At 37.8% G+C, this 72,089-nt stretch overlaps 1 pseudogene and 2 gene segments (V, D, J or C); all 3 read right to left on the bottom strand.

Moving 5' to 3' along the window:
* Positions 1 to 644: 644 nt before the first annotated feature.
* Positions 645 to 2,214, bottom strand: LOC119515980. The segment is given in 3 exon segments: positions 645 to 835; positions 1,587 to 2,012; positions 2,097 to 2,214. Coding segments are annotated over 3 exon segments (663 nt in total).
* A 27,476-nt stretch (positions 2,215 to 29,690) lies between these two features.
* Positions 29,691 to 30,233, bottom strand: LOC119515979. The segment is given in 2 exon segments: positions 29,691 to 30,094; positions 30,188 to 30,233. Coding segments are annotated over 2 exon segments (450 nt in total).
* A 10,675-nt stretch (positions 30,234 to 40,908) lies between these two features.
* LOC119515977 lies at positions 40,909 to 41,341 on the bottom strand (annotated as a pseudogene).
* Positions 41,342 to 72,089: the final 30,748 nt, after the last annotated feature.

Raw genomic sequence — 72,089 nt, 5'->3', positions numbered from 1 at the left:
ATAAAATTCCTAGATTCTATCTCACAGAGGCCATATCCATGCTTTCTTGCAGGCTTTTCCTCCAAAAAAGTAATAATCCACTAAAAACCTAAACATAACACAAAAAAGCAAAGCTATTATCCCCAAATGGTGCTTGGGGAATCAGTGGTAGAAATGCACCCACAACCACCTCCATAGATCCCCACAGATCAAAACAGTTAATGTGAATAAGGAAAACCAAGAAAATATTATCCTATAGGAACTAGTGGGATCCAGTAGAAAGAGGTCAGGAACCTAGTCAACCATGGAAATTATGCCCAGAAAAACCTCCACTCTCTTCACTGAGGAATAACAACCTTAACCTGAGAAGTTCTGAATTTGGCAGCTGAAGACACTGTTGGAAAAAACATTGCCGCTTGGTCAGAAACATTGTATATAAAACACTCTGCCCCAGGGTGGGGAAGAAATATACGAAAGTTCAAGCACTGCCTCATGAGGATGATGCCACTGTACATTCTGCTTTTACCCCAGTCTTTCCCCAGGGATCTGAGATTCTGAGAGTCCAGTAGGCACAGAGCCAGGCATGTGTCAGGTGATGGTCATGTTCTGAAAGGGTGATGGGTCCCATAGGTATATCTGGTCCTGCACAGCTGGGACAGGAACTCTCATTCCTTAACAATAGTTGCAGTGAAGAGAAAACCGTTTCCCAGGTGCAGAGGCAGGGCAGAGAGGAGGTAGTGGGGGGCAGGCTCCGCTTCCCAGGATGTGCTGGAACCTGAGCTCCAAGCACACATCTGGGCAGGTCTGGTCTCCCTGCGAGGACCCTCAGGTAAGCTCCATCCTAAGAAGCCTGTAGCTGTGCAGGGAGGATTAGAATTTTGACAAGCTCTTTCTTGTGACATTAACTGTTTCTCAGGAAGCTGTAAGCATAGTTTTATGTTATATTTATAGAAAAAGTTTTGATGATTTTAGGGAAATAGAATATGTGACAATGATTGATTTGTAGAGGCATGAAAATCATTAAGTATAAATTGTATCAGGAATGCTATTTAAAGACCAAATATTATGAATCTTCTATTTTTAGGTTATATAGTTAGGAACATATGCTGAAAACCCAAGTGTGTGTGATACAAAGATAGCATTTTATGTAACAGAGCCATATTTTATAAGAAATTTAATATAGGAGCAGAGACCTGTTCACTGATGTCACATGAGACGGAGGGAAAAAAGTGAAGCACTTGGAGCTGCTCCTAGAGAGATCAAGCTATCCCACCTCCTCATCCTTCCCCTAAGGGCATAGGCTCAACATGACAGTGGGTTGGGAAGATTTTCCTGAATATTTTCATAAATGTGAGTTAAGTTGAGGGAAACCTCAGACATGAAGTTTTATTCACACTTTCAGGCATATTCACACAATTCATATAACATTGTAAATAATATAGGTATGTATGTGTTTAAACATACATTTAGTAACAAAAATCCTGTCCTGAGTTTGAATCTTAGATTCATCCTAGCACTGCTTACATGTTATGCAGTTACATGTTGTGGAGCAAGAAGAGGTAATCCCCACGCAAGTCTAGGCAATTCCTCCCAGCCCCTCTCTGCACCTGCACCTGGAGATGGCCACTGGGCGCCCCCTAGTGGTCTCAAGCACCCTGGGTCGACCAGCCCCTCCTGAGCCCTCAGGGGAGGTTTCTGTCTGGGCTCACCCTGACTTCCTCTCACTGTGTCTCTCGCACAGTAATACACGGCCGTGTCTTCAGGACTCAGGCTGCTGAGCTTTAAATAAACTTCATTCTTGGAGTTGTCCTTGGTGATGGTGACTCGGGACTTAAGGGTTGGGTTATAGTATGTGCTTCCACCACTGTTTATTGCACCAACCCACTCCAGCCCCTTTCCTGGAGCCTGGCGGATCCAGCCCATAGCATTGCTGGATAAAGATAATCCAGAGGCAGAGCAGGTGAGGGACAGGGTCTCCGAGGGCTTCACCAGGCCAGGTCCCGACTCCTTCAGCTGCACCTGGGACAGGACACCTGAGGACAAGGAGAAACACAGTGAGTCATGTGCTCAGTTACATGAACCCAATTACCTTGATGTCTGAATCCCGAGACACTCACATCTGGGAGCTGCCACCAGAAAAAGGAAGAACCACAAGGATTTCATGTTCTTGGGGATGATGTCTCTGACTCCCAGAAAATACTTTTCCAGAAAACAAAGAAGCCTGAATTTAAGTAATTGTGCCCTAACTTTCATATGGTTACCTAGGTGGTGATTTGCATGTGGGTGGTATCTTTCTATGTAAAGATGAAAGGGGAAGAGAAGGACATTTTCTCTGGTGTTTCCCTGAGAGAGTTAAGCTAGTGTTTCCTCATCTTCTCCTAGGGCCTCTCATTCTTTGAGACCAGGCTCCTCTTCCTCCACACAAGAAATCTGCTGAATGAGCTGATCAGGAAGCCAGATCTTTTCAGGGATCATGGATGGCTTTGGAAATGGTTCAATGAGACTCTATTTCAAGTGATGTATTTACATAGCAAATAACCTCCATAAGTCAAAGACCTCCTAAATTTGTGGAAACATGTTCTGGTACATTAAGTTCCTGTTATAAAATCCATGAGTCATTCCAAAATGTTTGGAAGCAATGAAATGTAAGAAGGAGTGTGAATTATGAGTCAATGGGTGCATTCATTTGTCTGTGAATTGTAACGACTTTCAGCAAATCACTAAGGTGTACATATTGGCAACTGAAACAGCTTCATTCCAGTGCACATACAAAGTTATTTTGTGGTTTAATTTGGTACTGTAAGCCTATGAATTACATTTATTTTTGAAATGGGGTAGAAATTTCTGCTTAAATGGATAATCTAAGTGTGCAAATCACACACAGCACCATAATCTTGTCATTTGATTTTTCAAACTACATGTCAGTAAGAAAACTACATTGAACTCTGTCAGTGAGGGAAAGTTTTTAATATCTCAAACCCTCCTAAGGGTTAAAATAGAGACAGTTAATGGAAGATCAGAGGATTATATACAGGAATGGAGTCTTCATCTACCAACTCAGGTTTAGTAGAAGTGTCCAGTTTTGACACTTTGGATTATGGAATTTGGATTCAGTGAAATTTTTACACTCCCTCCTATGAAGTAATATGCATGATCCTTGGTAATCAACTCACACAATGGATGGTTTAAAGAAGGGTTGAGCTTACAATGGCCTGAAGGAAGCAGGCCCCCTTGAATACTAACCTGAGTGCTGCTCCCATGAGACCCTGCATCACTGGATCCTGGAATTATATCTGACACACTGTAAGTTAGTTCAGGTGGAGATCACAGGACATCTCCTTCCCCACCTTGCAGGGTGAATCTCAATATGTGACCTTGCTCCTCTGTGCTTCAGCTGAAAAGAAGTAAGTTGGGAATTTCAGGAGTAACATTAGTGTGAACTTCATGCATTTCTAGTCATGTTAGATGTTATTTCACTGTCATTACTATTATCTCCCTTGATACTAGAATGGGCTTCTGTAGACCCTTATCTCTGACCATGAATTTAGAAGTGTCACCTGCTCTCTTCTTGTCCTTGACTTCTCACACCTGTGTGACAGTGGCAGGTCACCTCTCCTCCCAGAGCCTGTACATTGATCGTGGTTGGAGACTTTAAGAAAAGAAATCACAAAATCATGTGTTCACCAAACAAACAAACAAAAAAAAACACAGTGCCCCTGGGTAATAATCATTTAGCTTGAATTATGTTTTGCTGATGTATAGTGGTTTTACTTTCCTCATGTTTGTATTCTCGAGATATCTTGGAAACCCAGTTAAAAATATGTAAGAATCACATTCATAGCTAGTAAATTTTCATTGTGTTGGTACATACAAACATGGGGATAATTAAGTTTATGTTATCACAGATGTTTTACTAGCAATGTAGCTATCCATTTCAAAGGTGGAATAATGGTATCAATATTCTTCCAAACAGCTTCATTTTCTTCTTGACCTCTGATTTTAATAACACAGAATAAGTCAAATTACTACACTTAGGTGAACTGAATCATATCAGTTCATATATTAGAATTATCAGCCTAACTGATGTAATCTCATGTACTCCATCATGGATCTGTGTCTCTGTGGCCTTGTGACATGCTTCTAGTCAAAGAGGCTGGAGAGATTGTCTCTTGGGGCATTTCTAGGCCTCTAGAAGGACATGTCACAAGAAAGGCTCCTGAGCCTTGCAAAACCATCATCATATCTTCATGTAGAACTTTCTGTGGTGTCACCATGTCCAGAAATGATGCGCATCAACTAATGGATGAAACTGACATGCCATATATTTCATAGCATAAAATTATGAACAGTAAATACCCAAAGTGTAGGCCAATTGGATTCAACAACAAGGTGGGCATCACATCTCCACTTCTTATTAATTAGATCATAAATTTATTCATTGTTTAGGCAGTCTGTGTTCTTTTCTTCAATTAATGCTGTAAGATTCATAATGAATAAGAATTTTGATATAATTAAACAGATTTTAAAATCAAATCTCTGAATGAGCATATTGTCAGCATAAGACAAGAAGGAGACATGGGTAAACCATAAGATTTTACTGAGAATGGAAGTCCATTTCTTGTGGATCTCAAGGCTGGAGATTATTTAGAGGCAGATTTGACCTGCTCTAAGATTACATAGATTAGAAGCAGAAAGCATGTTTCTATTTGTGTAAGAGCAGGAATGGGGTGTATATTGCTAAAATGGTGATAAACAGGTGAGGTTGTCACCCATTCAAACTTGGAGAATAAGGGAAATGGGATGTACATCACATTAATGAGCATACTGTTTAATTGGAGAAACTGACATTCATTGAGGAGTAGGAGTATGGGAGTACTTCACTAATGTAGGGAAACATGAGTTAGACATCAGGGTCTGAAATCCCTAGGGAAGATGGATTATGGAAAATATATCACTAACATGGAGACAAATGTGTAGGGCAGCAGGGCCAGTCATCCTTGGGAAAGTGGAATAATGGGAGCTGCAGCAGAGTCAGGAGGAGAAATGCATGAGAGGGGCCAACTGGATATGCCTGGGGAACATGGGGTGTAGAAGGTACATCACCAACAAGTGACAAGTGGGGAGGTAGTGAGGCAAGGTCAGCAAGGCTCAAACTGGGCACTGAAGTGACCAAAGGCAATGGCACAATTTGGGGATGATTGAGAAAATTAGGAACCAACTTGTCAGTTATCACATCATCATGGTATACTGAGAGAGAAGTGGTAAGATAAAAAGTAGAAACCCACAGAGGTTATATCTGCATAAGACAGTACAGAAAGTGACACTAGACTATAAGATGTTGAGTAATCATATTGGTGCATTACTGAGGATAAATGAGGAAAACAACTCTTCCACTTCCATCTGTAACATGGTGAAGGGGATCATAATTACCTTGCCACAAGCTGTACTGACAATAATTTGTGGAGTTAGAAAGGAATCTGAGTATAGAGGTGAATGTATGCGAAGTTTGACAAACTTTGGAACAGTTTCCAGAAAGTTCAAATAAATTTAATTGTGAAAGTGCCAAGGTATCAGCTTGGGGGAAATGAAAAACAGAGCAGTGTGATAGAGAGATGGGAGGTCAAAAAGACTTTCTTGGCATATTATATTGGCTCAGAAGTTTTCCCGGAGAATAGGACCTTGGCAGTGGAATCATGTGTGATAAGTTTTCTCAGTGCTGAAAATACATGTTATTCCAATGATACTTGTTCTCACTGTCCATTTAACAATTGTCCTATGCTTGGAAGTTAATGACAATTGCAGGTATAAGAGATACCTGGGGTAAGGAGGTAGAAGCAATGATGTCACCCAGAATTGAAATAAATCCTGATCTCTCCCTGGAGACATGAACTGTGTTGTCAGCATGGATATCACAGTAGTGGAATCTTCATGTGATGCATCACCTACCTTGAGAACCAAGATGAGGCTCACACATCAGTATATAATGAGTATGTCAATTTTCCTATCTTTTCTTACAAACTGAGAAATGAGGAGAGTCTTGCTTTGTGTAAGGAGATCTGAGCTCCTAGTGAGCTAAGCAGGGCCCTGAGTGCCTGCTGCTGTCTATCATCTTTTAGAAATTACCAAAAAGTGGCTTGAAAATATCATTCATATGATACTGTGCATATGGTCATGGGGATTAGGCAATGGTGGATCCAGTGGTCAGTACAGAGGATGGCAGTTTTTTTCTACCTATTTATGGCAGTTTGAATGCTTGGCTTCCCAGGATGTGCTGGAATGTGAGATCAAAGTACACATCTGAGTATGTCTGGCTTCCACTGAGGACCCTTGGGTAAGCTCTGCCTAGGAAGCCTATGGTTATGTAAGGAATATGAGGAATAAGAAAAAAGTATTTCTGCTGACCTAGCCTCTTCAAATAAAATTATAGTGGTGCCCATGATATATTATGGAAAAAGATTTGATGATTTTAGAGAGAAATAATGTGTGACAAATGACTGGCACAGGCATGAAAAATTTAATGAAATGAATTTAGTAAATATCAATTGTATCAGGAATGTCAATTAGGTTTAAAAATAATACAATCTGAATTTGTTTCTTTATATATATCTTTTATTATATATGTAAAACCTGTGTGTCAGACGCAATGTTGACTTTTTATGTAATAGAGTCATAATAGATAAGGACATTAGTGTAGGAGCTGAGACCTGGTCTCTGGTGCAACATGAGAGGGAGGGAGGAAACTGAGGCCCTTGGAAGCTGCTCCTAGGGAGGGTCAGGGTTTCCCACCTCCTCATTCTTCCCATGAGGACATGGGGCTCCTCAAGAGGATTGGGGGGATTATTTCCCTGAGCAATCTCAAAATATGTGAGTTATATTGTGGGGAATACTTTCACAGTGATGGCAACTACAAATTTTATTCACATTTTCTTTCATATAAAGAAGAGTAGAAAAAATGACCAGATTTCACACAAAATTTTATGTAATATGTGTGCATCTTTGTATTAAACTATTCATTTAGCAACAATAAAAACATAAACCTGTTCTGAGTTTGACTTTTGGATACATCACAGCACTTCATAGAAAAGGTGCAAAGGCAGTTCTCTGGGAGTTACATGTACTGAAGAAAGAAGAGGGAACCACAGGCAAGGCCAGGAAACCCCACCCAGCCCCTCTCTGCACCTGCCCCTGGGGATGGCCCCTGAGCAACTGCTGGTTGTCCAGAGCAACCCCTGCAGCCCAGACCCTCCTGTGCCCTTAGGGGATGTTTGTGTCTGGGCTCATCCTGACTTCCCCTCACAGTGTCTTTTTCACAGTAATATGTGGCCATGCCCTTGGGCATCATGTTGCTCAGCTTTTAATAAACTTTGTTCTTAGAGGTGTCCCTGGTGATGCTGAGCTGTGACTGAAATGTTGGGTTATAGTTTGTGCTTCCACTACTAGTTATCCTGCCAACACACTCCAGCCACTTTCCTGGAACCTGGCAGATCCAGCTCAAGTAATTGCTGGATAAAGAGAATCCTGAGAGAGAGCAGGTGAGGGAGAGCATCTGTGAAGTCTTCACCAGGCCAGGTACAGACTGAACACCTGAGTACAAGAACCAGTATGTCGTGTGTTCAGAGGCATCATCCCCATTACCTTCATGTCTGAATCCTGAGACACTCATATCTGGGAGCTGCCATGAGAAAGAGGAAGAACCGTGAGGTTTTTATGTTCTTATGGGTGATTTCTTTGACATTCAGAAAACATTTTTTTCCAGAACCAGAAGAAGCCTGAGTTTAAGTCAATGTGTCCTGTCATTTCATCAGATCACAGAGGTGGTCATTTGCATGTACTTGGTATCTTTCTGTGTAAAGATGAAAGGGGGAGGGAAGGTGATTTTCACTGGTGCAGCCCTGTGAGAGTTCAGCTGGTGTTGCCTCATCCTCTCCCAGTTTCCCTCTTTCTCTAAGCCCAGGTTCATATTCCACAACACATAAATTATGCTGCATGTGCTGATCAGGAAGCCAGATCTTGTCCCAGATCATAGATGGCTTTGGAATAGGTTCAATGTGCCTCTTTCTCGGGGATGTATTTACATATCAATTTCCCACCACAAGTCCAGGCCCACCTAAAATTGTGGAAAAACATATTGATACATCACTTTACTTTTTCCAAAGTACATTATCTACTCCAAAATTTTGAGGCAACAGCTAAAGTTTGTAAAAAGGGTGAATTCTGAGACAACTGAGTATATTCATTTTTCTGTTAATAGAAGCAGCTTTCAGTAAATCACTAACTCGGAATAATATACTGTCAACTGAAACAGCTTCATTCTAATGCACCTTCAAGGTTAACTGTGGGTTTTAATTTGATAAAATAAGCCTATCAATAAGTTTATTTTTGAAATGGGGTAGACATTAATGCTTAGATTGCTAGTCAATCAGTTTTGTGCAAATCATGCACAGCATCCTAATCCATTTCTTTTCTTATTCAAATTGTATATCAGTAAGAAAACTATATGTAGAACTCTGTCAGAGTGAGAACTTTTAGGAATTAATTTAGGAATTAAACCTCCTCAGGGTTAAAACAGAGATAGCTAGTGGAAGGAGATCAACCACCTATATGCAGGAAACTGGTGTTATGTACCAGGTTCCAGTATTAACTCTTATGATTATGGAATTTGAATTCAGTGAAATTTTTACACTCCTTCAGGTGAACTAATATGCAAGAACCTTGGAAATAGAGTTATACTATGGATGGTTTTCAGAGGGTTTTGGCATCCCATGGTGAGAGAGTAAGGGTCTTTTGAAAAATCACCTGAGGGCTGCCCCTGTGAGACCCTGTGCCACTGAACCCTGGGAATGTATCTGAGATACTGTAAGTTATTCCAGGTGAGATCACAGCAAAGCTCCATCCCATCCTTACTGTGTCACCCTGAATATGTGACCACAGCCCTCTGTGCTTCAAGTTGAAAAGAAGTATATTGGTAACTTCAATAGTAATTTTGTGTGAAATTCATAGGATTCCAGTCATGTTAGATGTTACTGTCACTGTCATTATTATTGTTATCTCCTTTGAAACTACAATGAGCTTGTGTGAGCCCTTGTCTCTGACCATGAATTTGCAAGTATCACCTGCTTTCTTCTTGCATCTGACTTATCACACCTGTGTGGCAGGAGAAGGTCAACCAAACAGCCTCATGGTGAAAACCTGTTGACTGTCAGCATTGACTGATTTTTGTTGGAATATTTTTGAAAAAAAAATGAAAACATGAACACCTTCACTGTACATACAGTGCTTAGGATGTGATAAAAATCTAGTGAATCTGCAGTCCAAGGCACCAATAGGTTTAGGGGCATCAAGTTCTAATTTAGTTCTAGTGGAGGATCCATTTATTTAGGGAGTTTCTCTGTCATTTTAGAAAGGGTATTCTGGGCTCCCAGATACACATTCCCAAGAGAAACACCAGTTTTTCTTCTGGAATCATGGGGCTGCAAGGGATATCCTGGTGCCTTACGGATGGGACTTGTGACTGGAGACATTGGGCTTTATTCAAAACTGCCTCTCAGGTCAATGCAGATGCCAGTCAAGGGATCTGGGTCCTAGTTCCTGATTCCTTGGGTTCACATTGGATTGTTTGCTCCCTTTCTTTTTCACATTTTAACTTTATTACAAGATGTTATCTCATAGTGCTTAAATTAAGTATAGGAATAATAAAAATAAAAGCATATGATTTTCTTCTAATATGCACTGCCATGGAAAACAACTTCATGATTTTTTGGTTTGTTGTAAGGGGCTTCCACACACAAGTAGGAATTTGGACATGTTGCTACCAAAATGTTAGCATTTGTGTAAAGCTTACTCTTCATTTAAGCATAATACAACCTTCTTCACTCATGGATCTGATCTGGACTTTTTGGTGGATCTGACTGACTGAAGCTAATTTCTTTCTTCATCACACTTTCCAAAGTCCTTCAAGGTTAGAGTGGTTTTGAGTGCCATTGGAGGGACCCAGACTAGTACTACCATAAATGTTTCACCTCTATCCCCTCCTCAACAGTCCCAAAGCAACCCAACAATCAACTTTTACTTCTTATGGAGATTGACTATCAGCATTAGAGAGCTGAAAATATCATCAGATTTACTTGGGTGTATAATTCTAACTAGTGTAATGTCTTAGATTCATACTCTTTCTAAGCAAAACACTACAGCTTGGTGGCACAGAAAAGAGGAACCTATTGTTTCAAGACCAGGAGGCTAGATGTCCTGGAGAAAACTAGGCACATGTCCATATGTAGTGGACCCTGGACCATTTTTCATGACCCATAATGCCTAAGCAGCTCCCTCCCTAACTAGGTTTTGAACGTTTTTGTTTCTCTTTTCTCTGAAATTACCACTTACAAACCCCATAAATAAAATCATTTTTAACAGTTTCAGTCATACCAGCCTTAATGAGCTTTTACTGTATATACATGCACAGTTAAAAGACAGTTAATCTAGGAGAAAACTTTGACTAATTATAACAATAAAAACACAAGCACTGAAACTGCCACTTACTAACCCTCTGGAATAGCCCCTCTCTTACAACTTGTTAAAACTTTCCATTCTTTCTTCCAAGAATGACAAGAGCCTTATCTAACCAAAGGACAAGATGTTGCTGTCTTCTTTCCCCACAGAATTAACTGAAACTCGTGGAACATATAGGGAAAGGAACTGACCTGAACTTAGGATGACCACAGGTCATAAGATACACTGTGAGAGAAATCAAAGTGCAGAAACAACAGGAAGAAAGAACACCAGACATGAAAAACAGGAAGAGGTCTGACCACAATAATTTCCATCATCATCACAAACCAATCCCTCAATATTTCCAAAGTGATCAATCAGTAAAAACAACAAACTTGCAAACCAAAATTTTAGTGAGGACAGTGTCATTGATAATAAACACCTTGAAATCCTTAATTTGAAAGTTTACTAACAATCCCCAATGTGCCAATACACCTAAAATCTACATCCAGAGCCCCCCCCTGTGTTTAGTACAATAATCATCCCTCATTTTCCCAGCTGAAGAGGAGAGATATGAGGAAGGTATTGTCTTCCTGTCTTCAAGAGGCTAGCCCTTGCAAAATAAAGTATTTCTCATCTCAAAATCTCAGTATCTACTGAATGGATCTGTGTGCATCAGGCAAGGACTCACTTTTTTTTAATTATAGCTTTATTGGGATATATTCACATACCCTACAATAATCCACAGTATACAATCAATTGTAAACAGTGACATCATATAGTTCTGCATTCAGCACCAGAATCATTTATTTTTATTTTTAATTGTGAACTTTAATCTATGTACCTAACAGTGATCACTTTCAAAATAGGTATCAATTTTTGAACACTTTCCTTAGTCCAAAAAAAAGTAAAAAAGAATACCTAAAATATTCCATCTCCACATCCCAACCTATTTTCCTTTTACGTTTTCCCTATATTTCTATTCATCTGTCTGTACAGTGGATAAAGGTAGTGTGAGCCACAAGGTTTTCACAATCATACAGTCACAATGTGTAAGTTTTACACTTACATACTCATCAAGAACAAGGCTACTGGGTTGCATTTCAGCCGCTTCAGGTGTTTCCCTCTGGCCATTTCAACACACTAAAAACTGTAAAGGGATATCTATATTGCATATAAGAATAACCTCCAGGGTGACCTCTCAACTCAATTTGAAATCTCTCAGCCACTGAAACTTTATTTTGTTTCATTTCTCTTCCATCGTTTGATCATGGAGATTTTCTCAATCCCACAATACCAGGTCTAGGCTCATCCTTGGGAGACAGGACTGTGTTGCCAGTGGGATTTACAACCCTGGGATACTGGCTTAAACTCTTCTTTGTAGGAACAAGCTTCTTAAGGGAATGCCCCGAGATTGAGGACTTGGCCTACTAAATTGGTAGTCCTCAATGTGAAAATATCAGTAACAACCCTGGTGGGGAAGTCCAATATTTTGACATTTTTCCCCAGTTCTTCAGGAGATCACTGCAAATACATTTTTATTCTCTGCCCAGAGTAATTAGGGATGTATCACTATTTTACACTATCCTATACAAACCTACTAGATCTCACTTCCTATTCAAAATTCCATGTAATTATGGTGTGTAAATAAACTGTATGATTTACATTATTTAGCATGCTACAGAAAATATAGATCCTACACCAAATAAATGTCTCTTCCCTTGGTCTCACACAGAATTTAAAGTTTTAAACACAATCCATATCATTCTTTAAACTGCCACCTGATTTGCCTTAAGAGTACTCACTTTTGAGCCACTGCAAATACTCCCTGAGAAAAATCATGTCAAACCATGTTCCATGCATCTCCCCTGGCTTCTGGTGTCAGCTGGCCACACTAGACCCTCTTTGGCTTTTAACTGCATAACTCCAATCCGTGGCTCCTTCTTCACATAGCCATCTCCCCTCTGAGTCTCTGTTTATTCTTCTTGGAAGAACACTCATCATTGGATTAAAGCCCATCTGCATCTTATATTAACTAATTACATCTGCAAAGACTCTTTTCCCAAATAAGGTCACATTCTTAGATTCTAGAAGGAAATGAATAGGGGACAATAGTATATATATTTTTTTTTAATAATTCAATTTTATTGAGATATATTCACATACCATGCAGCCATACAAAGCATACAATCAATTGTTCACAGTACTATTATATAGTTGTGCATTCATCACCAAAATTAACTTTTGAACATTTGCATTACCACATGCACAAAAGTAACAAGAATAAAAATTAAAGTGAAAAAGAACAATTAAAGTAAAAAAGAACATTGGGTGCTTTTATCTTTTTTTTTTTTTTTTTTTTTTTTTTTTTTTGCCCTGGTTTTTCTACTCATCCATCCATACACTGGACAAAGGGGACTATGGTCCATATGGCTTTCCCAATCACATTGTCAGCCCTCATAAGCTACCTTGTTATACAATCGTGTTCAACATTCAAGGGTTCTGGGTTGTAGTTTGATAGTTTCAGGTATTTACTGCTAGCTATTCCAATTCATTAGAACCTAAAAACGTTATCTATATTGTGCATGAGAATGCCCACCAGAGTGACCTCTCGGCTCCTTTTGGAATTTCTCAGCCACTGAAACTGAGCACCATTTTTAACATGAGAGAAAAAGTTTTGGAGTAGCATTTTGATTTACAGAAATTATATAGGGGGACAATAGTATATTACAGCACCTGTGGTTTTCTTTGAAATGCACAGCAAGAATTAGTGGCACAAGAAAGAGTCTGTGAAAGCATGATAAAATCTACTGTATTTCTGCTTCTTGTTTAATTTTCCTAGAAGAAATATTGTATCCTTACTGAAAAAAAGCAGAAAGGGCAGGATACAAAAAATTGAGAAAGAGGAAGAATCACTTCATCTTGACACTTTACTGCTAGACAATGAATGGATTATGACATTTGAAAAGATCTGAACTGATTAAAAATACAGATGAGTGTTTTATGAGCAATTATGATTCATTTTGCTCTATCAAAACCCCAGATAAATTTAAAATGATTTTTTTCAAATAAACATGCCAAGTTTTCCAAACAAACAATTTGGAAGAATTTGTAATACAGAAATTGCATAATTGGAAAAGTTTATTTCAACATGCTGCCAAGATGCAGAAAAATTCAGAAACACTTGCTTAGTATGAGGTATTTCATAACAATAAGACAACCATCCTCCATGAATCATTGGTGATATGCAGAGGAATTGCTCAAAGGAGTAGTGCAAATTCTGTGCACAAACATCTCATGAGTGACCAACAGTAGGAGCCAGTGGAGTCTGTGGAGGATTTTCCCACATGGAGTGGAGTTTTCCTGATTCCTTAACCCTTGGGACCTTACTCTACATTTTATTTTAATGCTTTTATGAAATAGCTAAGTGTATCTGTCAGACACTTTTTTTCTCGTGGTCTGTGCTTGGTGTCTTCTGAGTGCCCCCTACTGCCCAGCTCTCAGTCTGCAACTGGAGGTTTGTGTCTGGGCTCCCACACAGACTTCCCGTTATTGTATGTAAACCCAGCAATTCACAGCTGTGTTCTCAGAAGTCACAGCTCAGCTTCAGGTGGGAGCTGGGTTCTGCATGTGTATCCAGAGTTGGATAAACTATTCCAGAGACATGGATCATAGTATGCATTTCCATGATGACATATTTCTCATTACCACTGCAGTCCCTCACAGGATCTGACAGTTCCAGTACCTGGTGGAAACAAATATTGTGACAGAGAATCAAGACACAGTGGAAGAGAAGAAAAGGATCTTTGAGGACACTTCTTGGTATGGTTCTGATACCAATAGCTGAATATGGGCCATGAATGTGAGGACAAGAAGGAAAAAGGCATCTGTACTGATGAATAACATTCATCCCATCCAGGTCATGATTTTTGGAAATTGATGCACTCACAGGGAAAGTAACAAACAAGCAGAAAAGCTGAAGCCACATTTTTAAAAGACTACATGTATGGCACATGGATCCAATTAACCACCACAGGGGATTCAGGAAAGCAGAATCAATTATTCAGGCAAGGTCTGTGGGGAACACTTTGCCTGATGGTTTGCATCTGTATAAGTTGCATGGAAGACCAATGAAATGTTTGAGAACTTTATGACAACAGAAACCTTGCCAGTCTGGACTGAGTGTGAGAATGTGACAGAGTCAGAACCAAAAAGAGAAAGGTTACAACCACAGAACAGTGGATCAAAGATCTGTGGTGAAGGGACCTCCTGGGCCAAGAGAGAATGGCTGCAGCGCTGGCTTCTGAAAGGGCAGGCCCATCCACCCTGGAGACTGTGGATTATGTGGCCACTACCTTGGAGTTTGAAGAGTGTGGAAACACTTCCTCAGGTATTAAGGGCAGCTTGGTTGCCACCTCTGGTTCAGGGAGAAAGTGGGCACCATGCAGGTGTGTGGAGAGTGTAGGGTGCTCCACAGCCAGCTGGGAGGACAGAACTTCCAGTCACAGATGACTATTGGTCCTTGGATCTACTGGAATGGGTCTCGGTGGGTTTTAGGCTCACTTTATAAATGTGACCCTTTCTTTCCCCACTGCAATGAGGATATCTATACTATGCTTGCCCTACCATTGTACTTTGGAAGCAAATGACTTATTTCCTAGGTTTCACAGTTACCAAGTGATAGAAGAGTATTGTCTGTAATGGACAATACACATAACTGATATATAAGAAATTTTTCCCTAGATTTCTTACTGAAATAGCATAAGAATATTGGGATGTTGTTATGACAAGAAGGAAATTTGCAAGTGGGAAGGTTCTGGCTTTTGGAGTCCTGCACTAATTTAAATGCAGGCCAAAGAATATTATGAAATGAATCACGATCTCATTTATGTTTGTCATAACCCTCAGCCCTGTGAATATGAAGCCATTTGTATGTAGGATCTTTGAATATATCATTAGTAAAGAGGAGACAAAATTGCATTAAAGTATACCTGAATTAAGTCCTTAGTCTTATATGAATAGGATAATTATGAGACAAATGTGGAAAGAGGTACAGATGACTGAACAGAGACACAGTAAAAGATTCTGGTGGGCAAGCCACCATAAGAACCCTAGAAACTGTAGAGGAAGCTTATCCCTGCTTACACTTACATTTCACATTTTGAGCATCAAATCTGTAAGACAATAAATTCCTATTGTTTCAGGCAACTAGTCTGTGACACTTTGTTTAAGGCAGCACTGACTGCTAAGGTGGGAAATCATTACAGCATTAACTTTCTCAAATCCCTGTGGATGAGCTGCTTCTACTATCAAAGCATGCTGAGTATAATTTAGGGGTATAAATTCAGAGCTTCTTCAGCATGGGCTGGGACACACGGTCCAAGCACACATCTGAGTAGGTCTGTCCTCCCCTTGAAGGTAATCATGTAAGATCTGCCTTCAGAAGCCTGTGGCTGTGCAGACAGTATTTGGCCTGTGACATTCTCTTTCTGCTTACCCACCTGTTGCACAGAAAATAGTAGAGCATGACATTATATTCATATTAAAACATTTGATTATTTTAGGAAAAAATATGCTAATAAATGTTTGGCACATGTATGAAATATTTAAGAAGTGCTAAAGTAAATATGAATGGCATCAGGAGTACACCTTGTGTGAAATTAGTTTACATTTTGATGTTATTTTTAATCACTTATATCTCTTAATATATATTCTGAAAGTTTGTGTACATTTCTGTGTCCATGTGTGTCTGAAACATAGGTGGCATTTACTGTAAGGGTGACCTTTGCATAGAATCATAGTTTATAAAGTTCTTAAAGTAAGTGTAGGGGCCTGGTCTTTGATTCCACATTTAACCCATTTTTAACAGAGATGGTTGTAACAAAGCAAAGAACTTTGGTGATACACCCATGTCTGAGCCAGGATTTCCCAAATCCTTGTTTATCTCCATAAAGACATGGGTCTCTCCACAATGGTAGGTGTGCAAAAATTGGTCAAGGTATTCACAGAAAAGTGATGTGAGAGAAGTAATCATAAATGGAAGATTTTTAAAACATTTTCAGGCAAATTCAGAAGAGGACAAAATCCTTCAAATTAAATATGAATTTAATTTATATATTATATATTTATATATATATATATTTATATACATATAATTTATATATTAATGTATATATATTATACATATATATACATATAAACACAGGGAATAACAGTAAAATATGTTCTGTGGCTATATCATAACGCTTTTTGAAAAAATGTAGAGGTGATTGTGCATAACTTGTGAAGCAAGAAGAGGGAACCGCAGGCAAGACCAGGAAACTTCTCCCAGCCCCTCTCTGCACCTCCCCTGGTAATGGACTGTGAGCACCCTCTAGTGGTCATGAGTGTCACCTGTCACCTGCCACCTGTACCCTCAGGGGAGGTTTGTGTCTGGGCTCACCCTGACTTCCCTTCACTGTGTTTCTTGTAGAGTAATACAGGTCTCAGGCTGATCATCTTTAAATAAACTTCATTCTTGGAGATTTCCCTGATGATGTCAAATCAGGATGGAAGAGTTGGGTTATAGTATGTCCTCCAGGCTGTACATATTACACTGACACACTGCAACCCCATTCCTGGAGCCTGGTGGATCCAGAGCATATCATAGCTGGTTCAAGAGAATCCAGAGACAGCACAAGTGAGGGACAGTCTGTGAGGGCTTCATCATGCCAGATTCTGATTCCTGTACCTTCACCTGGGACAGAACACCTTAGGACAAGGAGAACCACCATGAGTCAAGTCCTCAGATACACCAACCCAATTGCTTTGCTTCTGAATCCTGAGACACTGGGAGCTGCCACCAGAAATATGCATAATCACAAATCATTTCATGTTTTGTGGGATGACATCCATGACTACCAGAAAATATTACCCAAATTGAGGAGGAACCTGATTTAAGTAACTGCTGTAGTATCATCTGCTGACCCATGTGGTGATTTGCATTTGGGGGTAACTCTGTAAGTAAAGTGAAAGGGGAAGAGGGGAGGTACTTGTCTTAGGGTCACCCTGGGTGGAGGATGGTGGCTGAGCCCTGGGAGAACACTGTTCTTTCCTGGGGCATCCCCACAGCCAACCCAGTGTCCTCTACTTACAGGCAGGAAATGTTTTGAATGACCTGGTCAGGCAGACAGATGTGGTAAAGTATCAAATATGACTTTGGATTTATTGTTGTTGTTCTGCAACTCCCAGGGAGGATATATATATATACATGAAAAATACATGATCAAGTTGTTTCTTACAGTTGCTGTTGGTTTTTAAATGTCTGTGGAGGGATGAGTTTTTAGGGTTCTTTTTTAAGAATTATATTTTTGTCACTACACAGTAGTCAGGCTTAGTGCAAATACATACTAGGATGTCAGAGTTGTTAGGATCACCACAGTTATTTTCATTTTGCATCCTTCTTAGATGCCAGAACGAGTCTGTCTGCTATCATCTCTGACCACCATGAATGCACAAAAAGTATGCAAACAACTGCCCCTGGTATATCATACTTGCATGAATCAAGCCAGTCAAATATCTCAGTTTTGGTGTCCTCACCTGTAATTTGATCAATTTAGAACCACTTACCTATAAACATCCCTTCCATCTTATCATAATATTATCTAACCTTGACTGCAGCTTAGTGTAAGGCAGATATCATTAGCACTGCAAGAATTTCTGGAGGCAGTGATTAGAGGTAAACTCTACTAGATCTAGAGTCTGAAGTCTGCAATTCTGATAGCAGGGTTTGGGAATTAAGGACAATATCTGGAGCCATGTGGGAAGGCATTGTAAAGTCATGGAAGGCTAGGAATGAAGGTCTTGAGATAGAAGGAGACTGACAGGGAGGATAGCTGCATGGGGTAAACCAAGAACTCCATTCATGTTGGTGCACACCTACTATAGGTAGGAACTTTGATTAGATTATTTCAACTGAGATGTGACCCACCCCATTCAAAGTAGGTCTTATTCTCCTTACTGCAGTTCTTTATAAGAGGATAAACAATACACAGTAAAAGCCTAGACAGCTCAGAGAAACCTCAGAGAATTTGAGAGACAAGAATATACCCACTGAGGAGATGGAGAGGAAGCCACTGAAGCTAGAAACTGAAAGAAATGAAATTCAGGAGAGAAGGACCAGGAGACATTGGTCTTAGGACTTCCCATTTGAAAGAGGTGTCTGAGAGGCCACCAGCCTTTCTTCAGAGAAGATATCATCTTGTTGATCCTTGTTTTCTGAACAAGGTCCATGAATCTTGGACAATCCAGCTTACAGTGTGGAAGAGCTTCCCTAGATGTTTACATTAATCTTGAAGATTCATTTGTGATTTCCATGTGGGAGTCATGTGTTTGAAGCAAGGACATGCCATGGAGTCATCAGACTCTATTTCAAAAGCTGTGAAAAGAGCTGACCCTCCCCAGGGAGGGACCACTCATTACTGAGAGCCAAGGGGAGTGCATCTCTAGGTCAGAGAAGCTTTGATTTTTCAAAACTAATTCTGATATTGTAATGACCTCTCACCCACATTGATAAGGAATGTCCTGGTTTGGACTTCTTAGCACTCTCTTGGTAGAACATTATATGGTGAGTTCACTCCTTACTTCATCCTAACATCCCAACACTACCTGGAAAATGTGTTGGCAGCTTATGGTGTACAGAGCTTGCTCTCCACAGGCAACAGATGATTCACATCCATGCTCAGCCCTGGAGAGCTGCATGACCTGATGAAGGTCTTCGGAAACTTTACAGGTGCTCCCTCCTCACTAGAACAGACATGTTCTACTACTTCCCTTGGCATCAGGTTGGGTTTGTTTTGTTCTTAGTTTTACTGAGGCATGATTAACACACAGCAAAAAATAACCTTCTTTAGTTCATGAATGTTGACAGAATTGAGGCTTTATACCAGAACTTCTCAAGCTCTGCACTATTGATATTGCACACCATATAATTCTTTGTGTGCAGAGATAATGGCCATTGTAGGATGTTTAGCACCCTCCCAGATCTCTGGCTAGTAGATGGTATCAGTTCCTACATTCAGTTCTGGCAACCGAAAAATGTCTCTAGGCTTTGCCAGAAGTCCCTGGGCAGTAACCCCCTAGTAAAATATGGGCTCCCTTATTGGCATGTACAATACTATTCAGGTTGTTCAAATGGAAGAAACTTGAATTAGCTAGGATTGGGGGCACTCATTAGATTACACTTGGAGACCCACATGAGTTTGGGACAAAACTGAGGATCTATAAAAATATGACTTACTTCATTAAATGTTTATAACTTCACAATTAATGACACTATTCAGTAATCTGAATTACAAAGGACTCACCAGAAAGTTTACTGTACATCCTCTCCTAGGACAGATAGTTAAGGCAGGCACTATTGACTCCAGTGAAAATTATGTTTCATGAACAGAATGAGGAAAACTCCCTATATTTGCTATGGATGTGGATTCTACGTTGGGGCCCTGTCTGAGGAAACCACAGCTTGTTTTTATTATTGTAAAGTGATGCACTTCTTTTGCCAAATATATGTTTCTGTCATTTTTCATTCTTTTCCTATAGTAAATTTTATTATTTTAAATTCAATTTCAAGGATTTTAATTGAAAGTTTGTAAAAATACAATGGATTTTAAATTTTGATATTGTATACTGCCCTTTTGCTTAGTTTTGAAAATTTGTGTGTGAATGTGTAGTTTCCTAATGATATCCAATTACAAATTTATGTCATCTGTGAAAACAGTGCAATTTACATCTACCTTTCTATGACCTATGTATTTCTGTCTTCTGGTTTTTCATTTCTTTGTTTTCTTAATGTTGAAAGTTCTCATAAACTGCATAGTGATATAGCAGCTAAAAGAGCAAATCTAGACTAATAGCTACTTTACAAGAAATATTCCTAGATTACTCTTGAGTCTCTTGTTAAAAATGTAGCCAATTATTATATTCCATTTTGGTTATATTTTTATCATAATTAAATGCCTAGGGTATATTCATTGCAAAAAAAAAAGCAAAAGAAAAATGCAGGAAAGAAATTCAAAAGAGGAAACCTAATACCACCTGTAAGTTTGGTGTTTCTCAACATTTGATACAGGTCAATTGTTTTTTTATGGAATATAACAATATACACAGATGAGATAACTGAGTGTAATTTAAGTAGTAAGAGCAAATTTCAAAGAAAGTTATGTTACATTTCCACAGTTTAAGTTATTTCCTTCTAGCTATTCTAATACACTAGCAACTAAGAAAAAGAAAATTCTATAAAGACTAAGTATTCAAAATCTTTGGTTAAATTCCATCTTGTCTGTTGCTAGAACTTCCTCTAGTTTAATCACTTTCCTGGTCTTCTGTGATGCCTATGCAGTGACCAGTGTAACTTGTTCATGTTGAAAAGAAGTGTGTACATTCTGAGAAAAGGGGACACATCTGGTTGTTATTCTTGAAGGAGCTGACGATTATGGGTTTTGCAACTTACCTGGAGTAAGAGCTCTCTGGTAGATTTAATTTTATGAAGAATAAATGTAGTGAGTTAAACTTTTATAGAATCCCAGATAGAGAGCAGGGTATTGTTTAGAGTTTGGGGGACTATGGTTGACTTGGGCTTCTCATACTGTGGCCATTTGACATATCTCACTGAAGATCACATAGGAGGGACTCCAGGAAATCTTGACTCTATGTGAAATCTCTTAACCACTGAAATCTTACTTTGTTGCCTTTCTTTTCCCCCTTTTGATGATCTAGGTCTTTTTTTCTTTATTTCCTAAATGATTTGGCTAGAATATCCATTTCTAGATTCTAGAATTTGAATGAGCAAATAAGTAGACAGCATTTTTCATTATTGTCCTTGTTTCTTTCTTTTTTTAAAATTACTGATGTTTCACCATTATGCATCATTTCATCTCTTGGTTTTTCATAGATGATTTACAGCAGGTTGAGTAAGTTATTTTCTATTCTTGTTTTTTTTTGGGTGGTTTTCTCATGGAACATTGTTTGATTTTGTCAAATGATTTTTCTTTGCTTATTGAGATGACTGTGTATTGTTTTTTTTTCCTTCATTAGTTAATATGATGTAGCATCTTGATTGATTTCAATAAGTTGAGCCAGTGTTACCTTCCTGGGAAAAATTCACTTGCCCATGCTGTGTGACATTTTATGCATGTTGCTTCTAGTAGTTAGTTTATATTGTATTGAGGATTTGAAAGTTTTTACAACACTGTGTTCCCTCATGCTAGAGAAGATTGTTCTGCCTTTTTAACATTTACTTGATTCTTATATCATTTAAAAAATTTGAATATAGTTGAATATATTACAAATTATCTATGGTATCCATTTTGTTTTTTTTTAAAGAAATTGTGGATATGCACATGGTGGAATACTTCATGGCAGTAAAATTTTGTTATATTTACATATGTTTAGTTATGAAACATATGACAATATGGACGAACCTTAAATCTATTCAAATATAATGAAATGAATTTGAAGTTATTTCAAGCCTAACTTTATTTTGCTTCCTTCATTTTGTAGCTTCTTGATTGTTACAGTATAATTTTAATCTGATTTAAGTTTGTCAGTATATGTAAAACCAATGTATTTTCAATTTTACATACAAATCATTATATTTAACATGTATATATTCATGTACCTCTCTTTACTATCAGGAAATTTACAGTACCTCCAAAAGAACAACCATCTCTTGCTATGATTATATAATCAAAACATCCACCTCACCATCTCAACGATAGATTTATTGTGTAACTTTATTCAATAACCTTTGGAAAATATCAATTAATTGGAATCATATAATGCATAATCATTATGACTCACTCCTTGAAAGATCATGATGTCAGAGTCTTCCAGAAAGATGGTGGAGTAGGAGATGCAGAACAAATTTCCCCTCTCTGAAAAGGACTAGAGGAAGGGGAGATGGCACCCAGAACAGTGGTGGCAGGATGTGACTGGCTGGAGAGTGATCTCTACAACACATAGTGGGGAATAGGATCTGGAGGCAGAGAGAGTGCTCCTGAAAGAACAGACTGAGTGTACTATAATGGGACCACCAAGGGAGACTGGTGGCTGTGGCTGGACACCAAGTGTGACAGGGAGCATGTTTCCATGCCCTATTCACCCATTTCAGGAGTTGGCTGGGGAGATAAACCTTCAGAGAGCCATGGCTGGGAGCTCCCATGAGGGAACGCAGGATTCCAGGGATTTGTGGTGACTGCATTTACTCTTCCTCCATGGAACCCTGCAGATTGTTCCATTCCAAATTACCATGATATACATTCTTCTCTAGTGTTCATGGAACATTCTCTGAGATTGGTCATGTGCTGGCACAGTCAACAGGTCTTCATAAATTTAAAAAGATTGAAATTATACAAAGCACACTTTCTTACCATAAGGAAATGCAATTATAAATCAATAACAACCAAAGAATGAAGACTTTCACAAATATATGGAGGTCAAACACCTCACATTTAAACAACAAGTGGGTCAAAGAAGAAATTGTAAGAGAAATAAATGAATATCTAGTGGCAAATAAAAATGAGAACAGAACATATCAAAACCAATGCTTGAGTAATATGGGGGATGGGTGTGATGGAATGTTCTGGGTGTACTCTTTTACTTGTATTTTTATGATTATTTTTAGCATTTTGGAGTATGAAAATGTGCAAAAATTTATTTTCTGATGCTAGCACAACTATATGATGGTACTTTGAACAATAGATTGTACACTGTTGATGATGCTAGGGTATGTGAATACTTCTCAATAAAATGTATCAAAAACCATATGGGATGCTGTGAAGGCAGGGCTAAGGGAAATTTATAGCTCTAAATGCAGGCATGAAAATGGAAGAAAGAGATAAACGAAATACCTAATTGAACAACTGAAGAAACTAGAAAATATCAGGAAATGAATCTGAAAGAAAGTTGAAGAAAAGAAGTAACAAAGAGAAAGCAGAAATAAATGAGCTAGAGAATAAAAAAATACACAATAGAAAGAATAAATGAAACCAAAATTTGTTCTTTGAGAAGATCAAAGAGTGACATAGTCAAAAAGAAAGAAGAAACAAATTTAGAAATGAGAGTGGGGTCTTTACTATGGATCCCAAATTTTTTTTTTTTTTAAATTAAAAGGGAAGACTATGAAAAACAGTACTCAGCAAGTAAGGCAACTTATAGCAAATGGACAATTTCCTGGGAACACATGAACAACTTACACTGACTCCAGAAGAAACAGAAGACATCAATTACCAACCACAAGTAAAGAGGTCAAAGCAGTAATCAACATGTTCCTACAGATAATAGCTTGGGGCCAGATATCTACACAGGAGAATTTCACCAAACTTTCAAAAATGAACAGACACCATCCCTGTTTAAATTCTTTCAAAAATTGAAGAAAAAGGAGCATTACATGACCAATTTTATGATGTTAACATCACTCTAAAACCAAAACCAGAAACTACAAGAAAGAAAAACTACAGGCCAATATCCTTAACGACTATAGTTGAAAAATTTCTCAACAAGATACTTGGGAAGATTTAAACAGCACATTGAAAGAATTATACAGCACAACCAAGTTGGGATGATCTCTGCCATGCAAGTGTGGTTCAACATAAGAAAATCAATCAATATAATTCAACACATTAACAAATCAAAAGGGAAAAATAAAATGATCATTTCAGAAGATGCTAAAAAGGATTTGATAAAATTCAGCTTACATTTTTGAATAAAAGATCACTACAAAAGGTGAGAGTTGAAGGACATTTCCTCAGTATGATAATGGGTATATATGAAAAGCCCATAGCCAGTATAGTACTAAACAGTGAGAAAATGAAAGATCCCCACTAAAATTGGGAATGAGACAAGAATGTCCATTGTAAGCACTATTTTTCAATATTGTGATAGAAGTTCTAGCCAGAGAAATTCACACACAAAAAAAGGTATCCAAATTGGAGAGGAAGAATAAAACTCTCATTATTTGGAGATGATATGATCTTATATTTGGAATATCCTGAGAAATTGATGACAAAGCTCCTTGAGCTTAAAGACTAATTCAGCAGAGTGGCAGTGTAAAAATTTAATGCACAAAAGTCAGTAATGTTACTATACAATAGAAATTACCTAATTGAATTGGCAATCAAGAAAAAAAAAATCTAGTCACAATCGCAACTTAAAAAAATGAAGTACCCAGGAAAAAATTTAGCCAAAGATGTAAAAGACCTCAACACAGAAAATTACAAAACTTTACTAAAATAAATCAGAGGGGAAAAGATATTCCATATTCATGGATAGGAAGGCTAAACCTTTTAAAGATATCAATTCAACCGAAAATGATTTACATATTCAATGTGATTGCAATAAAAATCCCAACAAACTATTTGCATACCGGGTAAAGCTAGTTATCAAATTTATTTTGAAGGGAAACTGGCCATAAATTGCCAAAAACATTCTAAAAATGAAGAACAAATTGGGAGGACTTATACTCCCTGAATTTATAGCCTACTATAAAGCCACTGTGGTTAAAACTGCATGGCATTGGCACAAAGATAGAGGTATTGATTCATGGAATTACATCAAGGGTTTGGGAATATACCAGCATAACTATGGTCAACTGGTTTTTGATAAGTTCCCCAAGTCCAGTGAACTGGGACAGAACAGTTTCTTCAAAAAATTTGGCTTGGGGAACTGGATACCCATAACCAAAAGTATGAAAGAGGATCCTTATCTCACAACCTTGACAAAAATTAATGCACAGTGGATGAAAAACTTCAATATAAGACACTGTACCATAAAACTCTTAGAAGATAATACAGGGAAACATCTTCAAGAATAAGAGGTGACTTCTTGGACCTTACATCTAAAGCACAAGCAACAAAAGGAAAAGTTAGATAAATGGGAACTTCTCAAACTCAAAATCTTCTGCACATAAAAAAACTTTGTCAAAAAGGTGAATAGGAGGCCATCACAATGGGAGAAAATATTTGGAAATCCTATATATGATAAAAGACTGATATCCAGCAGCTATAAAGAAGCTGCAACACAATGGCAATAATAAAAACAATCCAATCATAAAAAGGGCAAAAGATATAAAAGACATTTTTTCTGAAGAAGATGTACAAATGGCTAAAAACACATGTAAAATTTCATCTTCACTAGGTATTAGAGAAATGCAAATCAAAACCTCAATGAGATATCAATACTCAATAATAAGAATGATTACCATTATACAATCAGAAAACTACAAAGGCTGGAGAGGATGTGGAAAAATTGGAGCTCTTATTCATGGCTTCTTGGAACGTTCACTGGTACAACCACTGTGGAAGACACATTGGTGGTGTCTCAGAAACCTAGATATTGAATTAGCCTATGATCTGGGAATTCCATTTTTTTGTATATACCCAGAAGATCTGAATCCAGTGACATGAACAGACATTTACACACTGACTTTCATAGTGTCATTGCTTACAATTGCTGAGAGATGGAAACAATCCAAGTGTCCTCCAACAGTTGAGCAGATAAACAATATGTGGTATATACATAAGATGGAGTTATAATGAGTGAAATAAGTCAGACATAAAAGGAGAGATATTGTATGTTAACAGTACTATGAACTCCCCAAACAGTGTAAAATCAGTGCTGTATTTTATAGAATATAGGTGACCTCAATATTGACAGAAACTAGGAAATGAGGAATGATAGCCTAATATGCTCATATATGTAAATGTTGGTGAATTCAAAGGCATGAGAATGCATAAGTGTGATGATTTGTTTGCTAATGGGATTGCAAATATCAGTGGAGCATGAAGTTGAACATGACTGAAAGGTGTTTTTTTTTTAAAGGCATGTATCCCACAGATAAGCATTACAATTTTAAATAAGTGCTTACATGATAAACTTCTAAGGTATAAAGAGTTAAACACAGTGACATATGAGAAAAACTGCCTATTGCGAAATAGGAACTATAATTAATAGGGCTGTCTTACTAGTACTATACAAATACTCAGGATAAATAATTAAGGGAAGATTAAAGTTTTAGGGTGTTTTTGGTCATGAGAATTATTTAAAATGGAGAGTGATGAAGATGATTGTATAACTAAGTGAAGATAATGTGAGATATTGATTATTTATCTTGGTCAGAACATATACTATGTGAAATTGGGAATGCCCTATGTAATAAGTGAAGAGCTGAATCTTGAGGCTTCCTCTTGTGAAACATTTGCTGTAAAGTGGAGTCTAATCTCACCTAAACTATGCCTAGGAATCACCTCCAGAGAACCTCGTTATTTGCTCAGATATGGCCATTCTCTCTAAGCACAACTCTGCAAATAAATTCATCATCCTCCCCTGGATGTTGGGCAGGACTCCCAGGTGAGTGAGTCTCCCTGGCAATGTGGGACATGGATCCTAGCAATGAGCCTGACCCTGTCATCAAGGGATTAAGGTCTTTTTGACCAAAAAAAAAAAAAAAAAAAAAAAAAAAAAAAGGAAAAGAAAGAAAACACAATAAGGTTTCAGTGCCTAAGAGATTTCAAATTGAGTCTAGAGGCTGTCCTAGAGGTTACTCCTATGGAAGCTTCGGATAGATATGCCAAATGGCCAGAGTATGACAAGTCCAAATCAACAGTAGTTCCCAAAACATTAAGAAGACCTTGATCCCTATCTGACACTCCAAAAGTTTCACTCACTAAGTATATTTTTCAGAAGCTTAAATCCTCCAGAGTGTTCCTATGCCACATAATCCCAAAACCCAGAGTCAACAAACTCATCAAAACATTAGCCAGACATGCTTCCCTTTCCCATAATTTTGACAATCATTTTCACAATGAAAAATTTAGGATGTCCATTCCCTAGACATCTCTGAAGATCAGGGAAGTGATTAAATTAGAGGAATGTATAGCAAGACAATAGGGAGAAATTAAGAGGATTACAAATACTGCATCTTTATATCATGTGTTTTCTTTAGTCGCTATAGTATTAGAATAGCTAGAAGGAAAGAACTGAAATGTTGGAATTGTAACCTATAACATCCTTTGAAATTTGCTCTATAGCTATTTATTAAATTGTACTTTGAATGTCATTGCCTTTCTAAAGATATGTAAAATTCACAATAAAGAAATAACAGAAACTATGATACTTTAATCCGTAATATTCTTTGAAATTTCCTATGTAACTACTTGTTAAATTGTACCTGGAAAGTTATCATCTTTCTGTATGTATTTCACAAAAAGGAAATAACACAAACTGTGTAACTGTAACCCATACAATTCTTTGAAATTTGCCCTATAGCTACTCCTTAAATTGTACATTGAAGCTATCACCTTTCTACATATCTTTAATATTTCACAATATGGAAATAACTGAAACTGTGGAACTGTAACCCATAATAACATTCTTTGAATTTGGGTCTCTACTTGTTAAACCACAATTTGAAATTTATCAGTTATATGTATGTATGTATGTATTTATGTATGTGTGTGTGTGTGTGTGTGTGTGATATCCCACAATAAAAAAATTTAAAACCCTATCATATATTTATTTATGCACCAATAGATAATTTCTCTTCTTTCCCATTGCTGCATATAGTTACAGTTTCATAGCATGAATAGTCCACAAGATTGGTATCTCACTGTGATTTTACCTTTGTGTTTTAGTTTCCTGACTGATAAATGCAGTGAGCTATCTTAACCAATGGAAATTTATAGGCTCACATTTTTTCAGGTCAGAAATGAAGGTGTTATCAAATCAATGATTTGTCCCAGAAGACTGTGGTGTTCTGTGGCTGCCAGCCACTCCTTGCTACATGGCTTTTTTTTAACACATGGCAATGTACATGATATCCTTTATTGGCCCGTCCTTTTTCTGAGTTCCATAGACTTCCAGCTACTGGCTGCTTCATTAAGATCTCTGTCTCTGCCTGAATGCCTGAAAAAGATGCCTGCAATAGGATCAAGACTGTCTTGATTCAACTGGCCATGCCTTTGCTGAAGAAATTTAATCTAAAGTTGGTATTTGCAATGGGCTCTCATCAACAGATTGGATTGAGATAAAGAAACATGTTTTTTTTCTGGTGTACATACCTGCAAGCAACAACACTTGCCTTTCCATAATGTAAAATGATTATGATACTTCAATGTGCTTATGTGCCATCTGCATTTCTTTAATCTGCTTCTAGGTTTTGGATATTTACCTGTTTTATAATGGGAGCTTTTTCCTTACTTTTGCATTTGTAAGTTCTTTATATATTCAGATTACAAGTCATTTGGTGGATGTGGAATTTGCAAATGCACTTTCTTGTTTGTTACTACACTTTTCATTGTTTTAATGTCTCATAGCTAGACAAATGTTTTATATTTGGTGCAGTCCAAATTACCATACATTTATGAATCCTGTTTCCTCAAACATAATTCCTTTTCATGATTATTATTTTAATTTAAATGTCATATTTATTGTGCAAACTACTCAAAGATTTTGATATTCCTGGTCTCTCACAGTACTGTTTGCTCACTCATTGATCTCTGTGATCATCCTTTTAGCAGAATGCTTTTCTTAAAATTTTAGATAATTGTGTTTTTATGTGAAACTTGGATATTATTATTTGAAGAGAAATGCTTTCTTGTAGTGCTCTGGCCAGGTTGTTCATCTGATAAAATGAGTTGTTTCTTGGTTTCAAGTTTATGTATCTGTTTCTTAGGTGTTATCCTTCTTATCCTGGTATTTGTGGACACCCTATAGATATATTCATCTCCAGACACCAAATTTATCACTTCTAGTTCCCATGTGAAGATGTGAAACTTCATTTTAGACATCCTATGATTGGAAGAATTTTAATGTTTTCTTCCATTTCACAGATATTTTCATTTATGTAGCATTTTCCTTCTTCAAGACAAAAGAAGTGAATATTTGTATGTCTGCAATTAGCATGCTTTCTCAACCCCTGTTGCTTCCCCATCTTGTCATCCAACAATTCAATAAATACCAATCTGTTTTTATTTGTATGTGAGTACATATAACAGGCTCCACCATATAAATGATCCATTTTCCTGATGTAATTGGATCCGGTCAGGTTGAGTCTTTATGAAAGAGGATACCACCTTGACTTTACAAACACATAAGGGGCATGATTCTTATAAAAAGGAAAATAAAGAAAGCATAGGCTAGGATTCTGCTGGTTGGGAACAGAAAACCTTAGAAAATAACAGGAAATGCCTTCTTCACTGAACTCTCCTTTTCTCTAGAGATGTAGGCACAGCTGAGAACCTGCACATGTTTTTGTACAAAAGTCCCAATGTACTGTGCCTCTGTGCTCTCCTTGCACAGTAGTACATGGCTGTGTCTACAGGATTCATGTTGGTCATTGCTAGAAACACCTGATTTCTGTCATTGTCCTTGGAGATTGTAAGCCAGCTTTTCAGAGATGCCTCATAACTCTTATCATCATCCCAATATATGATTGCAAGCCACTCCTTTGCCTTCCTTGGAGGCTGATGGATCCAGGAGACAACTATTCCAGAAGTGCTGATTGAGAACCCAGAAATGGTACAGGTCAGTGTAAGGTTCTGGGCAGGTTTCACCAGACCAGAACCAGGCTCCTTCAATTTGACCTGGGAAAAAACCCCTGTGGAGAAAACACAAGGAGGAAATGAAGCAGATTCAGAGTGAGAAGGGGAGTCCTTCCATTCCTGAGGGATGCCATTCCCAGAGCACTCACAAGGAGGGACAATCAGCAGCAGGGGAATGGAGTAAAGTTTGTCCATGGTGGAGCCCATGTGTCATGGATGCAGGACAATTGCTCAGCTTTTCAACATATGGGAAGGTAGAGCTGAGGAAGATTTGCATTGACCTTATGAAGCCCTGTCTCTCAGGCCACAAAACAGAGTAAAGGAAGAATTCTGTGTTGGAAGTGAATGGAGACAATGGGACAGGGCTTCCGTGTACTGATCTCCAGGGATGGAAAACCCATCCATTTCTGAATCTGATTTCATGATACACAAAATTCTCAGAACTGGCCTGGGAATTGGGCAAATAGAGCCTTTGAGATTCCCAATGCAACAGACAGGGTACTCTAATTGAGTATTTTTCTCTGGTTCCCTCACCATTATCATTCCTATCATAGAGGAATGTGATTATGGAACAAGGCAGACATGGTTTATTCCCATCTTCAGAGGCAGAGAGGTGTGTACTTTTTTATTGAGATATAGTCTCATGTACAGTCATCCATGGTGTACAATCAACTGTTCACAGTACCATCATATAGTTGTGCATTCATCACCCCAATCTATTTTTTAATATTTTCCTTATGCCAGGAAAAATTTAAAAAATATAAGAATAAAAATAAAAGTAAAGAAAAACAACCAACTCATCCCACCATCCCAACATATTTTTCATTTAGTTTTTTGTCCCCATTTTTCTACTCATCCATCCAAACACTGGATAAAGGGAGTGTGATCCACACGGCTTTCACAATCACATTGTCACCCCTTGTAAGCTACATTGTCATACAATCATCTTTTAAAAACCCAAGTTAAGCCAAATATATGTTCAATCAAAATGTGGTGAGAGGTAAGGGTTCAACTTAATTCTTTATCCTGTAGACATCCACTTGTCTCAGCATGATTTGTTATTTCATTCTGAATGACCATTGCACACTTGTCAAAATTAATTGTAGAACAACATTAGAATGTAATTAAGAGCACTGAAATATATACCTTAATGTTTTGAAAGGGGAAATGTTAGATTGTATATATGGTAGCATCTCTAACTTCTCCAATAGTATTCCCTAATAAAGAATATATATATATATATATTTTTAATTCAATGAACCAAGAAACAAGCATTTACTTGCAGGCTCTCTATTCTCTTCTATTTGTCTATATTTCTAATCTTTTAGAATACCACACCTTTTGACCACTGTGGCTTTGAATTAAGTTTTTAAAATGGGAATGCAAATCTTTTAAATTTGTTCTTGCTTTCCAAGATTCACTTGCCTCTTGGGGTTTCTTGAAATTCTATATAAATTTGAGGATTAAGTCTTCTATTTCTTCATAAAAACTTAACAAGGATTTAATCAAGATTGCATTTAATGTGAACATTGCTTTAGATAGTATTTATATAAAATACTAACCCTCTCAAATATTGAATGCAGGATACTTTTCCATTTCTTTAGGTTTTCTTCCATGTCCTTTAGCACAGATTGTAGTTTTTTAAGTGTACAGAAATTCACCTTCTTTGCTAAGTTCATTAATATCTTTCATTGCTTTAGATGCTATTAAAGATAGAATTGATTCCTTTTCAGATTCTTCCATGATCAATTTAGGAACACAAATGATTTTTGTGTTGATCTCAACCCTGCCATATACTGCATTTGCTTTTTAAAACTAGTAATTTTTAATGCTGATTCATTGAGTTATCTAAAAATAGTATCATTTTATGCATGAAGATGGCTTATTATTTCCACCACTAACACTGAGAGAATGACTGTTGGCCATCACACCTGAGTGTCCAGCAGCATCCATGGACAAGCTGTAAATAGCTTGAGCACTCCTGAGATAATCTCCTCAAGCACCTGCTTTGGTGTCCTTAGCTCATAAGCTGTTCAGAAAAAAAAAAAAAAAAGAATTTAGTTCTCAGAGCAGCCCTATGATACATGATCCAGGCCTGTGTTTCATATCCCATTGATAATAGGCATTGCATTAGGTCTCTTTTAAACAGAGCTTCCTAAGCATCTCCCAAGAATTTAGCTTTGAAAACCCGGTGTTATATTATCAAACTCCACATAATGGAATTCCAGACAGTATTCATGAATTTAAGGCTCATCCCCATTGTGCCTTGTCTTTACTAATTGATTTCTTATCACCTTGTTTTCACATACCTGCCACAACATCTAACCTGCCATCTCCTGCTGCAAGCTCAGCCCAGACCACGTTATCTTTGCTAATCTCTGCAGGTGCTCTTCCTTGGATTATTGTGTGTCCTACAATTCCAGAGCCACGGATTTAATAAATAAATAAATCATTGTCCTCTATGTTCTCACCATTAAGGCATTTATAGCACATAGATTCACCCTTTTGAAATGTGCTTCCGTCATCTATCTTCCCAAAGTAGTACAATATTATGAGAACCATCAATTGTCATAGTTAACATCTTATGTTAGGTTGTATTTTGAAAAAGGAGAACTATGCCCCTGAGAGGAAGCCCCTCCCCAGCACACCTGCACCTGCCTGAGGCTGTGCTCATTGGGTCATGGGTGCCCCCTACAGCCCCAGCCAATGCCCTTCATGTTGGTTCCAGTCAGGTTCACAGGGTATTTCCATCCCAGGTTGTCTGCCCAGGATCACTGGATTTGCTGTTGGCTTCAGACGCACTTGAGAGATTCCACACACTGTCAATGCCATATCCTGCCAGAGTGAATTGTCTTTAGTAACTTGGCATACTCTCAGGTAGAACAAGGGCAGTATTCTGTTGTACCCCTTGGGCCCATTTCCTGGAGCCTGACTGATGCTCTGACCCAGTCCTGCACATGCATATAGTGAGTCCAGAATCTTGTGGAGATTTCAGTGTGGCTCTTACCCCTGTTGTGTCCCAATAATTGATTGTCACATCAGAGATCACCTTCACATACTGAATTACTGGGATGAAAGCAGATTCACACATTATACCCATAACACATGCACACATTACACAGGTACATATACATTGACATGGACCAATTACATATGCACACACACGCACTCACATACCTACTATATGTATAACACACACCCAAATATATACACATATATAGACCTGCACATACACACATGCACACATTACACACACAAAATCCATTCCAAATCTTTCCCCCACACACTCACAAGCACATCCAGAAACATGTACCTGTACATATACCTGAGTACACATTCACATATACCTGTACACATGCACACACAAATGCTCTATCATACCCATGACATCCACACATGCCTACATATATAGAAACACAAATGCACACACACACACATGACACACAGACACACATTAAATGTGTACACTAAAATATATTATTTCCACAACTCATGTGCATATGCACATGTACACACACATGCAAATGTGGAAATCTCATAAATACATATATTCACATGCAAACACAATCATATATAAATACACACATATATACATATATATATACATATATATATATATGCCATGTCTGACTTTTGTAGCAATGGTACACAAATTTCTCCTTCTTCCCATTGCCCAACATAAGGGCGCTATCCCCATTCTGGCACTATTCTTCTGGAGGTGTCCTCCAATGCCAAACAGAAGCAAGCACAAACCATGTGAGTCTTGGTAGTGTGTGCATGCTGGTTTTGACTTTCCTCATGTTGCTTTGGAGCCCTACTGATGCCCCATGAGAGGAGCCAGGCCTGTGCCCAAGGTTTAGGAACACAAGGCTGATCACACAGTCAGTTCAACCAACATTGACCACTCCCAAGTGTGTGAGAGGACAGTCTGGTCATACAGCTGACTAAATTGCTCTTCTCAGTGGACACACGGCCTCCTGTGCAGAACAGGGAGAGCACTGGGCAGGGCATCACTCCCAGGAGCAGAAACAGGTGCTGGTCAAAGGATGGGGGTCCCAGAACAGTGAGTTTGCCAAGGGCCAGAATCCCTGTGAGCTAGTGTCTGTAATGGGCCTCCTGGTCCTCCATTCTTGGATGAGGTGTCCCTGCCCCACCACTGCATTGGAGACATGATGATATTATTCATATTTTAATGAAAATTATCATATTCATATTCATCATGTTCCTGAATACCACAAAGACAAATGCACACACACACACACACACATACACACACAGAGACATACAGGTACACATTACATATTGCACACTCAAATATTCTATGTCCAAAACTCATACACACAAACTGAAGCCACTGGATGCTGCACCTGAGACCATGTCAGAGTTTCTCTCTCCTCCTCCTTCACCCTGAGGACTCAAGCAGTACATGATTGTAGCAAAGGTTATTTTTCATTGCCATTCTCAGGAGATTGAAATAAGTTTGGAGAATGAATTTCATAAAGTTAGTTGAAAGATAATTTCATTTACACTTCCATGCAAATTCAGGAAGAATGACTGGTATATATATGTTATATATAACAAGTAATAATATTTTTAAGAAAACAAGCACAAAACTCTACTTTCCTTGAATCATGCGTAAATTGTAGGACTGCTTAGAAAAGATGCAGTGGCAGTTCTCTGGGGATTACATATAGTGGAGAAAGAAGAGGGAACCCTAGGCAAGGCCTGTGCACCTTCTGAGCATGGTCTCTTGGTGCCCCCTGGTGTTCTCGAGAGCCCCCTGCAGTCCTCCTGTGCCCTGCAGGGGAGGTTTGCATGCGGGTTAACCCTGACTGCAATCACTGTGTCTCTTGCACAGTAGTACACAGCTGAGTCCTCATCTCTCAGGCCTGCTCAGCTTTAAATAAACTTCATTCTTGGAGTTGTCCTTTGTGATGTTGAGTCAAGAATGAAGAGTTAATTTCCACTATTCAGTATGTGCTTGCACCACTAGTTATCCTGCTGTTCCACTCATCCCCTTTCCTGGGGCCTGTCAGGACCAGCTCATACCATAGCTGGATAAAGAGAATCCAGACAACAGAAAATGAGGGACAGGGTCTGTGAGGGCTTCACCAGTCCAGGTCCTGACTCCTGGGACAGGACACCTGAGAAGAAGAACCATAGTGGGTCAGGTGCCCAGATGTAGCATTCCCAATAACTTCATCTCTGAATCCTGAGACACTCACATCAGGGAGATTTGAACAGAAACAGGGAGAACCACAAGGCTTTCATGTGCTGGATAATGTCCATGACTCCCAGAAAGTAACATCCAGACTTAAATGGAATTTAAATTTAATTAGATGTGTGCAGTGGTTTCATCTGTTCACCCATTTGGCAATTTGTATTTGGGAGATAACTCAGTAAGTAAAGTGAAAGGGGATGAAGGGAGGTGTTTTACTTTTGGGCACCCTGGGAGGAGGATGCTGGCTGAGCCCTTGGAGAACACTGTGCTCTCCCTGGGGTGCACCCTCACCAATCCCTGGTTCCTTTCTGTAAGACAGGAAATGTGTTGAATTAAGAGTCAGATGGGCCCAAGGATCAAGAATGGCTCTGGGAATATGATCATTTTGACACTACTCCAATGTTTTGTACATATGTTTGTGTGTGGTTGTTTATGTACATTTATAATCCATATACACAGAATAACTAATATGTATACAAAATATAAGGTGTATCTATTCCCTGACAATGTTAGTTATAATGGATTCTGCCTTATTAATGAATTATCAGTGGAGGGAAATGGGTTTGGAACCACCTCTTTTCTGCTTTGTTGATACCATACTTCTTTTGTAAATTTATGTGTGACATTTTAGTAAGTTTTCATTGCTCTTAAGTATTTTCAATACTGCTATTAGTGGTAGAATTCACCATGGTATCCAGAAAGGGCCTCTGTGTGCCTTTTCCTCTCACAACCATGATTGCCCAAGCACCATTTGTCACACCTGTGCAAATGGGGCAGGTCAACATCACTTACCTGCAGTTTCCCCACCTGAATATTGACCGGTTTTGATCCACTCATCTCTGAATACATCTTTCTATTTTATCATCTCATGAATAGAACTTGAGAGAGGCATATTGTAGTATGGATGTTCAATAATATTAGTTAAACATTAAACAATATATATGTTAAAAAATCACCTCTATCCTGGTTCCAAGTTATGTGGCAGTAACATGAGGTGAAAAGGAATTGGCCTCAATACAAAGTCACCAATTATTGTGACAGAATTTGGGGATTATTGAGAACTCCATAAGGCATGTTCCAGGATTGGACCTGGTGCATAAGGCCTTCAGAAATTCCATGAGTGGAGGTTCTATGAGGGGAGATGCAGGCAGGAAAATCAAATCCATATGTAGAGTAAATTTTCTCACTTTGAGGACACTGCTGAAGGACAAAGTGCATATTTCATGAGTGACGTATTTCCCCATCACTCTGATGCATTGACTGTGAGGTTATCAATTAGTTACATTATTTCAAGTGGAAGAATTTCTGTGTATATTGTTTGCTTTATGTAACTTTATAGCTTTTATTTTTAATGAAATTGCTCAAATATAAGTGTATTAATGAAATTTCACTGAAATTCAAACTTAAGCCACCTAGCAGTCTCGAGACCGGTTTTTCTCTTCTTTCCCATAATATCATCAGTGAAGTCAGAGTAAACTCCACATGCTGACATGAATCTTTGTTCTGTCCCTGTGCATGTCCCTGGACATGTCCCCTTTCCTTATGGTCCTGTTACTCCCAGCTCTTTCCCAGATCCTGAACCTGGACATGGTGGTTCTGAGCTTCCTGAGACCTGCCCTGTTCTTGGCCCCTGGACTCTGTCTAGCAGGAGCTGTTGGGCAAGGAGAGCATGTGGTTTCTTATTTTGTGATTGTGCTGTGTGATACACTTACAGACATAATCTTATTTCATTTTCCAAAATCACAATATATACTGAAGTAAGAAGAAAATTATACCTCAGTCTAACATGTTGAAACACTTCCCAGGTGATACTAGAAATCTGTAGGGCTGCAGCACAGACATGATGTTTTAAAGACTACACATTTTCTTCCTTTACTTCTAGCAATACGCACAATCCTTTCTCCTAATTTCTGAGGTCTTTTTGTTTCTTTCTAAAGGAAAGAAATTAGGAGATGATGCTAAAAAGCAAGATGAGAGACTAATCAGAAGTTTGACAGTGGACCAAAGATGGATATTGTTAAAAATCCATGAGCATGTTGAAAAATAAGATTAGTTTCTTCTGGGGACCCTCAGTAAGATAGATGATGGGATTATATTGGGGGAAATAAAACTAAACACAGGTTCTCCTGTTAATATACTGCTCTCTATGACCATATAACCATAACTACAGTGTCAAGGTTGATGGATTGACACCACTCACTTTTGTAAGTAATGTTTTATTGGCACTCAGCATGCTCATTAAAGATCATCTATGGCTGGTTTCAGTGGCACAACTGAGTAGTTGCCATAGAGATACTATGAACCACAAAGCTTGAAAGATATACTATGGGCCCTTTATTTCCCTGCCACTGTTGTGTTGAGTACCTGAAATGTGATTAGTGTGATTTAGGAACTAAATCTTTAATTTCCTTTAATATTATTTAATTGAAGGTCACATTTCAAATTGATACTTGATTATGTTATGGAAAAATGTTAGTGTATTTGGCACAACTTGGCCATTTGAATTCATTATAATTCACTAGACAATTGCAAATTTCATGAAATCTAAATTAAGATGTGCTGTAAATGTAAAATACAAACTGGAATTAAAAATTTTGTACAAAAAGAGAATATAAACTGTCTCATTAATAATTTGTTTTACATTGATTGCATGTTGAGAGGATATCTTAGTTATTTTGTGTTAGATAAAATATATTTTTAAAATTAATTTCACCTGTTAAAAATAAGAAGATGCAATATCACCACCATTTGTGGTGAAACTACAAACATAAAAATAGAGGAGTTGTTTGACATCCATGAGCACGTGTCTGGTAAGCATGAGCCCATATCTGGACCTGTGCTCCTCATCATTGGACTCACCTGCTGCCCTGATCCAGCTCCAGGACATTGTGGGAAAGCCCTAGTGAGCTTTACATGCCCACAGCTGCCTTTGCAAACATTACTAATTTTATGTAAATAAGTAATGATGTATTTATGTAAAGTGTTCATGACTCTCTACACAGACGTACCACTTTCGTGTGCTCTCAGCAGAAGGCTTTAGATAGGCGTACACTACCACAATTGGGGATTTTTTTTACAAATGCAGAATAAGCAGTACTTCTGACATTTTCCCACTGTAAGTCTTACCAATAAAGTAAGAAAATGACTAACGAGACATTTTGCTGCAGAAATAAGTTGTTCACTTTAAAAAAAGTTATTGGTTACCTTGAAGGTATAGGCAATGGTTCTGTCATAAAATTATCAATCATCACTTTTTCTCAGGACTTCCCACACCTAAACTAAACTAAACCAAACCATATTTGCTTGATGATGTAGAGTTAAATCATTCCCTTTGCAAGGACAATGAAATAATGCTGTGCACATGTACAGAGATGATCAGATATTGCTCCCTGCCTTACTTTATTGTATGAATGCTTCACAGTAAACACTCAGCAAAGATACAAATTCCACATTTCTTCCTGTTTGCCAACTCCCCACAGCTCAAAATTGTATCTTTTTTTAATAAGACCTTTCTCCAAAAATAATCATTTGGAGCTCTTTTCCAGGCTCACTACTATTTATTGTCAACAGGAGGAAGAAGGGATGACTGCAGTATTAAGTGAAGATCAGTTTAATGAACAGCGTTTTCATATTATGCCAAAAGGAAAACTTTCCCAGTTAATCTAGATTAATTAGGGTAGCTAAGATAAATTAATTAAGCACTGGAATAGCCAGAAGCCCCTCCTTAACCCCAGAAGCTTTCAGGGGCATGGCTGACAGGGTCTGCAGTGCATTTCTTTTGGAGGGTGAGACACCCATCCCCAAAGCCAGAGTGTGGTCCACTCGGAGGCCTGGGAACTGCCAGATCCACTGTGCCCTTGAATCAACTTCCTGACAGACTGCACATGGCCCACCCACCACCCTCAGGGCTGCCAGTCCCCAGTGCACATGGAGAAAATATTTGGAAACCATATATCTGATGAGACTGATATCCAGCATATATAAAAAAAAGTCCAAAAACTTAGCTACAATAGTACAAGCAGCCCAATTATAAAATGGACAATATATGTGGAAAAAAAACATTTTTCTTATGAGAAAATACAAATGACTAAAAAACATATGAAAAAATTTTCATCTTCACTAGTTATTAGGGAAATGCAAACCAAACCACAATGAGATATCATCTCACACCAATAAGAAGGGCTGCAATTAAACGAACAGGAAACTGCAAATACTGTAGATGGTTTGAAGAAATTGAAATTCTTATTCATTTCTAGTGGGACTTTACAATGGTAAAGCCACTCTGGGAAGTCCACTTCTCAATATATAACCAGAAGTTCTGAAAGCGGTAACAGAGGAAGACATTGCACATCAGTGTTCATAGCACCATTGTTCACAATCAGCAAGGGATGGAAACAATTGACACGCCCTTTAACAGATAAGTGGATAAACAATATGTGGTATATACATATGGTGGAATACTATGCAGCAGTGAGAAGGAATGAGGTTCTGAATCATATGGAAATGTGGATAACCATTGAAGATACAGTGCTGTCAATGATGGGTTCAGTGGCCAGTACAGGGGACTGCAATTTCTTAGTCTGCAGATGCAGGGAATGTTGGAGACATTTGTAGGCATGCTCAGCCTCACAGGACACTCTTGAAAGTAAGATCCAAGTGCACATCTGAGTAGTTCTGGCCTCCCTGTGAGGACCCTCAAGTAATCCCTGCATCAGAAGTCTGTAGTTATGTGGGGAGGATGAGGAGTATGACAAAGTATTCCTGCTTAACTTACTCCTTCAAATAATATAAATGTGTGCTTGATTTTATATTTATAGGAAAATATTGATGATTTTACAGAAAAATAATGTGTGACAAATGACTGGTACAGGCATGAAAAAATAAATGTATTTATTAAATATAAATTGTAACAGGAACAGTAATTGGATGAAAAAAATGATACAACCTAAACTTCCTGTATGTGTGTATATATATATATATTGGAAACCCTGTTGTTTCACACAATGATGGCATTTATGTAATAGAAATATAATAGAAAATGAACTTAAAATAGGAGCAGAGACCTGGTCTCTGATGCCACATGAGATAGAAGGAAATACATGAGACTCCTGGAAGCTGCTCCTAGGGAGGGCCAGGCTTTCCCACCTCTTCCTTCTTTCCCTGAAGTCATGATGATGTGTGAAAGATTATTTCCCTGAAAATTCTAAGAAATGCAAGTTATGTTAAGGGGAATAATTTCACAGAGATGTTAAATACAAATTATGCTCACATTTTCAGGCATATTCAAAAGAGTAGATAAATACTACGTTATACTTAGGTTTTTATATGTAGGTATGTATGTATGTATGTATATATTAAAATATTAACTTAGCAACAACAATGATTTCTTGTTTTGAGTTTAAATCTTGCATACAGCTTAGCACTTGTAACACGTTACATAGTTCCATGTTGTGAAGCAAGAAGAGGGAACCCTAGGCAAGGCCAGGAAACTCCTCCTAGTGCCTCCCTGCACCTGCCCCTGGGGATGGCCCCTGAGCACCCCCTGGTGGTCATGAGCACCCCCTGCATTTCAGCCCATCCTGCACCTTCCAAGGAAGGTTTGTGTCTGGGCTCACTCCCACTACCCCTCACTGTGATTCTTGCACAGTATTATTTGGCTATGTCCTGGGCTCTCAGGCTGCTCAGCTTTAAATAAACTTCATCCTTGGAGTTTTCCTTGGTGATGTTCAGCCAGAGCTGAAGAGACGGTTATAACATGTTCTTCCACCTCTGCTTATCACCCCAAGCCACTCCAGCCCCTTTTCTGGAGCCTGGCGGATCCAGTGCACAGCACTATTTGTTAAAGAGAATCCAGAGACAGAGCAGGTGAGGGACAGGGTCTGCAAGGGCTTCACCAGGCCAGGTCCTGACTCCTTCAGCAGCATCTGCGACAGGACACCTGAAGACAAGGAGAACCATAGAGAGTCATGTGCTCAGATGCATTGTCCCCATTTACCTTTATGTCTGAATCCCTGAAAGGCTCACATATGGGAGCTGACACCAGAAAGAGAAAGAAACCAAAGGGTCTCATGTTCTGCCTCATGATGAACCTGAATCCCAGAAAATATTATCCAGACTTTAGTGAAACCTAAATTTAAGTAGATATGTGCAGTGGTTTCATCTGTTTGCCCATGTGGTGATTTGCATTTGGAAGGTATTTCTGTTATGAAAAGAAAGGGATGAGGGGAGGTCCTTTTGTCTTAGGGAAAACCTGGGAGGAGGATGCTGGCTTAGCCCTGGGAGAACACAGTTCCTGGGGTGTCCCCTCACCAATAGCTGGTTTATTTACTTTCAGACAGGAAATGTGTTGAATTAGGAATCAGATGGGTGAATTATCAAGAATGTCTCTGGGAATACGGTCATTGTGCCACTTCTCCAAGGTATTATATAAAATATATGTTTGTGTGTGGTTGTTTATGTGCATGCAAATTTCATATGTATGGAATAAATAATGTGTTTCTAATATATATTATTTATATGTTTCCTGATCATGTTGGTTATAATGTAGTCTGCTGATTTATGAATTATCTCTGGAGGGAATTGTGCTGCCATCTCCACTTGTTTTCATTCTTTATTTGTAACATTATGTGTGAAATTTTAGTAAGTTTTCAGCATTGTTAGATATTTTCATTACTGCTTTTATTGGTATAATCCACCATCAGAATGAGAAAGGACCTGTGGTACCCTCATCTCATACCCCTATGATTTCCCGAGCACCAAATGTCCCACGTGTGCAACTGGGGCAGGTGAAACCACTTACCTTCAGTTTCCTCACCTGAATGTTTCCTGGTTTTGGTCCACTCATCTCTAAATATGTCTTTTTACCTTATCATCTCATGAATAGAACTTGAAAGCAGCATTATCACAGTCTGGCTATTCAATAATGTTAAACATTAAATAATAAACATGGTAAGGAGTTTATCTCTTGCCTGGTTTCAAGTTAATGAGGCAGCAACATGAAGTGAAAAGGACATGATCTGGACACAAAGTCACCAATGATTGTGGCAGGATTTGGGGTTTATGGAGAACATTACATGCATCTTCTGAGGTCAGGACATGTTGCATGAGGCACTCAGAATCTCCATGGGTTGTGCTGTGAGGGGAGTTGCAGGCAGGAAAAGCAAATCCACATTTCAAGTAAATTTTGTCACTGTGAGGATTCGGTGCTAAAATCAAAGTGCATATTTGATGGGTGAAATATTTCCACATCTACCTGTTTGGTGCATTGAAATTTAGGTCATCATTTTGTTAACATTAATTCAGGTGGATGAACTTGTGTATATTGTTTGCTTTGCATAACCTTATAGCTTTTATCTTCCAATGTAATACTCAAACATAAGTGCATTAATGAAATTTCACTGAATCTTAATCTTCAGCCACCTAACAGACTCGAAACCAGGTTAACCCTCCCATAATATGAACAGAGATCCTTCCCATTATATGAACAGGGAAGTCATGAAAATAAACTGCAGATGCTCAAATGAAGCTCCTTTGTTCTCCCCTGTACAAGCCCCTGGTCCTGCCCCTTCACTACATGGTCCTATTACTCCCAGCCCTTGTCCCAGATCCTGGACCCTGGACTCAGTGGTTCTGGGCTTCCCTGTACCTGCCCTGTTCCTGAGCCCCAGACTCTGTCTAAAGGGATTTGCTGGACAAGGATAGCATGTGATTTCTTATTTTTATTGTGCTGTTTGAATCACTGACATAATTTTACTTCATTTGTACAAAAGCACACTAAACACTGAAGTAAGAATCAATGACACCACCATTTCACAGATGTAAAAATACAAACCAAAATGTAGGGGTTGTTTGAAATAATAATGAGCACATATCTGGTAAGTGTTAGCCCATGTCTGGACCTGTGCTCCTCACTGCAGGACTTTACTGCTTCCCTGAACCAGCTGGAGGACATAGTGGGAAAAGCCTAGTGAGTTTACACACTCACAGCCACCTTTGTGTAAAGAGAACCCATTATGTGGTTTTGCTGAATCAAGTGGAAGAGGAAGAGGGTTCAGGAAATGCTTTTCAGGATTTTGTGACTCATGTCATTATTTCTACCTCCATCTCCCCTTTCATATTAATATACTTAAATTTTATTTTTATGACTACTTCATTGAAATAAAAATTGCTATATGATAGACTGCAAATACAGCAATTTCCAGTATTCAATTCTTTAATGCTTTCATATGTGTACACCCATGCATCTAGCATGAAAATCAAGAGTTTCAAATCCTACACACTTACAAATTTTTCTTGCCCCTACATAATCCCTGCATCCCTCCTCTTCCATATTGCCAGCATGTCTACAGGCAACTACTGATCTTTTTTATGTTACATTGGGTAGTTTGCATCCACAATTTATATAAATTGAATCATGCACTATATGCTTTTCTTTACCTTCTTTCATTCACTGCACTTGTTGGTAATCCATGCATATGGTTCTGAGAACCAAGTATTCATTTTTTTCTAATGTTGAATGGTACTTTAATGTATGTGTATCCTTCAATGCATTTATGTGGTCACCATTTGATGTACACTTGGATTGATCCAAGTTTCTGTCCTTGTGAAAGAACTGTGAATATCAGAGATAAATTCTCTATTATTTGTAAAATGACAAAAACTGGAAAACCTCAAAGTAAATAATTGATATCAATGTGTCAGAAATTTGAAGTCACAAGAAAATCCATAAATGGGTAAAATGGTGAGACAGATGTCTGCTTGGAGAAACAGGATCCACACTTTAGTTTACATGAGGAAGATGCCAAAAGATTGCTATTTAACTTACTCAAAAATGAAAGGAATTTGTTTCAATTAGCTAACTATGCTGGAAAGCAATGTAACAGAAATGGGTTGGCTTTTACAGTGGGAATTTATTAACTTGCAATTTACATTTTGAAGACTGTGAAATTTCCAAATTAAGGCATTAAAAGAATGATACCTTCTCTGAAGACAGGCAGCAGGCATCCTGTGTTCCTCTGTCTGCTATCAAGGCACATATCCAGCATCTGCTGGTTTTTTTGCTCCCAAGTTTCAAGGCTTTCAACTCCTGGTTCCAGTGGCCTCCTTCATGAACTTCTGTTTGTCTTTTCTTAACTCCTCCAGGACTTTACTCTCTCTAAGGGCTCTCCACTTTTTCTGTCTTTTATTCTCTCACAAATCTCTCCAATAAAAGGACTGAGACCCACCTTGAATAGGGTGGGTCATATCTCAATTTAAAATAACATAGCTTCAACCCACAATAGGTCTCCATCCACAGGAGTGGATTCAAATATCATGGATTTTCTGGGACACATAAGAGCTTCAAACTATTACACCCCCCCTCTGGACTCCAAAAGGACACATTATTTCCATCTGCAAAATACATTCATTCCATCACAATACCACAAAGCTTTAAGTCATTTCAGTAACATTATTAAATGAAAAGTCTCATCAAAAACAGTTACAGGTGCAGTCTGTCATAAGGAAAAATTATCCTCCAGCTGTGAACCCATGAAAGTAAAAACAAGTTATTTACCTCCAATATACAAAGGAGAGACAGTCATAGAATAAGTATTCACATTTCTATTGGGATAAATTGGAGGGAAAGCAGGAGTTATGTCTCACAAACAGTTCTGAAAACCTGCAGATCTAATACTTCATTAGAGCTCTAGGTGTGAAAGTATTTCATATAATGACATTTGTTGTCATGGTTTGAGAGAGCATCAGTCCCTCCCTTTCCAATTGCTTGCACAGCTACCCAATAATCTCCAAATTCTGGGATGAGGGCTCCAACTTCTCCAAGCAATAAGGAGACTACCTTGTACTCAAGCACCTGGATGACAGCTGTACTCTGTGGCATCTCTGGGACACATCACCTTAGAACAGTGAAACAGTGGCCAGGCCCTCCCCAATCCCTGGGGAATATGCTCCACCCTCTCTTAAACCTGGTATAATAACATACTTCTTGAACAATGGGAAAGCCAAGCTCCGTTCAATTCCCCAGCCTTTGTGAACCCTGAGGTGACCCACTCCTCCAGAACACCAGGTTGGAAAGCCCACCCTCTGCAAACTCTGGGGCAAACTACCAATTCAATGTGAATGGGTGGGTCTGCTCTCCTGGCCTGAGTTTTATTAGTTCCAGAAATCATTTTTACTTCAATCTGTCCTTTTACTGTCACTTTTAGTCCAAGATGATAGTGGTTCCATTCATACAATTCTCACAAATGATTCATAGTGTTGCATGTAGCACAAAGGGGTCCCAATCATCAGAAAATAGGGCTATCCACAAATCCTTTCAGGATAGCCACAGGTCCAGTGATGACTTGTACTGAAACAGCTGACATGTTCCAGGATTGGCTAAATCCTCACATGGGGCAATATTATCTGGGGATGCATTTTCCAAAACCTCAGCATTTTCTGAACTCTTCATTTCTGTTTTCCTTGCACCCAAGTGTTCAGTATTCAGTTTAACCTATTCCTCTTGCAATTTTCTATAAGCTGCAAGGATAATCCAGGGTGCATTTTCCACCTTAATTTTGGAAATTTTCTCAGCTGAATATCTGCACTCACCACTTGCAAATTCTGTTGTCTGTCAATCATCAGTGTGCCGGTTTGAATGTATTGTGTCCCCCAAATGCCATTGACTTTGGAATCTTGTGGGGCAGGCATTTTGGTGATGGTTGGATTTGCTTGGAATGTGCCCCACCCAGCTGTGGGCAATGATTCTGATGAGATGTTCCCATGGAGGTGTGGCCCCACCCATTCAGGGTGGGCCTTTATTGGTGGCGCTATATAAATGAGCTGACTTGGCGGGAGGAAACGGAGTGCAGCTGGGAGTGATGTTTAGAGGAGGAGCCAGCTTGCTAGAGAGGAACATCCTGGGAGAAAGCCATTTTGAGCCCGGAGCTTTGGAGCAGACACCGGCTGCCTTCCCAGCTAATGGAGGTTTTCCGGAAGCCATTGGCCATCCTCTGGTGAAGGTACCCGATTGCTGAGGTGTTACCTTGGATGCTTTGTGGCCTTAAGACTGTAACTGTGTAGTGAAATAAACCCTTGTTTTATAAAAGCCTATCCATCTCTGGTGTTTTGCATTCTGCAGCATTAGCAAACTAGAACAGATTTTGGTACCAGAGAAGTGGGGTCCTTTTGCTGCTGAGTTTGCAAATACCAAACATGTTGGAATGGCTTTTTAAATGGATAATGGGGAGTTTCTGGAAGAATTGGGAGGAGCTTGAAATAGAGTGGAAATATGGACTCTAAAGATACTTCTAATGAGGACTTGAGCAGAAATGATGAATGTGTTGTTGCAAACTGGAAGAAAGGTGATCCTTGTTTTAAACTGGCAAAGAATTTGGCAAAATTAAGTCCTGGTGTCAGATGGAAGGAAGAATTTGAAAGTGACAACCTGGAATACTTAGCTGAGGAGATCTCCAGACTATGTGTGGAGGATATAACCTGGCTTCTCCTTGCAGCTTATAGTAAAATGTGAGCGGAAAGAGATAAACTTAGAACTGAACTCTTGGGTTCAAAGAGACTAGAAGCTGATCACTTGGAAAATTACGAGCTTCCAGGGGGTGGAATCCCTGAAGCTATAGCCCAACATGAGGATGTAACCAAACACACAACCCAGCCACCATTTCAGTACAAGCCAAGATTGGAAATGGAATAAAGCAGAAAGGATTTGTGGAAAGTCCTATTGTCTAATGGCTTTGATCCCTGTGTGCTTCATGCAAAGCCAATAGAATTTTTGCGATATCTTTATAGACAGAGCCATTGCCGGTCTGGACTGGAGGAGACAGACAAGGAACAAACTGAAGGAAAAATTTCTTCAAAGACAGAGCCATGGAGGTTGAAGTCTGGAGTCAGGAGGTCTCGGGCTGGGAGAGCGGAACAGCCCACATGCATGGAAAGGGTGAGTTTGCCCTGGAGGTCGAGGGCGGGCTTTCCGCCTCGATGCTCTGGAAGAGTTTTGCCACCTCAGGTCCCAAAGAGGGCAGAGCACATTCCCAGAGAATCGGGGAGAGCCTGGCTGCCACCCCACTGTTTTGAAGGGGTTGAGCATGTGCCCCGGAGATGGAAGGGAATCCGGGAGCTGCCCTGATGTTTGAGGAGGGTGGGGCCGAGAAGGTGGTCTCCCCAATGTATGGAAATGTTGGAGCACTCACCCAAGCATTTGGAGAGAAAAGGGCTGCCACAAAGGCACTTAGGAAGTGTTAGACTCCAGCTCTCTCAAGCCCCAAGGATCCAACGTTGTTTTGTTAATGACTCTCAGATGTTGAAATCTAATGGAGTTTGTCCTGCAGGTTTTAGGAACTGTTTTGCTCCTGTTAACCCTGTTTTCTTTACTGTTTCTCCTTATGGCAATGGAAATGTTTATCCGACGAATGTCCCTCCTTTGTATGTTGGAAGCATATAACTTCTAACTCCACAGATCCAAAGCTAGAGGGGAATTGTTCCTTAGGACTGACCATGCCTAAATTGATTTTGATGGGATTTTGTACTTAACTTTTGTTACTGAAATGTTTTATGTTTTTGTGATTTTGTATTTGGAAAGATAATGTCATTTTGGGGTTCAGGGGGTGGAATGTGCCAGTTTGAATGTATTGTGTCCCCCAAATGCCATTGTCTTTGTAATCTTGTGGGGCAGGCGTTTTGGTGATGGTTGGATTTGCTTGGAATGTGCCCCACCCAGATGTGGGCAATGATTCAGATGAGATGTTCCCATGGAGGCGTGGCCCCACCCATTCAGGGTGGGCCTTTATTGGTGGTGCTATATAAATGAGCTGACTCGGGGGGAGGAAATGGAGTGCAGCTGGGAGTGATGTTTTGAAGAGGAGTAAGCTTGCTAGAGAGGAATGTCCTGGGAGAAAGCCGTTTTGAGGCTGGAACTTTGGAGCAGATGCCGGCTGCCTTCCCAGCTAACGGAGGTTTTCCGGACGCCATTGGCCATCCTCCAGTGAAGGTACCTGATTGCTGAGGTGTTACCTTGGATGCTTTGTGGCCTTAAGACTGTAACTGTGTAGCAAAATAAACCCCCATTTTATAAAAGCCTATCCATCTCTGGTGTTTTGCATTCTGCAGCATTAGCAAACTAGAACAATCAGGATACAATTTTTGACATGTCAGCTACCTTAAAACAGGGATCACTTCTCCTCCACTTTGCAACTACAAATTCATAACTTTTGTGTACAGTCTCATCAAAATTACCTTTGGCATCCAAATCTCTAACTGCAATCACTTCAAAGCATTATGCCTTTCCTATCAAGTTCCTAACAATTATTCCAGAATCTTATCCTTAGACATTTATAAAGTCATTCTAGGATTTTTGGAACTTGAAAACCAAAGCGCCCAACTCTTCTGGCCTCAAATATCCAAATGAATCCTAAAACAGAAGAATAAAGTGGGAATACCTACATTTCCTGAATTAAAACATTATGAAGCCACAGTTATCAAAACAGCATGGCATTTGCACAAAAATAGATATACTGATCAATGGGATCAACGTGAGTGTTCAGACATAGATCTTCAGATCTATGGTCATTTGATTTTTAACAGGGCCCTATATCCACTGGACTGGGTCAGAATATTTTCTTCAATAAATTGGGCTGGAATAGTAGGATATCCATATCCAAAGAGTGAAAGAAGACCCCTATCTCCCACCCTGTCCAAAAGTCAACTCAAAATGGATAAAAGACCTATATATAAGAGAAAATATGTAAAGTTCCTAGAAGAAAATGTAGGGCAACATCTTCAAGTCCTAGTGATAGGAAGAAGGAACCTCTTAGACCTTATACCCAAAGCACAATCAATGATAAAAACTATGTAAATGGGAACTCCTCATGATTGTACGCTTCTCTGCTTCAAAGGTCTTTGTCACCAAATGAGAAAGCAGCAACTCATAGGGAGAAATTATTTGGTAACTATATATCTGTTAATGTTTTATATCCAGTATATATAAAGAAATCCTACAACTCATCCATAAAGGACAAACAACCCAATTATAAAATGGGCAAAATACATGAATAGATGTTTATTCCAAAGAGAAAGTACAAATGGCTAAAAGGACATGAAAAGTGTTTCATCTCCATTAGCTGTTAGGGAAATGCAAATCAAAAACATAATGAGATATCATCTCATACCTATAAGAATAGCTGTTTTAAACAAACATGAAACAAAAAGTGGTGGAGGATTGGGAGAAAGAGAAACAATTATTCACTGCTGGAGGGAATGTAAAATGCTATAGCCACTGTGGAAGATAATTTGGCAGTTTCTCAGAAAACTATATATTGAGTTCCCTTACAAGCCAGCAATTCTGCTACCTGGTATATACCCAGAATATTTGAAAGCTGGAACACAGACATTTGCACACTGATGTTCATAGTGGCAATACTCAAAGTTGCCAAAAGATGGAAATAACCCAAGTGTCCATCAACAGATGAGTGGATAAACAAACTCTGGTATATATGGATGATGAAATTTTATGTAATAGTAAGAAGGAATGAGGACCTGAAATATATGACAGCATGGATGAACATAGAGGACATAATGCTACGTGAAAGACACCAAACACAAAAGGACAAGTATTTTATGATTTTGTTAATATGAACCGTTTAGAATATATAAACCCAGAGTCTTAAAATGTAGAATAGGGGACCTAGAGATAGACAGAATATAGAGAAGGGAGACTGTTTACCTAATATGCAACTAATATATACAAAGGTGAAAGTTAAATATTTGGAAATGGATAGAAATGATGGAGCTCATTATTGGGATTATAAGTAATAGTGATCTATTTTAGTTGATTTGATTGAAAGTGCTTTCTTAAAGTCATGTATATCACCTTTTAATGCTATACATATAGATAAGTCCTTGTTTGAATTACTACAAAGGTAAAAAAGGACAGATGGGTTTATGGGAAAAATAGCTATTGCCAACTATGGACTAGAAATAATAATGTTTTATTGTTCATTCATCAACTGTAACAACTACGCAAATACTATGGATCAATACTTGGCTTGTGATAAGGAGTATAGAAGAACTTGGGTTTTATGTTTCATTTTTTATTCTGTAGTAGCAGAAATATTCTAAAATTGATCACAGTGATGTATGGTTTGTGTGGTATGTGAATATATCTCAATAAAATAGAAAAAAAAAATCCCAAGCAAAGCAGGAAAATAAATACAAGGTATCACTAGAGGGAACCAATGTTTTGATGCTAAGAGCAGAAACAAATTCAACTCTGGTAAGCATGGCAACAACAAATTCCAAATCAGCTCTGACAAGACTTGCACAATCCCCTGCAATGAAGTCCTAGCAGAATGTAAGTGGTGATCATATTCAAGCACAAAGAAAGGAATTATAATAAAAATTAATACTGAACAAAATAAAACAACACAACAATATACAATATCTTATGCAATATGTCTAGCTTTCAAAAGAAGTTTTAGAGTAAATCACAACATAAAAGAGCAGTCTTATTCAATAAGCTATTAGAATGAGATTAATATGTGGTCGAGATACTGGAAGTAAATTATAGAGAAAAAGAGCTTAATATCATCATGATCAATTTGCTAATATTAGGTTTTTTAAAAAAAAGGACACAAACATATGAAGTTGTTGGCAAGATTACCTCCATTTCACAGATGTCCATCCCCAAACAGAGGCATAGAGGGTTGTTGATGTGCCCCAGGACTCCCATATGGATAGAGAGCCCCAGTGGCTGCCCTTGTGCTCCTCACCCTGGACCAAACTGCTCTCATGAACCAGCAACATGACAACCTCTGACATTCTGAGTGAGGTTTTCAGGAAATCCTTGCCTAGGGTGGGAACATGGCATTATTTTGCTCCATTGCAGTATTTGCTAAAGCAACATATAGAGCACCAGGTTTCGTACAGAAGAGTGTGCAGCAGTCTCTGATATTTTACATGTAAATGTTGCTTCTTCTTTACAAACACATTTGTTTATTTGCAATAGTCTAATTGAGATATAATTTACAGAAAATAAACAGTATATATTTATTGTTTCAATTTTGAAAAATGATGAAGTATGTGTATACCTATTAATAAAAGTCTCAATCAACATAGTGAACAAATTCATCAGCCTCCAAAGTTTATTCTTATACATACTTAATTCCTTTCTCTACATGACTTCCTTCTCCCCCTCTGTTCCAAAACATTTACTGACATTCATTTTGTTTTTTATTATTTAGTCTGTAGCATCCAGAATTTATACAAATTTAACTGTACATTATGTACTTTTGTTTAATTATGATCTCTCAGACTAGTTATTTGATGTTGCACTTTCCTTAGTGGGTATCAGAGATTCATTTGTTTTGATGCTGAGTGGTTTTCCAATTTTTACATGTACTGCAATGTTACTCACCTGTAAATGAGTACTTGGGGAGAGTCTAGTTTTTAGCATTTAGAGAAAAACTGCTGTTCAGCTTCAGTACATAGAAATCTGAGAAAAGTTGTAACAAGACAAAGAAAGCTGAACAAACTGAAAAATAAAAATTTTCATTGATGCAACAGACAATATTGTCATATAGGAACAAGCTGGATAAAAATTCCTCACTCACTGATAATTTCTCAGCTGGAAAGAGTGAATTTCACTGCTGTCTTCATTTATACCTTAAGTATGTGAGAATTTAGAGCTACAAAGACCAAAGCAAGAAGTGTCCTCAGGGCATCTGAGACCTAGTGGAGGAGGGAGAAACTTTGAACGGGATAGAAAGCCCCTTTGCAGGCTTTCCTGCACCTGATCTTGGCACTGGGCCATTTCCTTGGTGGGCTCTGAGTGCCCCCTGGTGGTCCCTATTGCCCCCTGAAGACCAGACTCCTGCAAAACTCCAAGTAATATTCTGTCTGGAAACCATAAACAATCCACAAGATAAATAAATCAGTGAACTACATAACTTGAAGGACATTTAGAACCCTCTGGATAGCTACCAATAATAATACTTTAAAATCAACTAATGTAATCTTCGTTTACTTTAAAAAGTCTTACGTGGAAGCTCAAGAAATGATACTGTTTGTGTTCCCAGAGTTGCCATTCTATGACTCCAAGTAAATGTTTCTGTTGCCTTGCAGCCCACTTTGTTCTTTCTTGGTCTACAAAAACAATTAAAAAATTCTTGTAAATATTATCCATAAACATTTTTTTTTAAATTTTGGATCACTGTATTTTTACTTTTATAAATTATTTGGCATAAATTTTAATTTATAGAACCTTGAAAGGAAGATCACTCAATTCCAAACTTGCTTGCATGGCTTAATCAAAATATTCCTTAATTGGTTTTCCTCTTCCTCTGAAAGGAATGCTCTCTTGCTCCTCTTTGTTTGTCTTCAAGGTTTCCTGTTTGTCTTTGGTTTTTCACAGTTTTCGTAGGAAGTGCCATCAATGTGTGTGTTTGTGTGTTTCAGTTTTGGAGTTCCTGATATTCTTGGATATGTTATACAGATTCAGTCAGTGAATTTACCCAGCCAATATTTCTTTAATTATTGATTCTTCTCCATTCACTTTTCTACAATTGAGACTGATATCAACCTATATTGCACTGCTTGATACAATCCCACAGCTATTGGAAGTTCTGTTTTATTTTCATCACTAATTTTTCTATTTTAATTTCAAGTGTATGCAATTTCTGTTGACCTGTGTTCAAATTAGTGTCTTTTGAAAGCTGTGCTAGGTCTGCTGATGAGCATGTAGAAGGCATTATTGAAATCTGTTGTGCCACTTTGGGTTTATTTCTTTCAATTCACTGATACATTCCTAAAGACTTGCCTATATGCTGGAATTACTTGTCCAGTATGGAATAAAGTCAACCTTTTATTCTAGAGGTATTTTTAACTAGTAACTATTTATTTTTAAGTTCCTGTTCAATTTTATCATTCTAATAACTGTCACATATGAATTTTATGATCATGATTTGCCAAACACTATTTTCTTGCTCTTTGTATTTTTGGCATTTTCTTGATTTGTTGAAAGTTGTAGATGTTGTATAGAACATTACGAATGGAGATTAGTTTATTTACTTATTTATTTATTTATTTTGTCTTAGGGGTGATTACTCACTTCCTCTGCAAGGGTAATGATGTTGATATTTGTGTGAATCTAGTCAGGCCTGCATTTGAAATTTTTTGATGCCATGGATACCAAGAATTGAAGATAATGAGAATTGAAGGCAGCAGAGATTTCAGATTCCTTTAGCAATATGCTGTTACTGTCCTCCTGCATAGGTTTCGGTCTTATGCTTCTTGGCTGTTTTCTTGATGGTGGGGGTAAGGTTAAGGGGGCTTTCTTGCTCTGCTAAGAAACTTAACCTTGGACAGAAATTTTGACACTAACTTGTACAAGAAGAACAAGTGTTCTTGTATCTTTTCCAAATGAAATGGTGGGTCTCCCATTTGTTTTTTTTTTTTTTGTTAATTTCTTTTTTTTTTTTTTATTAAATTCAGTTTTACTGAAATACATTCACACACCATACAATCATCCATGATATATAATCCACTGTCCACAGTATGAAAACATAGTTATGGGTTCATCACCACAATCTGTCTCTGAACATTTTCCTTACATCAGAAAGAACCAGAACAAGAATAAAAAATAAAAGTGAAAAAAAACACCCAAATCATTCCCCCATCCCACCCCATTTGTCCTTTAGTTTTTATCCCCATTCCTCCACTCATCCATACACTAGATAAAGGGGGTGTGATCCACAAGGTCCTCACAATCCCACTGTCACCCCTTGTAATCTACATTATTATATAATTGTCTTCAGGAGTCCAGACTGCTGGGTTGGAATTTGGTAGTTTCAGGTATTTACTTCTAGCTATTCCAATACATTAAAGCCTAAGAGGTGTTATCTATATAGTGCATAAGAATGTCCACCAGAGTGACCTCTCGACTCCATTTGGAATCTCTCAGCCACTGAAACTATTTCATCTCATTTTGCATCCCCCTTTTGGTCAAGAAGATACTCTCAGTCCCACGATGCCGGGTCCACATTCATCCCCGGGAGTCATAATCTGCGTTGCTAGGGAGATTTACACCCCTGGGAGTCGGGTCCCACGTAGTCGGGAGGGCAGCGAGTTCACCTGTCGAGATGGCTCAGTTAGAGAGAGAGAGGGCCACATCTGAGCAACAAAGAGGTACTCAGGGGGAGACTCTTAGGCACCATTACATACAAGTTTAGACTCTCCTTTCCGGTAATGAGCTTCATAAGGGCAAGTCCCATGCTCGAGAGCTCAGCACATCAAACCGCCAGTCCCAATGTTTGTGACAACATATGCTAGGGGATCAGCATCTCAAAGTTTAGAGATAGGCCTTACACTTCAGGGATAGAGTTAACTGCTGTAAGAGCTTAAAATCTAGGGACTATTACAATTATTGTGTCCACGTTAGGCTATGTTCTAACATTCAATTCTGAGTTTACACATTGTAGTTAGTCCATATTGGTGAGGCATCATCCCTCTCACCATGTTTTCTCCAACACTTTTACTCCTATATATATATTTTCCTACAATTTTATAGAGTTATATTCACATACCATACATTTATCCACAGTGTACAATCAGTTGTTCATGGTATCATCATAAAGTTGTACACTTATCACCACAATCAGCATCTGAACATACTTATTACTACAAGAAAAATTGTTTTTTTTTGTTTTTTTTTGGCAATAAGAAAAAATTATAAAAAGAAAAATAACATGTCATACAATACAATATACTACTAAGGACAGCAAATAACACCTCTACCAAGAATCCCATATTACTCCCCTATATCCCCTTCTCATATACATTTAGCATTGGCGTATTGCCTTTGTTACATTTAATGGAGGTATATTACAATGTTACTGTTGACCATAGACTCCAGTTTGCTTTCATTATGTTTTTTTCCTGAATACCATCCCTTTTTCAAATTTCTACATGGTTGACATTCATTTGCTTTCCCACATGCAAAAACATTTTTATATTTGTATATTTAGTAACAGTCATTGGCCACTCCAGTTTTTGCCACGTTATACAGTCCCAGTCTTAATCATCTATCTTTACCTCTGGTGTCATACATTCTCATATCCCACCTCTTTCAGCTTTACTCACAGACATCTTTGTTCAGTATACTTACAATACCGTGCTACCATCACATAGTATTATGCTATCTATTTCTGGATCTATGCAATCAATCCTAAGCATTCTGTAGTCCTTCAGCATCAAATGGCTGATCTCTGCCCTCTTTCTATCTCCTGGTCGCCTGTGTTGTCAGCTTTTAACTCCCAAAGTTTATTCATTAATGTCTGTTCATATTAGTGAGACCATACAGAATCTGTCCTTTTGTTCCTGGCTAACTTCACTCAACATAATGTCCTCAAGGTTCATCCACATTATTACATGATCCATGTCTTTGTTCTGTCTTACAGCTGCATAATATTCCATCATGTGTATATACCACAGTTTGTTTATCCACTCGTCCTTTGATGGACATTTGGGCTGTTTCCATCTCTTGGCAATTGTGAATAATGCTGCAATAAACATTGGTTTACAAATGTCTGTTTGTGTCTTAAGTTTCAGTTCCTCTGAGTATATACCCAGCAATGGAATAGCTGGGTCATATGGCAAATCTATATTTAGCTTCCTGAGGAACCTCCATACTGTCTTCCAGAGTGGTTGCACCATTCTACATTCCCACCCACAATGAATAAGTGTGCCTCTTTCTCCACATCCTCTCCAGCACTTGTCATTTTCTGTTTTTTGGATAATGGCCATTCTGGTAGGTGTGAGAAAATATCTCATTATGGTTTTGATTTGCATTTCCTTAATAGCCAGTGAAGTTGAGCATTTTTTCATATGCTTTTGAGCCATTTGTATTTCCTCTTCAGAAAAATGTCTGTTCATGTCTTTTGCCCATTTTTAATTGGATTGTTTGTGTTTCTGTTATTGAGATGCAGGATTCCTTTATATATTTGGGATATTAAACCCTTATCTGATATGTGGTTTCCAAATATCATCTCCCATTGTGTAGGTTGCCTTTTTACTTTTCTGACAAAGTCCTTTGATGTACAAAAGTGTTTAATTTTGAGGAGATCCCATTTGTCTATTTGTTCTTTGGTTGCTCGTGCCTTGGGTGTGAGGTTTAAGAAACCACCTCCTTTCACAAGATCTTTAAGATATTGCCCTACATTTTCTTCTAAGAGTTTTATGGTCTTGTTGCTAATGTTTAGGTCTTTGATCCACTTTGAGTTAATTTTGGTATAAGGTGTGAGATGGGCATCCTCTTTCATTCTTTTGGAAATGGATATCCAGTTCTCCAAACACCATTTATTGAACAGGCTGCTCTTTCCCAGTTGCTTCAGCTTCACTGCCTTATCAAAGATCAGTTGTCCATAGATGTGAGGGTCTTCTTCTGAACACTCAATTCGATTCCATTGATCAGTATATCTGTCCTTATGCCAGTACCATGCTGTTTTGAGCACTGTAGCTTTGTAATATGCTTCAAAGTCAGGTAGTGTGAGACCTCCCACTTCACTCCTCTTCCTCAAGACATTTTTGGCTATTCAGGGTACCTTACCCTTCCAAATAAATTTAGTTATTGGTTTTTCTATTTCTGTAAAGTAAGTTGTTGGGATTTGAATTGGTATTGCATTGAATCTGTAAATCAGTTTAGATAAAATTGCCATCTTAACTATATTTAGTCTTCCAATCCATGAACATGGTATGTTCTTCCATTTTTTCAGGTCTTCTTCAATTTCATTTTACAGTTTCTTATAGTTTTCTATGTAAAGGTCTTTTGTGTCCTTGGTTAAGTTTATTCCTAAATACTTGATTCATTTGTTTGCTATTGTAAATGGGATTTTTTTCTTGATTTCCTCCTCTTGTTGCACATTACTTGTGTATAGGAACACTACAGATTTTTGCGTGTTGATCTTGTAGCCTGCTACTTTGCTGTATTCATTGACTAGTTCTGGTAGCTTTGCTGTAGATTTTTCTGGATTTCCTACATATAGAATCATGTCATCTGCAAATAGTGAAAGTTTTACTTCTTCCTCTCCAATTTGGATGCCTTTTATTTCTTTTTCTTGCCTAATTGCTCTAGCTAGAACTTCCAGCACAATGTTGAATAGCAATGGTGATAGTGGGCATCCCTGTCTTGTTCCTGATCTTAGAGGAAAAGCTTTCAGTCTCTTCCCATTGAGTGTGATGTTAGCTGTGGGTTTTTCATATATTGCCTTTATCATATTGAAAAAGTTCCCTTCTATTCCTATCCTTTGAAGTGTTTTCATCAGGAAAGGATGTTGAATTTTGTCAAATGCCTTTTCTGCATCAATCAAGATGATCATGTGTTTCTTCTGCTTTGATTTATTGATGTGGTGTATTACATTAATTGATTTTCTTGTGTTGAACCAGCCTTGCATACCTGGAATAAATCCCACCTGGTCGTGGTATATAATTTTTTTAATGTGCTGCTGGATTCGATTTGCGAGTATTTTGTTGAGGATTTTTGGGTCTATATTCATTAAAGAAATTGGTCTATAATTTTCTTTTTTTGTAGTATCTTTTCCTGGTTTTGGTATTAGGGTGATGATGGCTTCATAGAAAGAGTTACGTAGCTTTCCCTCTTCTTCAATTTTTTTGAAGAGATTGAGCAGGATTGGTACTAATTCATTCTTGAATGCTTGGTAGAATTCACACGTGAAACCATCTGGTCCTGGGCTTTCCTTTTGGGAGCTTTTTGATGACTGACTCAATCTCTTTACTTGTGATTGGTTTGTTGAGGTCATCTATTTCTTCTTGAGTTAATGTTGGTTGTTTATGCTTTTCTAGGAAGTGGTCCATTTCATCTAAGTTGTCTAGTTTATTAGCATATAGTTGCTCATAGTATCTTCTCATTATCTCCTTAATTTCTGCAGGGTCGGTAGTTATATTTCCTTTCCCATTTCTGATTGCATTTATTTGCATCTGCTCTCTCTCTCTCTTTTTTTTTTTTTTTTTTTTTTTTTTTTTTTTTTTTTTGTTAGCCTAGCCAGTGGTCCATCGATTTTATTGATTTTCTCAAAGAACCAACTTCTGGTTTTGTTGATTCTCTCTATTGATTTCCTGTTCTCAATTGCATTTATTTCTGCTCTAATCTTTGTTATTTCTTCCCTTCTGCTTGCTTTGGGGTTAGTTTGCTGTTCTTTCTCTAATTCCTCCAGGTGAGCAGTTAACTCTTCAATTTTTGCTCTCTCTTCTCTTTTAATATAGGCATTTAAGGCAATAAATTTCCCTCTCAGCACCAGCTTTGCTGCATCCCATAAGTTTTGATAAGTTGTGTTTTCATTGTCTTTTGTCTCGAGGTATTTACTAATTTCTCTTGTAATTTTTTCCTTTACCCACTGGTTTTCTAAGAGGGTGTTGTTTAGCCTCCATATGTTTGTGAATTTTATGACCTTCTGCCTTTTATTTATTTCCAACTTCATTCCATTGTGGTCTGAGAAAGTGTTTTGTATAATATCAATATTTTTAAATTTGTTGAAACTTGCTTTGTGACCCAACATGTGGTCTATCCTAGAGAATGTTCCATGAGCACTTGAGAAAAAAGTGTATCCTGCTGTTGTTGGATGTAGTGTTCTATAAATGTCTGTCAAGTCTAATTCATTTATCATACAATTCAACATCTCTGTTTCTTTAGTTATCCTCTGTCTAGATGTTCTATCCATTGATGAGAGTGGTGTATTGAAGTCTCCAAGTATTATTGTAGAGGTATCTTTTTCTCCTGTCTGTGATTGCAGTGTTTGCCTCATGAATTTTGGGGCATTTTGGTTTGGTGCATAAATATGACTGTTATGTTTTCTTGATGAATTGACCCTTTTATTAATATATAGTGTCCTTCTTTGTCTCTTTTAATTGTTTCACTTTTGAAGTCTAACTTGTCTGATATTAATATAGCTTCTCCCGCTTTTTTCTGGTTGTTGTTTGCATGAAATATCTTTTTCCAACCTTTCACTTTCAGTCTATGTTTGTCCTTGTGTCTAAAGTGAGTTTCTTGTAGACAGCATATAGATGGGTCCTGTTTTTTAATCCATTCTGCCAGCCTGTGTCTTTTTATTGGGGATTTTAATCCATTTATATTTAGTGTTATTACTGTAAGGGCAGTACTTTCTACTACCATTTTGTTTTTTTGAATTTATATGTCATATCTTATTTTTTCCTCTCCTTTTACCTTTCCTGATAATCTTCATTTCTGCACTCTTCTCCAACTCTCTCTCTCCTGTCTTTTCCTATCAGCCTGTAGCGCTCCCTTTAGTATTTCTTGTAGTGCCGGTCTCTTATTCACAAACTCTCTCATTGTCTGTTTGTCTGAAAATGTTTTAATCTCTCCCTCATTTTTGAAGGAAAGTTTTGCTGGATATAGAATTCTTGGTTGGCAGTTTTTCTCTTTCAGTATCTTAAATATATCATGCCACTGTCTTCTTGACTCCATGGTTTCTGCAGAGAAATCTGTACGTAGTCTTATTGACCTTCCCTTGTATGTGATGGATTGCTTTTCTCTTGCTGCTTTCAGAATCCTGTCTTTGTCTTTGACATTGGACAATCTGACCAGTAAGTGTCTTGGAGTAGGTCTATTGGGATCTATTGTATTTGGGGTACGTTGTACTTCTTGAATCTCTAATTTTCTGTCTTTTATAAGAGTTGGGAAATTTTCAGTGAATATGTCTTCTATTCCTCTTTCTGCCCCTTTTCCCCTCTCTTCTCCTTCTGGGATACCCATAACACGTATATTTGTGCATTTCATGTTGTCACTCAGCTCCCTAAGACCCTGCTCATATTTTTCCATTTTTTTCACCATCTGTTCTTTTGTGTGTATGAATTCGAATGACCTGTCTTCCAGTTCACTGATCCTTTCTTCTGCCTGTTCAAATCTACTGTTGTGTCCCTCCATTGTGTTTTTCATCTCCTCCATTGTGGCCTTCATTCCCATGAGTTCTGCCATTTGTTTTTTTAAGTTTATGAATTCTTCTTTATGGTCAGCCAGTGTCTTCTTTATATCATTCAGCTCTTTTGCTATATCTTCCTTCATTTCATCAAATTTATTTAGCATTAGTTGCCTCCACTCCTGTGTCTCAGCTGAGGTATTAGTTTGTTCCTTTGGCTGGTCCATGTTTTCGTGTTTTCTGGTATGGCTTGTTAGCTTAAGTTGTCTAGGCATCTGATTCTCTTGATTAGTTTATTTTGGAGCTTGTTTTCTGTCTTTTACCTAGTGGTTTTCTTGTTGGTTGGCTTTGTTTTCTGGCCTCTGTTATTCAGTTCAGCTTATTCTAGACCTCTAACTTAGGTTCTATTTAGTTGGTCAGAATTTTTCCCCTCTTTTTTTTTCTGTTTCTTGTTCTGCCTCTATGTAACCTTTTTGTGAGTGGGTCTCCTCAGATATGGTCGACCCTAGTCAGATTTTCCCAGTCTAGTGAGGCCCAGGTCTCAGTGGGAGGGTATGGAGTTTTCCTGAGAATGAGACCCTCCTATGAGGCCTTTAGAATTGGTGCTTTTCCTCTCCTGTACAGCAGGTGACGCTGGCCAGCCCGCAGCTCCCCCACCAGTGTATGGAGGTGTGGAGCCTTTAGTTCTCCTGGTGACTCTGATCCTGTCGGGGGCATGGCTGACTGAAGCAATGTTCGCTGTGATCTCAGCTTTTCCTCCAATTCCAAACTTGTGTCCAATGTGTGACTGGTTACTGGAGACCCTGAAAACACTGTTTCATATAGTCCTTGGGTAAGTGCCAGCTGCTCTAGGGGAGAGATGAAATTCTGCTCCTCACCACTCCGCCATCTTGCCCCGCCTCCCTCCCATTTGTTCTTGATGCCTGCCCCACAAGGAAGTGTGTATTGTTTTCCCATCTGTTCCTTCCTGGGATGAAATGGTTACTTATAATTTTCCTCAGCTACCATTGTTGGTGCCCTTCCCTACAGATTAAGGCTTTCATTCCTTGAGAAATAAAGAGGATAGCAGACAGTATTTAAGTGGTGGATTCTATTTCCCTACCAGGTTCCATCAGTCTCCACCCTGTACATAGAATAAAGATCTGATGCCACTCTCCCTGGGTCCTGTGGAGGTAGGGGGAGTGGGTTTGGACAATTTCAGCAGTGACCATGTTACTGTTTGCTTTGCAGCAACCCAGGATGTTTGGGGAGATTCTATTGTAACCATAGACTGCCAGACATTAGGAATGTGCTTGGAAAATGCCACCTTGGCACATCTCACTGTAATGTCTTTAGCACACTTGGTATTTAGCATTTATTTATTACTCATTCATTCTGCTTACTAGGCCACATCTCACATTATGCCATATTCCCTAGGTAACTAATATTAGGGTGTATATTCTCCCAAAGACATCTGTCTTTGTCCAATATCAAGAATGTTGTTTTGTGACTTCAGATCTCTGAGGTTTTAATGAACATTTCTAGAAATTGCAGTTTTCCCTGTCTTATTTTAGGGTTGTTTTTGAATTTGGTCTAAGAATTAAAGCAACCGTTTTTGCATGTCACTGTATCTCCAAGCTTTGCAGAAGCCTGGTATGCTATAGTTAGAAAATGGAAACAATGCAAATAAGTATCAACAAGTGAATAAATAAACACGATGTGCTATATGCATATAGTAATGCTACTCAACATTAAGCCAATAAATGCTTAATACACACAAAATAGAGAAGCATTACCAAATAATTGCACTTAGAAATTAACTAAATCAATACAAATATATGTTATATAATTGCATTCTAATAAGATAAAGAAGATGGGAACTAATCTAAAGTAAAATGAAGAACTTCCATGGTAACATAAGAACAGGGTAAAAGTTGTCATTACCAAAGAATACTAGGATATTTTTGTGATGATTGATATTTTAAGTTTCCCCTTTGAGCTGATCATGTTGCATGAATATGCAAATTTATAAATACTTACCAAATATTTTACTTTAAATAAGGGGCAGAATATCACATATCATATATCTGTCACAGAAAATATTGTTAAAATACACAAATGTTAATATTTATAGTTATGAACAAATAGGGAGACAGATAATGAAATGTGCACACCCAGAAACTGCTGGAAGTTAATCTGCTTCAAACCTTGTCTTCCTACTTATTCTGTGAGAAAGCATGGCTTGTGGAGACATTGTGTACCTGGGTATACAGGAGACAGGATTTCCCATCCCTGCTGCAATGCAGAATGCAGTTCTTCACACATAATATTATTTTATGCAATTTTATTGAGATATATTAACATACCATGCAATCATCCATAGTGTACAATCAGTTGGTCACAATCTCATCATGTAGATGTGCATGCATCACCATAATAAATTTTTGGACAAAATTCATAGAATTATTTTTGTATCCATAATATCCCATCCCCTCTACCCACCCCCCATAATTCATTTACCTTTCTGTCCCCATATTTCTACTCATCTGTCAAAAACTGAATAAAGGGAGTAAGACCTACAAGGTTGGGACCTTGATTGGTGACAGAGATCTGGTTCATTTTTACAGGTTAATGTGAATCCCCAATACAAACAAGAGTAATTTGGGCAGAGAATGAAAAATTATTTAAAAAGTCCCTGCTCTGGTTTGCTAATGCTGCTATTATGCAAAATACTAGATATGGATTGGCTTTAATAAAGGGGGTTTATTTGGTTACAAAGTTAGAGTTCTACAGCCATAAAAGTGTCTAAACCAAGGCATAAACATAAGTATACCTTCACTGGAGAAATGCCATCAGTGTCTGGAAAACTGCAGTTAGACCAGAAGGCATTTGGCTGGTGTGTGTCTTCTCCCTGGTTGTGTTTCACAATGGAGTTCTCAAAAATGTCTTTATGCATAGCTTCTCAGGGCAAATTCTGGGCTATTATCTCCAAAGTGTAAACAAAATCTGCTTTTGATGGTCATCTCCAAAATGTCTCTCTAAGATGCAGCTGCTCTCCAAAGTGTCACCCTCAGCTGCTCTGAAATTCTTCTGTTTGTGAGCTCTTTATAGTACTCCAGTGATTAAATGAAGGCCCAGTTTTTCACACATAATATTATTTGAGGCAATTTTATTGAGATACATTCACATACCATACAATCATCCAAGGTGGTGATGGATGGGGAATGGGCAGGGTACATAGCTCCATGGAAATAATCCAATGAAATATTCCACCTACAGTTCACTGTCACAAATCTATGGGAACACTCAATCAAAGGATTCCAACCTAATCAACACTAATACATCTGCCCCCACAATTTTGCTTCAGAGAACCTGATGTTTTAGTGGAAATGATACATGCAAATCAGCACATCCCCCTTGAGAGACAGGGGTAAAATAATGAAATATTAAACTTACCATATGGGAGATTCCTAATATTCCCACAAGTATTAGGAAATAGCAATTTCAGAGGTAGAAAGTTTACTCTTGGGGCTGGCCTTATGGAGCCTGTTCCTTCAAAGGAGAGGCTAAGCCTATTAAAATTGTGCCTGATTCACCATCAGAGATGCTCATTTGTTGCCCTGGTGTGGCATCTCTCTCAAGTCAATGTGGGAAATAGACTCACTACCCTACTGCCATATGGGACATGAATAACAAAGGTGTAAGTCCCTCTGGAAACATGGAACATACTTTCCAGGGATGAGTGTGGACCAGGAGTCATGGAATTGAGAAAACATTCTTGGTACAAAGGGGAAGATAAATGAAACAAAATAAAATTTCAGGGGCTTAGATTTCAAATGGAGTTTTATTATTTAGTGTATTGCAATATCTAGAAGGAAATACCTGAAACTGGTGAACTGCAATCCAGTGACCATGATTCTTGAAGAAAATTTTATAGGTATATAGCTTATATGGTTTTACAGTGTGATTATGAAAACATATAATCTTTAATGTACAGATTTTCACTGCCCTTATGAAGATTACTAGCCCTTCTGTTGAAGGGGAAGCAGAGCCCCTCAGCAATTCATGAAGATCCAATGATCTCTCCTAGCAAATCACCCTCTACCCAGGGATAAAAGATGGGCTCTTTACTTTCAACTGCCACTCACTTTGTTGTAAAGCTCTTCATATTATGATTTCTCTAGCAAATTCACATAGTTTCTTCAAGTTTTAGTTCTTAAGAAAATTATTCCAAAACTACTCACCTTCAATAAAATTATACCCTTCATCATTATTTACAATTATATCCTTCATCATTATTGACAATTCCTTCAAAATTATTTTTGTACTATAATATATATTGCAGGGTTTTTATTTGATTTTAATGCTCCTCCAAGGCAAGGGTTCCCCAAATATTTTTAATGAGCCAGATAATAATTTGTTTAGATTTAATGGGCTAATCTCTATGGTATCTAATATGTGCTTCCTATATAACATGAAAGCAGCCATAGACAGTCATCATATGTGTGGTTGTGCCTCAGTAAAACTTGATATACATGATCGGGAAGTAGGCATCTGGTCACAGTTTGCTGAAACCTACTGTAGACTGAAAGTTGTATGCATAAATAGAAATTACCTGATTTTCCTCACCAGTCCCTTCCCTAATTAAGCACTCCATTGAACACACCAAAATAGGTTCAGGGAATTCCCAGGAGATATTTATGTTGCCAAATACACATTTCAGTAAGACAGACAAAAAATATTAAAGTGAAATTGCATCCTTCATTGTTGGCTCCAAAATGTAAAGTTATAAACAATTATATCTGACCTTATTTCCAGAAAGTCCCTGCGACTCACCAACCAGGGCCCAGGGAGTGATGAGATGAAGCACCAATGGAGCAGCTGCAGGAAATGACCACCACAAGAGTTATGGATGCTAATAAATGTCTGTAATTTCCTCATTGTTTTTCATCTACTCAGTCTGTATTTCTCACAGGATGCCCCTGGCCTGGACTGCACAGAACATTAGCATCAGGTAGAGGGAGGAAAATAAATCTCCAAGATCCAGGAAAGAAGGCTTCCCTGGGAAGTACCACAACCTATATTTTTCAACTCAGAGTTGTCTCCCTTTTTCTCCCTCCACACCCCATTTAAATCACTCCAGAAGTGAGTATCCCACAAGGTATCCAAAGCAGACTTCAGGATTAGCTTCACCAGGTCATATCCTTCCCAGTTTGATTGGATCTGTCTGTGGAGATGAAAAATTACTGGATTCTACTCAACATAGTGTCATCCTTACGCTGTGAGAAACTCATGGTTGAAGAAACTGTTTCTCACTGACATATGCTGTGTTTAATTAAGGATAACTATTTTTCCTAGATGTATGGTCCCACCTTCAGCTGCTGGAGTCCAGAGCCTGACTGGAAAACATCCGTTAACTGCACATCTGGATTCTGTATCAATAGAAACTTTCCAAAAGGAATGGCTCTTCAATTTAATAAGAATATACATCTCATTTTTGGCAGTGGTAGATTGAGGGATTCCATTAATCTAGCTAATTTTATTCAACCACTATTTTATAAAAAGCAAAAGATCAGTGTTACCATTCAAGAATGTAATCTAAATATGCACTTGACAATTAGGTGCATCTGATTATGATGTGTAAAAAGTTTTCCAAAAAAGCATCAAATATATCATCTCCATACCCAAATAAGAAATCACCTCTGTGGGCATATCATTGAGTGGAATTGTAAACAAAGAACTAATGATTAATGGCTATGAAAACAAATCTCTAGGAGAGTAGTATGAATCTTGAGTATTAAGTATAAAGACCTAATCAAGTTAAGATACTGAAAATAAATTTTTGAGTGTGAAATTCTACAAGCCAGTTGACTCAAAGTAACTGAGGTATTGGACTTATTCAGTTGAGACCAGACATTATGTTGAACCTCATTTTTTAGAAAGCCATTAAAATTATAATTCCAACAGATGACAAGCAAATGTAATTTTAAAAAAAAATGTAGAAAGAAATAAAATCTATTTTTAGCTCAACTTCAGCACCACAAAGAAAAATGAAATCATCTATCAACATGACAGAGAAAAACAAAATGAAAGTCTTTGGAATCAGTTAATTTTCCACACTGTGGTATAAAATCTATACAGAAATTTGATACTATGCAATTATGAATTGTACTTCTCATACCTCTGAATTAATTTTCTTTAAACCCTGTTTGATATGGGTTTTTAAGTGTTTGTACTAATGTTGTTTTCCTGATTTTGAATCTGGTTCCAGGTATTATACATTTATTTTTATACAAATATTAACATTGGATAGAAGTGGCCAAGACCAACATTCTGCCTTGATGATGATCTTTGGGAAATTATAGTATTTAGCATTAAGAATTGATGGTAAGTGTCACTTTTTTGTAAATGCACTGTAACAGGGTGTTTTACTTGTTGAGTGCTCTTATTTAGGTAGAATTAACAAGTTAATATTTAGTCTTCCAATCCATGAACACAGAATATACTTCCATTTATATAGGTCTTATTTGATTTCTTTTACCAATGTTGTGTAGTTCTCTGTGTACAGGTCTTTACATGTTTGGTTAAATTTATTCATATATATTTGATTGTTTTATTTACTATTGTATATGGAATTTTTTTCTTGATTTTTCCTCAGGTTGCACATTAGTATATAGAAACACAACTGATTTTTCAGTGTGGATCCAGTTACTGCTACTTTGCTGAACCTCCTAATTAACTGTAGAAACTCTGTTGTATTTTAGTGCAATTGTTTTGAGATATATTCACATACCAGTCATCCAAAGAGTACAAACAGTTATTCAATATCAACATATACTTGTGTATTCATCACCACAATAAATATTTGAACATTATCATTACTGAAAAAATAATAAAAACAATATTAAAAAGCAAAATAAAAAGAAAACCCAAAATGTCTACCGCTTTTGAACCTTATTATTTATTCACTTTTAATCTTTATTTTCTTACTCATCTCTCCATACACTGGATAAATGGAGTGGGAATCACAGGTTTACACATATACAGTTACACCATGAAGCTGTATAGTTGTAAAATCCCTTGCAAGAAACAAGGCTACTGGATTACTGCTCAGGTCTTTCAGGTATTCCCCCCTAGGTGTTGTTAATAAACTAAAAACTAAAAAGTGGTATTCATATAATACATAAGAATAACCACCTGAATGACCTCTCAGCTCTATTGAAATTTTCTCTGTCACTGAAACTTTATTTTGTTTCATTTACCTTCCACCTGTTGGTCTGAGAGCTTGCTTAATTCCACATTGCCAGGGTCAGGCTCATCCACGTGAATAATGTCCAAAATTGCCAGGGAGATTTATGCCTCTGGGTATCATGTCAAGTGTGTGGGGGAGGGCAGTGAATTTACCCACAGCATTGGCTTCAAAGAGAGGCTGTATCTTAGCAACAAAAGTGGCTGTCTTTTGGGTGACACAGGCATAAATAGGCTTAGCTTCACATTTGCAGGAGTATGTTTTATAAGGGCAAGCTCCAAGCTTGAGGGGTTGTTCTATTAAAATTGTAGTACATAGTGTTTGCCAAAATAGCAGGAATTTGCCAGGTGGTAAAGTTTAATATTTCCATGTTTTCCCCAGGTTCTCTAGTGTGCTTTGCAAATATTTTCATTCACTGCCAACATTACTATTGAATATATTGGGATTTCACACTAACAGGTATAAACATGGAAGAAATCACTTCCTATTTACGGTTCCATGTAATTATACTGTTTGAAATAAATGACGATAAAAGTTTCATTACATACTGTGCTACAGAAAATATAAATTTTTGTATCAAATGAACATATCTTCCTTTGGTCTCACCCAAAATTTTAAGGTTTAAAACACAGTCTATATCATCCTTTAATTTTAGTCTGATTTGCCTTAGTCATAACCAGATGAGCTTCAATCATAACTCTTCTTGTAGTCTTTCTCTTTAACAGATATTCAAACAGTGTTTTGGGGTGTAATGCTGACATTCATAGCTGCCAAACTCTTTTCCTGAGTTTCAGTTGTCACACAGATATCCAAAATTCCAGGCAAAAACCAGGTTATTAAGAAAGTTCTTAGCATTTCACAGTTTATTAATGACTGAAACTACTCTGGAATATATATTACTGTGAAAGGTATTCCAATCTAGGACAATTTACAATCCACCTTTCCCTGTGAACCTATGTTCTCAAATTCAATTATCAGTTTCCATATAATATTTAGTCCATAATAGTGAGACATTATAATATTTGTCTTTTCACTTCTGGTGTTTTGCACTCAACATCCTGCCCATTAGGTTCATTCACCTACTTGAAACCCTCACAACTTCATTCTTTTTGGAGCCACTCAATATTCCATGGAATTTACACACCACATTTCCTCTTTCTGTTTATCAATTAATGTACACTTAGGACAATTCCATCCATTGCAAATCAACAATAGTGTTGCCATATAGGCCAGTGTGCAAATCCCATTCATGGCCCTGCTTTAAGTTCTTCCAAGTGTATACCTAATAAGGAGATTGCAGGATAATATTGCAATCTTATATTTAGCCTTGTGTGAAACTGTCATACAGCTATCCATGTGTGTTTTACCATTCTTCTTCCCTACAAATAGGAACTAGGTATGTCCCTCTCTCCATCTTTCACCAGCAATTTTATCTTTCTGTTCATATTTTCAAAGTTTTATTCACACACAATTTCAACCATCCTTGTAAAAAATCAGTGTTTTCTGGTATAATAACATACTTATATGTTCACAAATACAACTTATATTAGGACATTTCCATTTCTTCCACAAAGAATGAAGAAGAGGGAAAAATAAAAACAAAATGAGAAAATTAAAAATAATATAAAATAAAAAGGAGAAACAACAACAATAAAACCAAGAATTGCAAAGCCATCCCTTATATTCCTGTCTTCTTGACATTTAACTTTTGTATATTGCCTTTGTTACATTACATTGAAATATATTACAATGATCTTTTAACTAAAGGCTCTAATTTGCATTGAATGTATTTTCCATACACCTCATATTTGCACTTAATATATTTTCCAATAAACCCTCCAAATTTGGCATTCACTTGATCCCCTCCATGTAAAAACCTTCTTGTAATTGTATATTTAGACATCATCATTGTCCACTATAGATTTTGACAAATTATACAATCCCTTTTCTCAACTGATATCTTTCCTCCTGATGTCATACTTGGCCCTTGCCTTCCCCTTTCAACCATACTCACACTCTGCTTCCCTGAATATATCAAAACCCATCAGTCAATTATAATAACCAACTTGCTACCCCTAATTTTACTGTGGACACAGCAATGATAATAACCAACTTGAAATCCCTCATTTGAATGTTTACTATCCAATCCCAATGTGCCAATAGCCCTAAAATCCCTAATCACACACTCCTTTGTTTAATTCAAGAAATATCCCTCACATTTCCTGCTCAGGGAGACAGATCTTAGGAAAGTACTATCCTCCTTTCTTCAAGTGGCTAGCTTTTAATAAATAAATCTTTTTCTTCTCAAAATCCCAGTGTATAATGATTGGGTATCTTTCCATCAGATGAGGACTCACTTTTGAGCCACCACAAACACTCCCTGGGAAAAACTCAGGAGTGTATGTTTAATGTCTCTCCTAGATTCTGGTGTCAGCTGGCAATCCTAGAGTGTCTTTGGCTTTTAGCTGCATAACTCCAATCCCTGCCTCCTACTTCACATGGCCATCTTCTTTCTGAGTCTCTGTTTACATTCTTTATAAGGACACCGGTCATTGGATTAGGGCTCATCTGTATCTTACATTAACTAATTCCATCTGTAAAGACCCCATTCCCCAAACAGGTCATAGTATTAGTTTCCAGAAGGAAATAGAATTTTAGGGGACACTATTTTAATCCAGTATATGAACTTTCCTTTTAATGCACAGCAGGAATTACTCACAGAGGAAAATGTCTGGTTGTGATTCATAGTAAAATTTTACTGTATTTCTGCTAATTATATTAAATTCTTCAAAGAAATAATCTAAACTGATTGAAAGGGACAGAAAGGTCAGGATAAAAACATTCAGAAAGAGGAAGAATCACTTCATCCTGCCAGCACTGATAGGCAACAGAGAGATTATGGCATTTAAGAAATTCTGAACTAATTGAAAATGTAGATAACCATTATGAGAGTTATTATGATATATTCCTTGCTAACAAAACTGCAGATAATTATAAGAGGATTTTCTTCAAATAAATATTACTGGGTTTACATAACAGAAACAATCTGAAACAATGTGTAATACTCAAAGTCTATTAGTGGATAAGATTATTTTAACACACTCTCAACATGCAGAAAAATTAGGGATCATTGCTTAGCATTAGGTGTTTTAGAGCAATAAGACAACCATTCTCCATGAATCATTGTAGTTCATGCAAGGGAATTGCACAAAGTAATAGAACATATTGTGTGCAAAAACATCTCATGAGCAATTGATAAGAATGCATGTGAATGGCATTGTTCTGGGTAATTTAAAGAGAAATGAATGTCCTGTATTGAGTGTGGTCCAGGGTCTCTAAATTCTGGGCAATCTCAAATGACTCATACAAGAAAATATTTACTTCAATGATATAATAAAGGCCAAATAAAAATAGTTGCATTGTTTAAGCTCAGTGTTCAATCTTCCCATATACTTATGTCATGCAGGAAATAATAGAAGCAGTTCTATATTTGAGAATCATTACATATTAACTTAATAATCTTTGCTATAATGCATAATTTATTAACAGATAAACAGTGAAAACCTAAATGAATAAAATGACTAGAATTAATGTAAATGCAGAGAATTCCCATAGGAAATTTGGTTTGACTTGAAATGTATTTCATTCACAAATATATGAAGAGGCAAACATTTAGGGATGGATGGAAACAATATATTGGATAAGCAAAAAAAAAAAAAAAAAAAAAACACATTTTTTTCAATTGGTGCCAAAAATACCTAAGACAGCTTGACCAAGTATGAAAAGATAACTTTGGCCAAAGTGACCAACTTTGAAAATAACCATTTAAAGTGAAAGGAATACAAACCAGTATAATAGAAAACTAGTAACAGGGATATTTAAAGTATTCAGATACTGAGATGGAAACCATTTGAACAGAAATTTATTCCACTAATAATCACAGCACAGAGACTCTTCCAAGAATGTAATGAAGAATACCTAAATATGAGCAACACTGTGACCTACCCAGGCTGTGCGGAATGAGCCATCTCTTGATACAGATATAGAAATAGAAAATCAAACAAACAGGCATCTGGAGATATGTATCAACTCAATATTTACCCAGAACTTTTGAAAGTTAATAAATGTACATATAATTTTAATTATATAATCCCCGTGAGATAGAATTGTCTGATAGATACACTTAGATACTTAATAGAGTCATTAAAATGAAATGTAGAGGAAGGTCTCAGGAATTTAAGGAAAAGGGAAAACCCCACTCAATGCAAGACACTTCCTGATCCTACTCCTGATGCTGTGTTCTTGCCCTCTGCTCCGTGTATTCAGAGCGCCCCCTACTGCCCAGCTCTCTCTTTGAACATGGAGGTTTGTGTCTCAGCTCAAATACAGACTTCCCCTTACTGTATGTAAATGCAGTAATACATAGTTGTATTTTCAGCAATCACAGCTCAGCTGCACGGGAAACCGGTTCTTGGATGTATGTCTAGAGATGAAGAGTCAACTGCAGAGAGATGGAAAATGATATGTATATTCATTATTACATAATACTCATCACCACTGCAGTCCCCCATAGCATCTGACTGATCCAATACCAGCATGAGACAAAGATCGTGATAGAGAACCCAGATACAGTGCAAGTGAGGAAAAGGACCTTCAAGGGCTCATATACCTAT

The sequence above is a fragment of the Choloepus didactylus genome, chromosome 19 (assembly GCF_015220235.1).
Source record: "Choloepus didactylus isolate mChoDid1 chromosome 19, mChoDid1.pri, whole genome shotgun sequence".
Classification (NCBI taxonomy): Eukaryota; Metazoa; Chordata; class Mammalia; order Pilosa; family Megalonychidae; genus Choloepus; species Choloepus didactylus.
This window is presented reverse-complemented; position numbering and strand designations above follow the sequence as displayed.